We start from the raw sequence: 70519 nt of genomic DNA on the forward strand, positions 1-70519 counted from the left end.
AGGAAGTCGGCCAGAGAGCACGTGTCCTGATTTCCTTGGAAGGATTAGGCTCCTTGCCTGGGCAGAAGACAGCCAAGGTCAGCCTGAGCCTAGACACCTAGTGACCTGTGACGCTGCAGCCAGTGATAGATGTTGACTTCCACGCTCAGGTATCCGCAGGTGGCGGATTCAGTGTGGTCGGAAGAGAAGTGTAACTAGAGATGACACGCTCACGAGGGCACGGGCCAAAGGTCAGGGAAAATAGCTGAGGTCGTGGAGCTCTAGCAGAGCCAGTCTAGGACCCAGGCCTCCCTGCCGTACGAGGCAAAGAGGTGATCCATATGCCGCCATCCGTAGACTGTGGAGGGCTGGGGCCCTGGATGCCCGGATTTGGGCCTTGTCTACCGAGAAGTGACGCACATGCAGTGTGCCACCGGAGGCTGTGGAGCAGCAGAGGGCAAAATCTTGAAAATAGGGCCTTCAGTTGACTTTGCCTATGCTCTCCTTTGGCTGAGTGACATCGTGTGTTTCCTAGCAGGTGAAGGCATTCGTGGAGAGAGGCGGTTTCCATGCGTGCAGGCAAAGTGTGTGCTGAGATGATGAGTTGCTGGAGACCAGGGTGGACTCTTGAGACCCAGAATAGGCCTCTGGCAGGTATGTGTCAATGTTTTCTGCCCATGGCACTCAGCCGGCTCTTTGCATAGAATGTTATCAGCGGGATTAGTAGTCTCCAGAGAGGCTGCCACGTGTCAGCAAGCTTCACCTGGCCAGGTCCCCCCAGGATGTAGCTCCCCAATCAATCACTAGTCTCTAGACCTTCCAGATAGACGAGCAGATCTTCTCTGCCCATGGGCAACCAGTAGAGCCAGAGGCCTTCCCCCTTTGCTCTTTTGTTTCTAGGCACTCTGTCAGGCACTCCAAGCTATGAAGTGACTCAGGGGGAGAAGGAAAGAGATTTCAGAGAATGAAAACATCCCGAGAGAGACCGAGAGAGAGAGGGAAGAGATGCTGAGTGGGGATGCCTTGCGTACTGATATCCTCAGGAAAGTGGGAAAGAGGTATCTGGCCTGCTCTGCCACTGCCCTGAAGCAGTCCGCACCAGGGGCTCCCTTGTGCCTACGTAGCCTTTCCCAGGGTGTGCTCCAACGCTGTGGCCACTAGGTGTCATAGGTCACAATGGAGGGCCCTGTGTCATCTGCCTGGCGGGCCGGATCTCTGCCATTGGCTGAGTCTTGTCACCAGGCCCATCACAAGCTCCGCCCACTCTTGCGGTGGGGGGACTGTCTCTATGGTGATGGCAAAGAATCCTCAGCCCCGCCCACCTGGCCTTGACTTCACCTACCTGGCCCGCTGACCCTCACTCAGACCTCTGTGTTGATAAAAATGAATGTCCGCCAGTGCCTAGGTGTCAGCATGTGGGATAAAGGATTGGGGACCTTGCCTGGGGCAGGAGGCAGCCTAGGTCAGCGGGTACCTGGAAGTCTAGTGACTTGGGACACTGCTGCCAGTGACAAATGGTGACTCCCACACTCACATATCCCCTGGTGGCAGAATGATAGTGATGGGTGGAGAAACATGGCTCCGGAGCACACGTTCAATGGGGCACCAGCCAAAGCAAAGGCCAGGGCCAGCAGTGGACGTCGTGGAGCTGAATGGCGAGCCAGTGAGGGGCCCAAGGATCCCTCCTGTATGTGGCAAACAGGTCATCCGTGTCCCCATGTCCATAAACCATTGGTCTGCTGGGGCCCAGGCTGCCAGGATTTCGGCCTTGCCTTCGCAGCCCGGCCACATACGCAGCCTTGCACCGGAGGCGGGGACATGTAGACAGCAAAAATGTGGAAAATGGCAGTGTTTCCTCGATTTCCCTGACATTGGCCTTTTTGAGCAGCTTGCTTTTTTTCCTGGTGGGATAGGGCCCTGACGGAGAAAGGCAGGATTACGTGTGCAGGAAGGGTGTGTGCTGAGAGGGTGACGACGTTGAGACCATGTTGGGATCTATAGTCCCAGGAAAGGTCCCTGGTGGGTGTGGGTCAATGTTCTCTACCCATCCCCCTTGGCGGGGAGAGGTTTTCGCCATACAAAGCAGCAGCGGAATTATTCGAGGCCAGAGAGGTTGCATCTGCCCACAAGCTCCACCTGGCCAGGGTCCGCCCCTACTGTATTGCACATGTCAATCAACAGAAGCTAAGACCTTCCAGAGAGACTACCTGCTGTTCTCTACCCACTGGGGAGCGGTCCAGCCAGAAGCCTCCCCCGTTTCATCTCCAGGCTCTCTCTCAGGCCCCTCATACTTGTGATGTGTCTCAGGGGTAGAATGAAGAGATTCCTCTGAATGAACATATACAGAGAGGCCATAGATGCAGAGGAAGGGCGCCTTGCCTACTGATATCCTAGCGTAGGTGGAAAAGAGGTACCTGCCTGCTGTCCCAGTGTGTCGAAGGTGTTCACATCAGGGGTTGCCTACTGTGAAGTTATTCCCTGGGTGCCCTCGATTTTGTGGCCAAAGACGCAAGGGGCCATTGTCTGTCCATGAGGAAAATGGAGGGCTCTTCTGAACTGGCCGGATAGGCTGGACCTCTCCTATTGGCTCAGTGTTTGTGACTCGCCCCTGTCAGAAGTTCCGCCCAGCCTTCCGGTGGTGTCTCCATGGTGATTGGGAAAGAAGCCTTAGCCCCCGCACTCAGCCTTCCCCTGGCCTACCTGGCCTCTTTAACCTCATCTAGACCGCTGTGTGGATGAAAGAAAGGAAGTCGGCCAGAGAGCACGTGTCCTGATTTCCTTGGAAGGATTAGGCTCCTTGCCTGGGCAGAAGACAGCCAAGGTCAGCCTGAGCCTAGACACCTAGTGACCTGTGACGCTGCAGCCAGTGATAGATGTTGACTTCCACGCTCAGGTATCCGCAGGTGGCGGATTCAGTGTGGTCGGAAGAGAAGTGTAACTAGAGATGACACGCTCACGAGGGCACGGGCCAAAGGTCAGGGAAAATAGCTGAGGTCGTGGAGCTCTAGCAGAGCCAGTCTAGGACCCAGGCCTCCCTGCCGTACGAGGCAAAGAGGTGATCCATATGCCGCCATCCGTAGACTGTGGAGGGCTGGGGCCCTGGATGCCCGGATTTGGGCCTTGTCTACCGAGAAGTGACGCACATGCAGTGTGCCACCGGAGGCTGTGGAGCAGCAGAGGGCAAAATCTTGAAAATGGGGCCTTCAGTTGACTTTGCCTGTGCTCTCCTTTGGCTGAGTGACATCGTGTGTTTCCTAGCAGGTGAAGGCATTCGTGGAGAGAGGCGGTTTCCATGCGTGCAGGCAAAGTGTGTGCTGAGATGATGAGTTGCTGGAGACCAGGGTGGACTCTTGAGACCCAGAATAGGCCTCTGGCAGGTATGTGTCAATGTTTTCTGCCCATGGCACTCAGCCGGCTCTTTGCATAGAATGTTATCAGCGGGATTAGTAGTCTCCAGAGAGGCTGCCACGTGTCAGCAAGCTTCACCTGGCCAGGTCCCCCCAGGATGTAGCTCCCCAATCAATCACTAGTCTCTAGACCTTCCAGATAGACGAGCAGATCTTCTCTGCCCATGGGCAACCAGTAGAGCCAGAGGCCTTCCCCCTTTGCTCTTTTGTTTCTAGGCACTCTGTCAGGCACTCCAAGCTATGAAGTGACTCAGGGGGAGAAGGAAAGAGATTTCAGAGAATGAAAACATCCCGAGAGAGACCGAGAGAGAGAGGGAAGAGATGCTGAGTGGGGATGCCTTGCGTACTGATATCCTCAGGAAAGTGGGAAAGAGGTATCTGGCCTGCTCTGCCACTGCCCTGAAGCAGTCCGCACCAGGGGCTCCCTTGTGCCTACGTAGCCTTTCCCAGGGTGTGCTCCAACGCTGTGGCCACTAGGTGTCATAGGTCACAATGGAGGGCCCTGTGTCATCTGCCTGGCGGGCCGGATCTCTGCCATTGGCTGAGTCTTGTCACCAGGCCCATCACAAGCTCCGCCCACTCTTGCGGTGGGGGGACTGTCTCTATGGTGATGGCAAAGAATCCTCAGCCCCGCCCACCTGGCCTTGACTTCACCTACCTGGCCCGCTGACCCTCACTCAGACCTCTGTGTTGATAAAAATGAATGTCCGCCAGTGCCTAGGTGTCAGCATGTGGGATAAAGGATTGGGGACCTTGCCTGGGGCAGGAGGCAGCCTAGGTCAGCGGGTACCTGGAAGTCTAGTGACTTGGGACACTGCTGCCAGTGACAAATGGTGACTCCCACACTCACATATCCCCTGGTGGCAGAATGATAGTGATGGGTGGAGAAACATGGCTCCGGAGCACACGTTCAATGGGGCACCAGCCAAAGCAAAGGCCAGGGCCAGCAGTGGACGTCGTGGAGCTGAATGGCGAGCCAGTGAGGGGCCCAAGGATCCCTCCTGTATGTGGCAAACAGGTCATCCGTGTCCCCATGTCCATAAACCATTGGTCTGCTGGGGCCCAGGCTGCCAGGATTTCGGCCTTGCCTTCGCAGCCCGGCCACATACGCAGCCTTGCACCGGAGGCGGGGACATGTAGACAGCAAAAATGTGGAAAATGGCAGTGTTTCCTCGATTTCCCTGACATTGGCCTTTTTGAGCAGCTTGCTTTTTTTCCTGGTGGGATAGGGCCCTGACGGAGAAAGGCAGGATTACGTGTGCAGGAAGGGTGTGTGCTGAGAGGGTGACGACGTTGAGACCATGTTGGGATCTATAGTCCCAGGAAAGGTCCCTGGTGGGTGTGGGTCAATGTTCTCTACCCATCCCCCTTGGCGGGGAGAGGTTTTCGCCATACAAAGCAGCAGCGGAATTATTCGAGGCCAGAGAGGTTGCATCTGCCCACAAGCTCCACCTGGCCAGGGTCCGCCCCTACTGTATTGCACATGTCAATCAACAGAAGCTAAGACCTTCCAGAGAGACTACCTGCTGTTCTCTACCCACTGGGGAGCGGTCCAGCCAGAAGCCTCCCCCGTTTCATCTCCAGGCTCTCTCTCAGGCCCCTCATACTTGTGATGTGTCTCAGGGGTAGAATGAAGAGATTCCTCTGAATGAACATATACAGAGAGGCCATAGATGCAGAGGAAGGGCGCCTTGCCTACTGATATCCTAGCGTAGGTGGAAAAGAGGTACCTGCCTGCTGTCCCAGTGTGTCGAAGGTGTTCACATCAGGGGTTGCCTACTGTGAAGTTATTCCCTGGGTGCCCTCGATTTTGTGGCCAAAGACGCAAGGGGCCATTGTCTGTCCATGAGGAAAATGGAGGGCTCTTCTGAACTGGCCGGATAGGCTGGACCTCTCCTATTGGCTCAGTGTTTGTGACTCGCCCCTGTCAGAAGTTCCGCCCAGCCTTGCGGTGGTGTCTCCATGGTGATTGGGAAAGAAGCCTTAGCCCCCGCACTCAGCCTTCCCCTGGCCTACCTGGCCTCTTTAACCTCATCTAGACCGCTGTGTGGATGAAAGAAAGGAAGTCGGCCAGAGAGCACGTGTCCTGATTTCCTTGGAAGGATTAGGCTCCTTGCCTGGGCAGAAGACAGCCAAGGTCAGCCTGAGCCTAGACACCTAGTGACCTGTGACGCTGCAGCCAGTGATAGATGTTGACTTCCACGCTCAGGTATCCGCAGGTGGCGGATTCAGTGTGGTCGGAAGAGAAGTGTAACTAGAGATGACACGCTCACGAGGGCACGGGCCAAAGGTCAGGGAAAATAGCTGAGGTCGTGGAGCTCTAGCAGAGCCAGTCTAGGACCCAGGCCTCCCTGCCGTACGAGGCAAAGAGGTGATCCATATGCCGCCATCCGTAGACTGTGGAGGGCTGGGGCCCTGGATGCCCGGATTTGGGCCTTGTCTACCGAGAAGTGACGCACATGCAGTGTGCCACCGGAGGCTGTGGAGCAGCAGAGGGCAAAATCTTGAAAATGGGGCCTTCAGTTGACTTTGCCTATGCTCTGCTTTGGCTGAGTGACATCGTGTGTTTCCTAGCAGGTGAAGGCATTCGTGGAGAGAGGCGGTTTCCATGCGTGCAGGCAAAGTGTGTGCTGAGATGATGTGTTGCTGGAGACCAGGGTGGACTCTTGAGACCCAGAATAGGCCTCTGGCAGGTATGTGTCAATGTTTTCTGCCCATGGCACTCAGCCGGCTCTTTGCATAGAATGTTATCAGCGGGATTAGTAGTCTCCAGAGAGGCTGCCACGTGTCAGCAAGCTTCACCTGGCCAGGTCCCCCCAGGATGTAGCTCCCCAATCAATCACTAGTCTCTAGACCTTCCAGATAGACGAGCAGATCTTCTCTGCCCATGGGCAACCAGTAGAGCCAGAGGCCTTCCCCCTTTGCTCTTTTGTTTCTAGGCACTCTGTCAGGCACTTCAAGCTATGAAGTGACTCAGGGGGAGAAGGAAAGAGATTTCAGAGAATGAAAACATCCCGAGAGAGACCGAGAGAGAGAGGGAAGAGATGCTGAGTGGGGATGCCTTGCGTACTGATATCCTCAGGAAAGTGGGAAAGAGGTATCTGGCCTGCTCTGCCACTGCCCTGAAGCAGTCCGCACCAGGGGCTCCCTTGTGCCTACGTAGCCTTTCCCAGGGTGTGCTCCAACGCTGTGGCCACTAGCTGTCATAGGTCACAATGGAGGGCCCTGTGTCATCTGCCTGGCGGGCCGGATCTCTGCCATTGGCTGAGTCTTGTCACCAGGCCCATCACAAGCTCCGCCCACTCTTGCGGTGGGGGGACTGTCTCTATGGTGATGGCAAAGAATCCTCAGCCCCGCCCACCTGGCCTTGACTTCACCTACCTGGCCCGCTGACCCTCACTCAGACCTCTGTGTTGATAAAAATGAATGTCCGCCAGTGCCTAGGTGTCAGCATGTGGGATAAAGGATTGGGGACCTTGCCTGGGGCAGGAGGCAGCCTAGGTCAGCGGGTACCTGGAAGTCTAGTGACTTGGGACACTGCTGCCAGTGACAAATGGTGACTCCCACACTCACATATCCCCTGGTGGCAGAATGATAGTGATGGGTGGAGAAACATGGCTCCGGAGCACACGTTCAATGGGGCACCAGCCAAAGCAAAGGCCAGGGCCAGCAGTGGACGTCGTGGAGCTGAATGGCGAGCCAGTGAGGGGCCCAAGGATCCCTCCTGTATGTGGCAAACAGGTCATCCGTGTCCCCATGTCCATAAACCATTGGTCTGCTGGGGCCCAGGCTGCCAGGATTTCGGCCTTGCCTTCGCAGCCCGGCCACATACGCAGCCTTGCACCGGAGGCGGGGACATGTAGACAGCAAAAATGTGGAAAATGGCAGTGTTTCCTCGATTTCCCTGACATTGGCCTTTTTGAGCAGCTTGCTTTTTTTCCTGGTGGGATAGGGCCCTGACGGAGAAAGGCAGGATTACGTGTGCAGGAAGGGTGTGTGCTGAGAGGGTGACGACGTTGAGACCATGTTGGGATCTATAGTCCCAGGAAAGGTCCCTGGTGGGTGTGGGTCAATGTTCTCTACCCATCCCCCTTGGCGGGGAGAGGTTTTCGCCATACAAAGCAGCAGCGGAATTATTCGAGGCCAGAGAGGTTGCATCTGCCCACAAGCTCCACCTGGCCAGGGTCCGCCCCTACTGTATTGCACATGTCAATCAACAGAAGCTAAGACCTTCCAGAGAGACTACCTGCTGTTCTCTACCCACTGGGGAGCGGTCCAGCCAGAAGCCTCCCCCGTTTCATCTCCAGGCTCTCTCTCAGGCCCCTCATACTTGTGATGTGTCTCAGGGGTAGAATGAAGAGATTCCTCTGAATGAACATATACAGAGAGGCCATAGATGCAGAGGAAGGGCGCCTTGCCTACTGATATCCTAGCGTAGGTGGAAAAGAGGTACCTGCCTGCTGTCCCAGTGTGTCGAAGGTGTTCACATCAGGGGTTGCCTACTGTGAAGTTATTCCCTGGGTGCCCTCGATTTTGTGGCCAAAGACGCAAGGGGCCATTGTCTGTCCATGAGGAAAATGGAGGGCTCTTCTGAACTGGCCGGATAGGCTGGACCTCTCCTATTGGCTCAGTGTTTGTGACTCGCCCCTGTCAGAAGTTCCGCCCAGCCTTCCGGTGGTGTCTCCATGGTGATTGGGAAAGAAGCCTTAGCCCCCGCACTCAGCCTTCCCCTGGCCTACCTGGCCTCTTTAACCTCATCTAGACCGCTGTGTGGATGAAAGAAAGGAAGTCGGCCAGAGAGCACGTGTCCTGATTTCCTTGGAAGGATTAGGCTCCTTGCCTGGGCAGAAGACAGCCAAGGTCAGCCTGAGCCTAGACACCTAGTGACCTGTGACGCTGCAGCCAGTGATAGATGTTGACTTCCACGCTCAGGTATCCGCAGGTGGCGGATTCAGTGTGGTCGGAAGAGAAGTGTAACTAGAGATGACACGCTCACGAGGGCACGGGCCAAAGGTCAGGGAAAATAGCTGAGGTCGTGGAGCTCTAGCAGAGCCAGTCTAGGACCCAGGCCTCCCTGCCGTACGAGGCAAAGAGGTGATCCATATGCCGCCATCCGTAGACTGTGGAGGGCTGGGGCCCTGGATGCCCGGATTTGGGCCTTGTCTACCGAGAAGTGACGCACATGCAGTGTGCCACCGGAGGCTGTGGAGCAGCAGAGGGCAAAATCTTGAAAATGGGGCCTTCAGTTGACTTTGCCTATACTCTGCTTTGGCTGAGTGACATCGTGTGTTTCCTAGCAGGTGAAGGCATTCGTGGAGAGAGGCGGTTTCCATGCGTGCAGGCAAAGTGTGTGCTGAGATGATGTGTTGCTGGAGACCAGGGTGGACTCTTGAGACCCAGAATAGGCCTCTGGCAGGTATGTGTCAATGTTTTCTGCCCATGGCACTCAGCCGGCTCTTTGCATAGAATGTTATCAGCGGGATTAGTAGTCTCCAGAGAGGCTGCCACGTGTCAGCAAGCTTCACCTGGCCAGGTCCCCCCAGGATGTAGCTCCCCAATCAATCACTAGTCTCTAGACCTTCCAGATAGACGAGCAGATCTTCTCTGCCCATGGGCAACCAGTAGAGCCAGAGGCCTTCCCCCTTTGCTCTTTTGTTTCTAGGCACTCTGTCAGGCACTTCAAGCTATGAAGTGACTCAGGGGGAGAAGGAAAGAGATTTCAGAGAATGAAAACATCCCGAGAGAGACCGAGAGAGAGAGGGAAGAGATGCTGAGTGGGGATGCCTTGCGTACTGATATCCTCAGGAAAGTGGGAAAGAGGTATCTGGCCTGCTCTGCCACTGCCCTGAAGCAGTCCGCACCAGGGGCTCCCTTGTGCCTACGTAGCCTTTCCCAGGGTGTGCTCCAACGCTGTGGCCACTAGGTGTCATAGGTCACAATGGAGGGCCCTGTGTCATCTGCCTGGCGGGCCGGATCTCTGCCATTGGCTGAGTCTTGTCACCAGGCCCATCACAAGCTCCGCCCACTCTTGCGGTGGGGGGACTGTCTCTATGGTGATGGCAAAGAATCCTCAGCCCCGCCCACCTGGCCTTGACTTCACCTACCTGGCCCGCTGACCCTCACTCAGACCTCTGTGTTGATAAAAATGAATGTCCGCCAGTGCCTAGGTGTCAGCATGTGGGATAAAGGATTGGGGACCTTGCCTGGGGCAGGAGGCAGCCTAGGTCAGCGGGTACCTGGAAGTCTAGTGACTTGGGACACTGCTGCCAGTGACAAATGGTGACTCCCACACTCACATATCCCCTGGTGGCAGAATGATAGTGATGGGTGGAGAAACATGGCTCCGGAGCACACGTTCAATGGGGCACCAGCCAAAGCAAAGGCCAGGGCCAGCAGTGGACGTCGTGGAGCTGAATGGCGAGCCAGTGAGGGGCCCAAGGATCCCTCCTGTATGTGGCAAACAGGTCATCCGTGTCCCCATGTCCATAAACCATTGGTCTGCTGGGGCCCAGGCTGCCAGGATTTCGGCCTTGCCTTCGCAGCCCGGCCACATACGCAGCCTTGCACCGGAGGCGGGGACATGTAGACAGCAAAAATGTGGAAAATGGCAGTGTTTCCTCGATTTCCCTGACATTGGCCTTTTTGAGCAGCTTGCTTTTTTTCCTGGTGGGATAGGGCCCTGACGGAGAAAGGCAGGATTACGTGTGCAGGAAGGGTGTGTGCTGAGAGGGTGACGACGTTGAGACCATGTTGGGATCTATAGTCCCAGGAAAGGTCCCTGGTGGGTGTGGGTCAATGTTCTCTACCCATCCCCCTTGGCGGGGAGAGGTTTTCGCCATACAAAGCAGCAGCGGAATTATTCGAGGCCAGAGAGGTTGCATCTGCCCACAAGCTCCACCTGGCCAGGGTCCGCCCCTACTGTATTGCACATGTCAATCAACAGAAGCTAAGACCTTCCAGAGAGACTACCTGCTGTTCTCTACCCACTGGGGAGCGGTCCAGCCAGAAGCCTCCCCCGTTTCATCTCCAGGCTCTCTCTCAGGCCCCTCATACTTGTGATGTGTCTCAGGGGTAGAATGAAGAGATTCCTCTGAATGAACATATACAGAGAGGCCATAGATGCAGAGGAAGGGCGCCTTGCCTACTGATATCCTAGCGTAGGTGGAAAAGAGGTACCTGCCTGCTGTCCCAGTGTGTCGAAGGTGTTCACATCAGGGGTTGCCTACTGTGAAGTTATTCCCTGGGTGCCCTCGATTTTGTGGCCAAAGACGCAAGGGGCCATTGTCTGTCCATGAGGAAAATGGAGGGCTCTTCTGAACTGGCCGGATAGGCTGGACCTCTCCTATTGGCTCAGTGTTTGTGACTCGCCCCTGTCAGAAGTTCCGCCCAGCCTTCCGGTGGTGTCTCCATGGTGATTGGGAAAGAAGCCTTAGCCCCCGCACTCAGCCTTCCCCTGGCCTACCTGGCCTCTTTAACCTCATCTAGACCGCTGTGTGGATGAAAGAAAGGAAGTCGGCCAGAGAGCACGTGTCCTGATTTCCTTGGAAGGATTAGGCTCCTTGCCTGGGCAGAAGACAGCCAAGGTCAGCCTGAGCCTAGACACCTAGTGACCTGTGACGCTGCAGCCAGTGATAGATGTTGACTTCCACGCTCAGGTATCCGCAGGTGGCGGATTCAGTGTGGTCGGAAGAGAAGTGTAACTAGAGATGACACGCTCACGAGGGCACGGGCCAAAGGTCAGGGAAAATAGCTGAGGTCGTGGAGCTCTAGCAGAGCCAGTCTAGGACCCAGGCCTCCCTGCCGTACGAGGCAAAGAGGTGATCCATATGCCGCCATCCGTAGACTGTGGAGGGCTGGGGCCCTGGATGCCCGGATTTGGGCCTTGTCTACCGAGAAGTGACGCACATGCAGTGTGCCACCGGAGGCTGTGGAGCAGCAGAGGGCAAAATCTTGAAAATAGGGCCTTCAGTTGACTTTGCCTATGCTCTCCTTTGGCTGAGTGACATCGTGTGTTTCCTAGCAGGTGAAGGCATTCGTGGAGAGAGGCGGTTTCCATGCGTGCAGGCAAAGTGTGTGCTGAGATGATGAGTTGCTGGAGACCAGGGTGGACTCTTGAGACCCAGAATAGGCCTCTGGCAGGTATGTGTCAATGTTTTCTGCCCATGGCACTCAGCCGGCTCTTTGCATAGAATGTTATCAGCGGGATTAGTAGTCTCCAGAGAGGCTGCCACGTGTCAGCAAGCTTCACCTGGCCAGGTCCCCCCAGGATGTAGCTCCCCAATCAATCACTAGTCTCTAGACCTTCCAGATAGACGAGCAGATCTTCTCTGCCCATGGGCAACCAGTAGAGCCAGAGGCCTTCCCCCTTTGCTCTTTTGTTTCTAGGCACTCTGTCAGGCACTCCAAGCTATGAAGTGACTCAGGGGGAGAAGGAAAGAGATTTCAGAGAATGAAAACATCCCGAGAGAGACCGAGAGAGAGAGGGAAGAGATGCTGAGTGGGGATGCCTTGCGTACTGATATCCTCAGGAAAGTGGGAAAGAGGTATCTGGCCTGCTCTGCCACTGCCCTGAAGCAGTCCGCACCAGGGGCTCCCTTGTGCCTACGTAGCCTTTCCCAGGGTGTGCTCCAACGCTGTGGCCACTAGGTGTCATAGGTCACAATGGAGGGCCCTGTGTCATCTGCCTGGCGGGCCGGATCTCTGCCATTGGCTGAGTCTTGTCACCAGGCCCATCACAAGCTCCGCCCACTCTTGCGGTGGGGGGACTGTCTCTATGGTGATGGCAAAGAATCCTCAGCCCCGCCCACCTGGCCTTGACTTCACCTACCTGGCCCGCTGACCCTCACTCAGACCTCTGTGTTGATAAAAATGAATGTCCGCCAGTGCCTAGGTGTCAGCATGTGGGATAAAGGATTGGGGACCTTGCCTGGGGCAGGAGGCAGCCTAGGTCAGCGGGTACCTGGAAGTCTAGTGACTTGGGACACTGCTGCCAGTGACAAATGGTGACTCCCACACTCACATATCCCCTGGTGGCAGAATGATAGTGATGGGTGGAGAAACATGGCTCCGGAGCACACGTTCAATGGGGCACCAGCCAAAGCAAAGGCCAGGGCCAGCAGTGGACGTCGTGGAGCTGAATGGCGAGCCAGTGAGGGGCCCAAGGATCCCTCCTGTATGTGGCAAACAGGTCATCCGTGTCCCCATGTCCATAAACCATTGGTCTGCTGGGGCCCAGGCTGCCAGGATTTCGGCCTTGCCTTCGCAGACCGGCCACATACGCAGCCTTGCACCGGAGGCGGGGACATGTAGACAGCAAAAATGTGGAAAATGGCAGTGTTTCCTCGATTTCCCTGACATTGGCCTTTTTGAGCAGCTTGCTTTTTTTCCTGGTGGGATAGGGCCCTGACGGAGAAAGGCAGGATTACGTGTGCAGGAAGGGTGTGTGCTGAGAGGGTGACGACGTTGAGACCATGTTGGGATCTATAGTCCCAGGAAAGGTCCCTGGTGGGTGTGGGTCAATGTTCTCTACCCATCCCCCTTGGCGGGGAGAGGTTTTCGCCATACAAAGCAGCAGCGGAATTATTCGAGGCCAGAGAGGTTGCATCTGCCCACAAGCTCCACCTGGCCAGGGTCCGCCCCTACTGTATTGCACATGTCAATCAACAGAAGCTAAGACCTTCCAGAGAGACTACCTGCTGTTCTCTACCCACTGGGGAGCGGTGCAGCCAGAAGCCTCCCCCGTTTCATCTCCAGGCTCTCTCTCAGGCCCCTCATACTTGTGATGTGTCTCAGGGGTAGAATGAAGAGATTCCTCTGAATGAACATATACAGAGAGGCCATAGATGCAGAGGAAGGGCGCCTTGCCTACTGATATCCTAGCGTAGGTGGAAAAGAGGTACCTGCCTGCTGTCCCAGTGTGTCGAAGGTGTTCACATCAGGGGTTGCCTACTGTGAAGTTATTCCCTGGGTGCCCTCGATTTTGTGGCCAAAGACACAAGGGGCCATTGTCTGTCCATGAGGAAAATGGAGGGCTCTTCTGAACTGGCCGGATAGGCTGGACCTCTCCTATTGGCTCAGTGTTTGTGACTCGCCCCTGTCAGAAGTTCCGCCCAGCCTTCCGGTGGTGTCTCCATGGTGATTGGGAAAGAAGCCTTAGCCCCCGCACTCAGCCTTCCCCTGGCCTACCTGGCCTCTTTAACCTCATCTAGACCGCTGTGTGGATGAAAGAAAGGAAGTCGGCCAGAGAGCACGTGTCCTGATTTCCTTGGAAGGATTAGGCTCCTTGCCTGGGCAGAAGACAGCCAAGGTCAGCCTGAGCCTAGACACCTAGTGACCTGTGACGCTGCAGCCAGTGATAGATGTTGACTTCCACGCTCAGGTATCCGCAGGTGGCGGATTCAGTGTGGTCGGAAGAGAAGTGTAACTAGAGATGACACGCTCACGAGGGCACGGGCCAAAGGTCAGGGAAAATAGCTGAGGTCGTGGAGCTCTAGCAGAGCCAGTCTAGGACCCAGGCCTCCCTGCCGTACGAGGCAAAGAGGTGATCCATATGCCGCCATCCGTAGACTGTGGAGGGCTGGGGCCCTGGATGCCCGGATTTGGGCCTTGTCTACCGAGAAGTGACGCACATGCAGTGTGCCACCGGAGGCTGTGGAGCAGCAGAGGGCAAAATCTTGAAAACGGGGCCTTCAGTTGACTTTGCCTATACTCTCCTTTGGCTGAGTGACATCGTGTGTTTCCTAGCAGGTGAAGGCATTCGTGGAGAGAGGCGGTTTCCATGCGTGCAGGCAAAGTGTGTGCTGAGATGATGAGTTGCTGGAGACCAGGGTGGACTCTTGAGACCCAGAATAGGCCTCTGGCAGGTATGTGTCAATGTTTTCTGCCCATGGCACTCAGCCGGCTCTTTGCATAGAATGTTATCAGCGGGATTAGTAGTCTCCAGAGAGGCTGCCACGTGTCAGCAAGCTTCACCTGGCCAGGTCCCCCCAGGATGTAGCTCCCCAATCAATCACTAGTCTCTAGACCTTCCAGATAGACGAGCAGATCTTCTCTGCCCATGGGCAACCAGTAGAGCCAGAGGCCTTCCCCCTTTGCTCTTTTGTTTCTAGGCACTCTGTCAGGCACTTCAAGCTATGAAGTGACTCAGGGGGAGAAGGAAAGAGATTTCAGAGAATGAAAACATCCCGAGAGAGACCGAGAGAGAGAGGGAAGAGATGCTGAGTGGGGATGCCTTGCGTACTGATATCCTCAGGAAAGTGGGAAAGAGGTATCTGGCCTGCTCTGCCACTGCCCTGAAGCAGTCCGCACCAGGGGCTCCCTTGTGCCTACGTAGCCTTTCCCAGGGTGTGCTCCAACGCTGTGGCCACTAGGTGTCATAGGTCACAATGGAGGGCCCTGTGTCATCTGCCTGGCGGGCCGGATCTCTGCCATTGGCTGAGTCTTGTCACCAGGCCCATCACAAGCTCCGCCCACTCTTGCGGTGGGGGGACTGTCTCTATGGTGATGGCAAAGAATCCTCAGCCCCGCCCACCTGGCCTTGACTTCACCTACCTGGCCCGCTGACCCTCACTCAGACCTCTGTGTTGATAAAAATGAATGTCCGCCAGTGCCTAGGTGTCAGCATGTGGGATAAAGGATTGGGGACCTTGCCTGGGGCAGGAGGCAGCCTAGGTCAGCGGGTACCTGGAAGTCTAGTGACTTGGGACACTGCTGCCAGTGACAAATGGTGACTCCCACACTCACATATCCCCTGGTGGCAGAATGATAGTGATGGGTGGAGAAACATGGCTCCGGAGCACACGTTCAATGGGGCACCAGCCAAAGCAAAGGCCAGGGCCAGCAGTGGACGTCGTGGAGCTGAATGGCGAGCCAGTGAGGGGCCCAAGGATCCCTCCTGTATGTGGCAAACAGGTCATCCGTGTCCCCATGTCCATAAACCATTGGTCTGCTGGGGCCCAGGCTGCCAGGATTTCGGCCTTGCCTTCGCAGCCCGGCCACATACGCAGCCTTGCACCGGAGGCGGGGACATGTAGACAGCAAAAATGTGGAAAATGGCAGTGTTTCCTCGATTTCCCTGACATTGGCCTTTTTGAGCAGCTTGCTTTTTTTCCTGGTGGGATAGGGCCCTGACGGAGAAAGGCAGGATTACGTGTGCAGGAAGGGTGTGTGCTGAGAGGGTGACGACGTTGAGACCATGTTGGGATCTATAGTCCCAGGAAAGGTCCCTGGTGGGTGTGGGTCAATGTTCTCTACCCATCCCCCTTGGCGGGGAGAGGTTTTCGCCATACAAAGCAGCAGCGGAATTATTCGAGGCCAGAGAGGTTGCATCTGCCCACAAGCTCCACCTGGCCAGGGTCCGCCCCTACTGTATTGCACATGTCAATCAACAGAAGCTAAGACCTTCCAGAGAGACTACCTGCTGTTCTCTACCCACTGGGGAGCGGTCCAGCCAGAAGCCTCCCCCGTTTCATCTCCAGGCTCTCTCTCAGGCCCCTCATACTTGTGATGTGTCTCAGGGGTAGAATGAAGAGATTCCTCTGAATGAACATATACAGAGAGGCCATAGATGCAGAGGAAGGGCGCCTTGCCTACTGATATCCTAGCGTAGGTGGAAAAGAGGTACCTGCCTGCTGTCCCAGTGTGTCGAAGGTGTTCACATCAGGGGTTGCCTACTGTGAAGTTATTCCCTGGGTGCCCTCGATTTTGTGGCCAAAGACGCAAGGGGCCATTGTCTGTCCATGAGGAAAATGGAGGGCTCTTCTGAACTGGCCGGATAGGCTGGACCTCTCCTATTGGCTCAGTGTTTGTGACTCGCCCCTGTCAGAAGTTCCGCCCAGCCTTCCGGTGGTGTCTCCATGGTGATTGGGAAAGAAGCCTTAGCCCCCGCACTCAGCCTTCCCCTGGCCTACCTGGCCTCTTTAACCTCATCTAGACCGCTGTGTGGATGAAAGAAAGGAAGTCGGCCAGAGAGCACGTGTCCTGATTTCCTTGGAAGGATTAGGCTCCTTGCCTGGGCAGAAGACAGCCAAGGTCAGCCTGAGCCTAGACACCTAGTGACCTGTGACGCTGCAGCCAGTGATAGATGTTGACTTCCACGCTCAGGTATCCGCAGGTGGCGGATTCAGTGTGGTCGGAAGAGAAGTGTAACTAGAGATGACACGCTCACGAGGGCACGGGCCAAAGGTCAGGGAAAATAGCTGAGGTCGTGGAGCTCTAGCAGAGCCAGTCTAGGACCCAGGCCTCCCTGCCGTACGAGGCAAAGAGGTGATCCATATGCCGCCATCCGTAGACTGTGGAGGGCTGGGGCCCTGGATGCCCGGATTTGGGCCTTGTCTACCGAGAAGTGACGCACATGCAGTGTGCCACCGGAGGCTGTGGAGCAGCAGAGGGCAAAATCTTGAAAATAGGGCCTTCAGTTGACTTTGCCTATGCTCTCCTTTGGCTGAGTGACATCGTGTGTTTCCTAGCAGGTGAAGGCATTCGTGGAGAGAGGCGGTTTCCATGCGTGCAGGCAAAGTGTGTGCTGAGATGATGAGTTGCTGGAGACCAGGGTGGACTCTTGAGACCCAGAATAGGCCTCTGGCAGGTATGTGTCAATGTTTTCTGCCCATGGCACTCAGCCGGCTCTTTGCATAGAATGTTATCAGCGGGATTAGTAGTCTCCAGAGAGGCTGCCACGTGTCAGCAAGCTTCACCTGGCCAGGTCCCCCCAGGATGTAGCTCCCCAATCAATCACTAGTCTCTAGACCTTCCAGATAGACGAGCAGATCTTCTCTGCCCATGGGCAACCAGTAGAGCCAGAGGCCTTCCCCCTTTGCTCTTTTGTTTCTAGGCACTCTGTCAGGCACTCCAAGCTATGAAGTGACTCAGGGGGAGAAGGAAAGAGATTTCAGAGAATGAAAACATCCCGAGAGAGACCGAGAGAGAGAGGGAAGAGATGCTGAGTGGGGATGCCTTGCGTACTGATATCCTCAGGAAAGTGGGAAAGAGGTATCTGGCCTGCTCTGCCACTGCCCTGAAGCAGTCCGCACCAGGGGCTCCCTTGTGCCTACGTAGCCTTTCCCAGGGTGTGCTCCAACGCTGTGGCCACTAGGTGTCATAGGTCACAATGGAGGGCCCTGTGTCATCTGCCTGGCGGGCCGGATCTCTGCCATTGGCTGAGTCTTGTCACCAGGCCCATCACAAGCTCCGCCCACTCTTGCGGTGGGGGGACTGTCTCTATGGTGATGGCAAAGAATCCTCAGCCCCGCCCACCTGGCCTTGACTTCACCTACCTGGCCCGCTGACCCTCACTCAGACCTCTGTGTTGATAAAAATGAATGTCCGCCAGTGCCTAGGTGTCAGCATGTGGGATAAAGGATTGGGGACCTTGCCTGGGGCAGGAGGCAGCCTAGGTCAGCGGGTACCTGGAAGTCTAGTGACTTGGGACACTGCTGCCAGTGACAAATGGTGACTCCCACACTCACATATCCCCTGGTGGCAGAATGATAGTGATGGGTGGAGAAACATGGCTCCGGAGCACACGTTCAATGGGGCACCAGCCAAAGCAAAGGCCAGGGCCAGCAGTGGACGTCGTGGAGCTGAATGGCGAGCCAGTGAGGGGCCCAAGGATCCCTCCTGTATGTGGCAAACAGGTCATCCGTGTCCCCATGTCCATAAACCATTGGTCTGCTGGGGCCCAGGCTGCCAGGATTTCGGCCTTGCCTTCGCAGCCCGGCCACATACGCAGCCTTGCACCGGAGGCGGGGACATGTAGACAGCAAAAATGTGGAAAATGGCAGTGTTTCCTCGATTTCCCTGACATTGGCCTTTTTGAGCAGCTTGCTTTTTTTCCTGGTGGGATAGGGCCCTGACGGAGAAAGGCAGGATTACGTGTGCAGGAAGGGTGTGTGCTGAGAGGGTGACGACGTTGAGACCATGTTGGGATCTATAGTCCCAGGAAAGGTCCCTGGTGGGTGTGGGTCAATGTTCTCTACCCATCCCCCTTGGCGGGGAGAGGTTTTCGCCATACAAAGCAGCAGCGGAATTATTCGAGGCCAGAGAGGTTGCATCTGCCCACAAGCTCCACCTGGCCAGGGTCCGCCCCTACTGTATTGCACATGTCAATCAACAGAAGCTAAGACCTTCCAGAGAGACTACCTGCTGTTCTCTACCCACTGGGGAGCGGTCCAGCCAGAAGCCTCCCCCGTTTCATCTCCAGGCTCTCTCTCAGGCCCCTCATACTTGTGATGTGTCTCAGGGGTAGAATGAAGAGATTCCTCTGAATGAACATATACAGAGAGGCCATAGATGCAGAGGAAGGGCGCCTTGCCTACTGATATCCTAGCGTAGGTGGAAAAGAGGTACCTGCCTGCTGTCCCAGTGTGTCGAAGGTGTTCACATCAGGGGTTGCCTACTGTGAAGTTATTCCCTGGGTGCCCTCGATTTTGTGGCCAAAGACGCAAGGGGCCATTGTCTGTCCATGAGGAAAATGGAGGGCTCTTCTGAACTGGCCGGATAGGCTGGACCTCTCCTATTGGCTCAGTGTTTGTGACTCGCCCCTGTCAGAAGTTCCGCCCAGCCTTCCGGTGGTGTCTCCATGGTGATTGGGAAAGAAGCCTTAGCCCCCGCACTCAGCCTTCCCCTGGCCTACCTGGCCTCTTTAACCTCATCTAGACCGCTGTGTGGATGAAAGAAAGGAAGTCGGCCAGAGAGCACGTGTCCTGATTTCCTTGGAAGGATTAGGCTCCTTGCCTGGGCAGAAGACAGCCAAGGTCAGCCTGAGCCTAGACACCTAGTGACCTGTGACGCTGCAGCCAGTGATAGATGTTGACTTCCACGCTCAGGTATCCGCAGGTGGCGGATTCAGTGTGGTCGGAAGAGAAGTGTAACTAGAGATGACACGCTCACGAGGGCACGGGCCAAAGGTCAGGGAAAATAGCTGAGGTCGTGGAGCTCTAGCAGAGCCAGTCTAGGACCCAGGCCTCCCTGCCGTACGAGGCAAAGAGGTGATCCATATGCCGCCATCCGTAGACTGTGGAGGGCTGGGGCCCTGGATGCCCGGATTTGGGCCTTGTCTACCGAGAAGTGACGCACATGCAGTGTGCCACCGGAGGCTGTGGAGCAGCAGAGGGCAAAATCTTGAAAATAGGGCCTTCAGTTGACTTTGCCTATGCTCTCCTTTGGCTGAGTGACATCGTGTGTTTCCTAGCAGGTGAAGGCATTCGTGGAGAGAGGCGGTTTCCATGCGTGCAGGCAAAGTGTGTGCTGAGATGATGAGTTGCTGGAGACCAGGGTGGACTCTTGAGACCCAGAATAGGCCTCTGGCAGGTATGTGTCAATGTTTTCTGCCCATGGCACTCAGCCGGCTCTTTGCATAGAATGTTATCAGCGGGATTAGTAGTCTCCAGAGAGGCTGCCACGTGTCAGCAAGCTTCACCTGGCCAGGTCCCCCCAGGATGTAGCTCCCCAATCAATCACTAGTCTCTAGACCTTCCAGATAGACGAGCAGATCTTCTCTGCCCATGGGCAACCAGTAGAGCCAGAGGCCTTCCCCCTTTGCTCTTTTGTTTCTAGGCACTCTGTCAGGCACTCCAAGCTATGAAGTGACTCAGGGGGAGAAGGAAAGAGATTTCAGAGAATGAAAACATCCCGAGAGAGACCGAGAGAGAGAGGGAAGAGATGCTGAGTGGGGATGCCTTGCGTACTGATATCCTCAGGAAAGTGGGAAAGAGGTATCTGGCCTGCTCTGCCACTGCCCTGAAGCAGTCCGCACCAGGGGCTCCCTTGTGCCTACGTAGCCTTTCCCAGGGTGTGCTCCAACGCTGTGGCCACTAGGTGTCATAGGTCACAATGGAGGGCCCTGTGTCATCTGCCTGGCGGGCCGGATCTCTGCCATTGGCTGAGTCTTGTCACCAGGCCCATCACAAGCTCCGCCCACTCTTGCGGTGGGGGGACTGTCTCTATGGTGATGGCAAAGAATCCTCAGCCCCGCCCACCTGGCCTTGACTTCACCTACCTGGCCCGCTGACCCTCACTCAGACCTCTGTGTTGATAAAAATGAATGTCCGCCAGTGCCTAGGTGTCAGCATGTGGGATAAAGGATTGGGGACCTTGCCTGGGGCAGGAGGCAGCCTAGGTCAGCGGGTACCTGGAAGTCTAGTGACTTGGGACACTGCTGCCAGTGACAAATGGTGACTCCCACACTCACATATCCCCTGGTGGCAGAATGATAGTGATGGGTGGAGAAACATGGCTCCGGAGCACACGTTCAATGGGGCACCAGCCAAAGCAAAGGCCAGGGCCAGCAGTGGACGTCGTGGAGCTGAATGGCGAGCCAGTGAGGGGCCCAAGGATCCCTCCTGTATGTGGCAAACAGGTCATCCGTGTCCCCATGTCCATAAACCATTGGTCTGCTGGGGCCCAGGCTGCCAGGATTTCGGCCTTGCCTTCGCAGACCGGCCACATACGCAGCCTTGCACCGGAGGCGGGGACATGTAGACAGCAAAAATGTGGAAAATGGCAGTGTTTCCTCGATTTCCCTGACATTGGCCTTTTTGAGCAGCTTGCTTTTTTTCCTGGTGGGATAGGGCCCTGACGGAGAAAGGCAGGATTACGTGTGCAGGAAGGGTGTGTGCTGAGAGGGTGACGACGTTGAGACCATGTTGGGATCTATAGTCCCAGGAAAGGTCCCTGGTGGGTGTGGGTCAATGTTCTCTACCCATCCCCCTTGGCGGGGAGAGGTTTTCGCCATACAAAGCAGCAGCGGAATTATTCGAGGCCAGAGAGGTTGCATCTGCCCACAAGCTCCACCTGGCCAGGGTCCGCCCCTACTGTATTGCACATGTCAATCAACAGAAGCTAAGACCTTCCAGAGAGACTACCTGCTGTTCTCTACCCACTGGGGAGCGGTCCAGCCAGAAGCCTCCCCCGTTTCATCTCCAGGCTCTCTCTCAGGCCCCTCATACTTGTGATGTGTCTCAGGGGTAGAATGAAGAGATTCCTCTGAATGAACATATACAGAGAGGCCATAGATGCAGAGGAAGGGCGCCTTGCCTACTGATATCCTAGCGTAGGTGGAAAAGAGGTACCTGCCTGCTGTCCCAGTGTGTCGAAGGTGTTCACATCAGGGGTTGCCTACTGTGAAGTTATTCCCTGGGTGCCCTCGATTTTGTGGCCAAAGACGCAAGGGGCCATTGTCTGTCCATGAGGAAAATGGAGGGCTCTTCTGAACTGGCCGGATAGGCTGGACCTCTCCTATTGGCTCAGTGTTTGTGACTCGCCCCTGTCAGAAGTTCCGCCCAGCCTTCCGGTGGTGTCTCCATGGTGATTGGGAAAGAAGCCTTAGCCCCCGCACTCAGCCTTCCCCTGGCCTACCTGGCCTCTTTAACCTCATCTAGACCGCTGTGTGGATGAAAGAAAGGAAGTCGGCCAGAGAGCACGTGTCCTGATTTCCTTGGAAGGATTAGGCTCCTTGCCTGGGCAGAAGACAGCCAAGGTCAGCCTGAGCCTAGACACCTAGTGACCTGTGACGCTGCAGCCAGTGATAGATGTTGACTTCCACGCTCAGGTATCCGCAGGTGGCGGATTCAGTGTGGTCGGAAGAGAAGTGTAACTAGAGATGACACGCTCACGAGGGCACGGGCCAAAGGTCAGGGAAAATAGCTGAGGTCGTGGAGCTCTAGCAGAGCCAGTCTAGGACCCAGGCCTCCCTGCCGTACGAGGCAAAGAGGTGATCCATATGCCGCCATCCGTAGACTGTGGAGGGCTGGGGCCCTGGATGCCCGGATTTGGGCCTTGTCTACCGAGAAGTGACGCACATGCAGTGTGCCACCGGAGGCTGTGGAGCAGCAGAGGGCAAAATCTTGAAAACGGGGCCTTCAGTTGACTTTGCCTATACTCTCCTTTGGCTGAGTGACATCGTGTGTTTCCTAGCAGGTGAAGGCATTCGTGGAGAGAGGCGGTTTCCATGCGTGCAGGCAAAGTGTGTGCTGAGATGATGAGTTGCTGGAGACCAGGGTGGACTCTTGAGACCCAGAATAGGCCTCTGGCAGGTATGTGTCAATGTTTTCTGCCCATGGCACTCAGCCGGCTCTTTGCATAGAATGTTATCAGCGGGATTAGTAGTCTCCAGAGAGGCTGCCACGTGTCAGCAAGCTTCACCTGGCCAGGTCCCCCCAGGATGTAGCTCCCCAATCAATCACTAGTCTCTAGACCTTCCAGATAGACGAGCAGATCTTCTCTGCCCATGGGCAACCAGTAGAGCCAGAGGCCTTCCCCCTTTGCTCTTTTGTTTCTAGGCACTCTGTCAGGCACTTCAAGCTATGAAGTGACTCAGGGGGAGAAGGAAAGAGATTTCAGAGAATGAAAACATCCCGAGAGAGACCGAGAGAGAGAGGGAAGAGATGCTGAGTGGGGATGCCTTGCGTACTGATATCCTCAGGAAAGTGGGAAAGAGGTATCTGGCCTGCTCTGCCACTGCCCTGAAGCAGTCCGCACCAGGGGCTCCCTTGTGCCTACGTAGCCTTTCCCAGGGTGTGCTCCAACGCTGTGGCCACTAGGTGTCATAGGTCACAATGGAGGGCCCTGTGTCATCTGCCTGGCGGGCCGGATCTCTGCCATTGGCTGAGTCTTGTCACCAGGCCCATCACAAGCTCCGCCCACTCTTGCGGTGGGGGGACTGTCTCTATGGTGATGGCAAAGAATCCTCAGCCCCGCCCACCTGGCCTTGACTTCACCTACCTGGCCCGCTGACCCTCACTCAGACCTCTGTGTTGATAAAAATGAATGTCCGCCAGTGCCTAGGTGTCAGCATGTGGGATAAAGGATTGGGGACCTTGCCTGGGGCAGGAGGCAGCCTAGGTCAGCGGGTACCTGGAAGTCTAGTGACTTGGGACACTGCTGCCAGTGACAAATGGTGACTCCCACACTCACATATCCCCTGGTGGCAGAATGATAGTGATGGGTGGAGAAACATGGCTCCGGAGCACACGTTCAATGGGGCACCAGCCAAAGCAAAGGCCAGGGCCAGCAGTGGACGTCGTGGAGCTGAATGGCGAGCCAGTGAGGGGCCCAAGGATCCCTCCTGTATGTGGCAAACAGGTCATCCGTGTCCCCATGTCCATAAACCATTGGTCTGCTGGGGCCCAGGCTGCCAGGATTTCGGCCTTGCCTTCGCAGCCCGGCCACATACGCAGCCTTGCACCGGAGGCGGGGACATGTAGACAGCAAAAATGTGGAAAATGGCAGTGTTTCCTCGATTTCCCTGACATTGGCCTTTTTGAGCAGCTTGCTTTTTTTCCTGGTGGGATAGGGCCCTGACGGAGAAAGGCAGGATTACGTGTGCAGGAAGGGTGTGTGCTGAGAGGGTGACGACGTTGAGACCATGTTGGGATCTATAGTCCCAGGAAAGGTCCCTGGTGGGTGTGGGTCAATGTTCTCTACCCATCCCCCTTGGCGGGGAGAGGTTTTCGCCATACAAAGCAGCAGCGGAATTATTCGAGGCCAGAGAGGTTGCATCTGCCCACAAGCTCCACCTGGCCAGGGTCCGCCCCTACTGTATTGCACATGTCAATCAACAGAAGCTAAGACCTTCCAGAGAGACTACCTGCTGTTCTCTACCCACTGGGGAGCGGTCCAGCCAGAAGCCTCCCCCGTTTCATCTCCAGGCTCTCTCTCAGGCCCCTCATACTTGTGATGTGTCTCAGGGGTAGAATGAAGAGATTCCTCTGAATGAACATATACAGAGAGGCCATAGATGCAGAGGAAGGGCGCCTTGCCTACTGATATCCTAGCGTAGGTGGAAAAGAGGTACCTGCCTGCTGTCCCAGTGTGTCGAAGGTGTTCACATCAGGGGTTGCCTACTGTGAAGTTATTCCCTGGGTGCCCTCGATTTTGTGGCCAAAGACGCAAGGGGCCATTGTCTGTCCATGAGGAAAATGGAGGGCTCTTCTGAACTGGCCGGATAGGCTGGACCTCTCCTATTGGCTCAGTGTTTGTGACTCGCCCCTGTCAGAAGTTCCGCCCAGCCTTCCGGTGGTGTCTCCATGGTGATTGGGAAAGAAGCCTTAGCCCCCGCACTCAGCCTTCCCCTGGCCTACCTGGCCTCTTTAACCTCATCTAGACCGCTGTGTGGATGAAAGAAAGGAAGTCGGCCAGAGAGCACGTGTCCTGATTTCCTTGGAAGGATTAGGCTCCTTGCCTGGGCAGAAGACAGCCAAGGTCAGCCTGAGCCTAGACACCTAGTGACCTGTGACGCTGCAGCCAGTGATAGATGTTGACTTCCACGCTCAGGTATCCGCAGGTGGCGGATTCAGTGTGGTCGGAAGAGAAGTGTAACTAGAGATGACACGCTCACGAGGGCACGGGCCAAAGGTCAGGGAAAATAGCTGAGGTCGTGGAGCTCTAGCAGAGCCAGTCTAGGACCCAGGCCTCCCTGCCGTACGAGGCAAAGAGGTGATCCATATGCCGCCATCCGTAGACTGTGGAGGGCTGGGGCCCTGGATGCCCGGATTTGGGCCTTGTCTACCGAGAAGTGACGCACATGCAGTGTGCCACCGGAGGCTGTGGAGCAGCAGAGGGCAAAATCTTGAAAATAGGGCCTTCAGTTGACTTTGCCTATGCTCTCCTTTGGCTGAGTGACATCGTGTGTTTCCTAGCAGGTGAAGGCATTCGTGGAGAGAGGCGGTTTCCATGCGTGCAGGCAAAGTGTGTGCTGAGATGATGAGTTGCTGGAGACCAGGGTGGACTCTTGAGACCCAGAATAGGCCTCTGGCAGGTATGTGTCAATGTTTTCTGCCCATGGCACTCAGCCGGCTCTTTGCATAGAATGTTATCAGCGGGATTAGTAGTCTCCAGAGAGGCTGCCACGTGTCAGCAAGCTTCACCTGGCCAGGTCCCCCCAGGATGTAGCTCCCCAATCAATCACTAGTCTCTAGACCTTCCAGATAGACGAGCAGATCTTCTCTGCCCATGGGCAACCAGTAGAGCCAGAGGCCTTCCCCCTTTGCTCTTTTGTTTCTAGGCACTCTGTCAGGCACTCCAAGCTATGAAGTGACTCAGGGGGAGAAGGAAAGAGATTTCAGAGAATGAAAACATCCCGAGAGAGACCGAGAGAGAGAGGGAAGAGATGCTGAGTGGGGATGCCTTGCGTACTGATATCCTCAGGAAAGTGGGAAAGAGGTATCTGGCCTGCTCTGCCACTGCCCTGAAGCAGTCCGCACCAGGGGCTCCCTTGTGCCTACGTAGCCTTTCCCAGGGTGTGCTCCAACGCTGTGGCCACTAGGTGTCATAGGTCACAATGGAGGGCCCTGTGTCATCTGCCTGGCGGGCCGGATCTCTGCCATTGGCTGAGTCTTGTCACCAGGCCCATCACAAGCTCCGCCCACTCTTGCGGTGGGGGGACTGTCTCTATGGTGATGGCAAAGAATCCTCAGCCCCGCCCACCTGGCCTTGACTTCACCTACCTGGCCCGCTGACCCTCACTCAGACCTCTGTGTTGATAAAAATGAATGTCCGCCAGTGCCTAGGTGTCAGCATGTGGGATAAAGGATTGGGGACCTTGCCAGGGGCAGGAGGCAGCCTAGGTCAGCGGGTACCTGGAAGTCTAGTGACTTGGGACACTGCTGCCAGTGACAAATGGTGACTCCCACACTCACATATCCCCTGGTGGCAGAATGATAGTGATGGGTGGAGAAACATGGCTCCGGAGCACACGTTCAATGGGGCACCAGCCAAAGCAAAGGCCAGGGCCAGCAGTGGACGTCGTGGAGCTGAATGGCGAGCCAGTGAGGGGCCCAAGGATCCCTCCTGTATGTGGCAAACAGGTCATCCGTGTCCCCATGTCCATAAACCATTGGTCTGCTGGGGCCCAGGCTGCCAGGATTTCGGCCTTGCCTTCGCAGCCCGGCCACATACGCAGCCTTGCACCGGAGGCGGGGACATGTAGACAGCAAAAATGTGGAAAATGGCAGTGTTTCCTCGATTTCCCTGACATTGGCCTTTTTGAGCAGCTTGCTTTTTTTCCTGGTGGGATAGGGCCCTGACGGAGAAAGGCAGGATTACGTGTGCAGGAAGGGTGTGTGCTGAGAGGGTGACGACGTTGAGACCATGTTGGGATCTATAGTCCCAGGAAAGGTCCCTGGTGGGTGTGGGTCAATGTTCTCTACCCATCCCCCTTGGCGGGGAGAGGTTTTCGCCATACAAAGCAGCAGCGGAATTATTCGAGGCCAGAGAGGTTGCATCTGCCCACAAGCTCCACCTGGCCAGGGTCCGCCCCTACTGTATTGCACATGTCAATCAACAGAAGCTAAGACCTTCCAGAGAGACTACCTGCTGTTCTCTACCCACTGGGGAGCGGTCCAGCCAGAAGCCTCCCCCGTTTCATCTCCAGGCTCTCTCTCAGGCCCCTCATACTTGTGATGTGTCTCAGGGGTAGAATGAAGAGATTCCTCTGAATGAACATATACAGAGAGGCCATAGATGCAGAGGAAGGGCGCCTTGCCTACTGATATCCTAGCGTAGGTGGAAAAGAGGTACCTGCCTGCTGTCCCAGTGTGTCGAAGGTGTTCACATCAGGGGTTGCCTACTGTGAAGTTATTCCCTGGGTGCCCTCGATTTTGTGGCCAAAGACGCAAGGGGCCATTGTCTGTCCATGAGGAAAATGGAGGGCTCTTCTGAACTGGCCGGATAGGCTGGACCTCTCCTATTGGCTCAGTGTTTGTGACTCGCCCCTGTCAGAAGTTCCGCCCAGCCTTGCAGTGGTGTCTCCATGGTGATTGGGAAAGAAGCCTTAGCCCCCGCACTCAGCCTTCCCCTGGCCTACCTGGCCTCTTTAACCTCATCTAGACCGCTGTGTGGATGAAAGAAAGGAAGTCGGCCAGAGAGCACGTGTCCTGATTTCCTTGGAAGGATTAGGCTCCTTGCCTGGGCAGAAGACAGCCAAGGTCAGCCTGAGCCTAGACACCTAGTGACCTGTGACGCTGCAGCCAGTGATAGATGTTGACTTCCACGCTCAGGTATCCGCAGGTGGCGGATTCAGTGTGGTCGGAAGAGAAGTGTAACTAGAGATGACACGCTCACGAGGGCACGGGCCAAAGGTCAGGGAAAATAGCTGAGGTCGTGGAGCTCTAGCAGAGCCAGTCTAGGACCCAGGCCTCCCTGCCGTACGAGGCAAAGAGGTGATCCATATGCCGCCATCCGTAGACTGTGGAGGGCTGGGGCCCTGGATGCCCGGATTTGGGCCTTGTCTACCGAGAAGTGACGCACATGCAGTGTGCCACCGGAGGCTGTGGAGCAGCAGAGGGCAAAATCTTGAAAATGGGGCCTTCAGTTGACTTTGCCTATACTCTCCTTTGGCTGAGTGACATCGTGTGTTTCCTAGCAGGTGAAGGCATTCGTGGAGAGAGGCGGTTTCCATGCGTGCAGGCAAAGTGTGTGCTGAGATGATGAGTTGCTGGAGACCAGGGTGGACTCTTGAGACCCAGAATAGGCCTCTGGCAGGTATGTGTCAATGTTTTCTGCCCATGGCACTCAGCCGGCTCTTTGCATAGAATGTTATCAGCGGGATTAGTAGTCTCCAGAGAGGCTGCCACGTGTCAGCAAGCTTCACCTGGCCAGGTCCCCCCAGGATGTAGCTCCCCAATCAATCACTAGTCTCTAGACCTTCCAGATAGACGAGCAGATCTTCTCTGCCCATGGGCAACCAGTAGAGCCAGAGGCCTTCCCCCTTTGCTCTTTTGTTTCTAGGCACTCTGTCAGGCACTTCAAGCTATGAAGTGACTCAGGGGGAGAAGGAAAGAGATTTCAGAGAATGAAAACATCCCGAGAGAGACCGAGAGAGAGAGGGAAGAGATGCTGAGTGGGGATGCCTTGCGTACTGATATCCTCAGGAAAGTGGGAAAGAGGTATCTGGCCTGCTCTGCCACTGCCCTGAAGCAGTCCGCACCAGGGGCTCCCTTGTGCCTACGTAGCCTTTCCCAGGGTGTGCTCCAACGCTGTGGCCACTAGGTGTCATAGGTCACAATGGAGGGCCCTGTGTCATCTGCCTGGCGGGCCGGATCTCTGCCATTGGCTGAGTCTTGTCACCAGGCCCATCACAAGCTCCGCCCACTCTTGCGGTGGGGGGACTGTCTCTATGGTGATGGCAAAGAATCCTCAGCCCCGCCCACCTGGCCTTGACTTCACCTACCTGGCCCGCTGACCCTCACTCAGACCTCTGTGTTGATAAAAATGAATGTCCGCCAGTGCCTAGGTGTCAGCATGTGGGATAAAGGATTGGGGACCTTGCCTGGGGCAGGAGGCAGCCTAGGTCAGCGGGTACCTGGAAGTCTAGTGACTTGGGACACTGCTGCCAGTGACAAATGGTGACTCCCACACTCACATATCCCCTGGTGGCAGAATGATAGTGATGGGTGGAGAAACATGGCTCCGGAGCACACGTTCAATGGGGCACCAGCCAAAGCAAAGGCCAGGGCCAGCAGTGGACGTCGTGGAGCTGAATGGCGAGCCAGTGAGGGGCCCAAGGATCCCTCCTGTATGTGGCAAACAGGTCATCCGTGTCCCCATGTCCATAAACCATTGGTCTGCTGGGGCCCAGGCTGCCAGGATTTCGGCCTTGCCTTCGCAGCCCGGCCACATACGCAGCCTTGCACCGGAGGCGGGGACATGTAGACAGCAAAAATGTGGAAAATGGCAGTGTTTCCTCGATTTCCCTGACATTGGCCTTTTTGAGCAGCTTGCTTTTTTTCCTGGTGGGATAGGGCCCTGACGGAGAAAGGCAGGATTACGTGTGCAGGAAGGGTGTGTGCTGAGAGGGTGACGACGTTGAGACCATGTTGGGATCTATAGTCCCAGGAAAGGTCCCTGGTGGGTGTGGGTCAATGTTCTCTACCCATCCCCCTTGGCGGGGAGAGGTTTTCGCCATACAAAGCAGCAGCGGAATTATTCGAGGCCAGAGAGGTTGCATCTGCCCACAAGCTCCACCTGGCCAGGGTCCGCCCCTACTGTATTGCACATGTCAATCAACAGAAGCTAAGACCTTCCAGAGAGACTACCTGCTGTTCTCTACCCACTGGGGAGCGGTCCAGCCAGAAGCCTCCCCCGTTTCATCTCCAGGCTCTCTCTCAGGCCCCTCATACTTGTGATGTGTCTCAGGGGTAGAATGAAGAGATTCCTCTGAATGAACATATACAGAGAGGCCATAGATGCAGAGGAAGGGCGCCTTGCCTACTGATATCCTAGCGTAGGTGGAAAAGAGGTACCTGCCTGCTGTCCCAGTGTGTCGAAGGTGTTCACATCAGGGGTTGCCTACTGTGAAGTTATTCCCTGGGTGCCCTCGATTTTGTGGCCAAAGACGCAAGGGGCCATTGTCTGTCCATGAGGAAAATGGAGGGCTCTTCTGAACTGGCCGGATAGGCTGGACCTCTCCTATTGGCTCAGTGTTTGTGACTCGCCCCTGTCAGAAGTTCCGCCCAGCCTTCCGGTGGTGTCTCCATGGTGATTGGGAAAGAAGCCTTAGCCCCCGCACTCAGCCTTCCCCTGGCCTACCTGGCCTCTTTAACCTCATCTAGACCGCTGTGTGGATGAAAGAAAGGAAGTCGGCCAGAGAGCACGTGTCCTGATTTCCTTGGAAGGATTAGGCTCCTTGCCTGGGCAGAAGACAGCCAAGGTCAGCCTGAGCCTAGACACCTAGTGACCTGTGACGCTGCAGCCAGTGATAGATGTTGACTTCCACGCTCAGGTATCCGCAGGTGGCGGATTCAGTGTGGTCGGAAGAGAAGTGTAACTAGAGATGACACGCTCACGAGGGCACGGGCCAAAGGTCAGGGAAAATAGCTGAGGTCGTGGAGCTCTAGCAGAGCCAGTCTAGGACCCAGGCCTCCCTGCCGTACGAGGCAAAGAGGTGATCCATATGCCGCCATCCGTAGACTGTGGAGGGCTGGGGCCCTGGATGCCCGGATTTGGGCCTTGTCTACCGAGAAGTGACGCACATGCAGTGTGCCACCGGAGGCTGTGGAGCAGCAGAGGGCAAAATCTTGAAAATAGGGCCTTCAGTTGACTTTGCCTATGCTCTCCTTTGGCTGAGTGACATCGTGTGTTTCCTAGCAGGTGAAGGCATTCGTGGAGAGAGGCGGTTTCCATGCGTGCAGGCAAAGTGTGTGCTGAGATGATGAGTTGCTGGAGACCAGGGTGGACTCTTGAGACCCAGAATAGGCCTCTGGCAGGTATGTGTCAATGTTTTCTGCCCATGGCACTCAGCCGGCTCTTTGCATAGAATGTTATCAGCGGGATTAGTAGTCTCCAGAGAGGCTGCCACGTGTCAGCAAGCTTCACCTGGCCAGGTCCCCCCAGGATGTAGCTCCCCAATCAATCACTAGTCTCTAGACCTTCCAGATAGACGAGCAGATCTTCTCTGCCCATGGGCAACCAGTAGAGCCAGAGGCCTTCCCCCTTTGCTCTTTTGTTTCTAGGCACTCTGTCAGGCACTCCAAGCTATGAAGTGACTCAGGGGGAGAAGGAAAGAGATTTCAGAGAATGAAAACATCCCGAGAGAGACCGAGAGAGAGAGGGAAGAGATGCTGAGTGGGGATGCCTTGCGTACTGATATCCTCAGGAAAGTGGGAAAGAGGTATCTGGCCTGCTCTGCCACTGCCCTGAAGCAGTCCGCACCAGGGGCTCCCTTGTGCCTACGTAGCCTTTCCCAGGGTGTGCTCCAACGCTGTGGCCACTAGGTGTCATAGGTCACAATGGAGGGCCCTGTGTCATCTGCCTGGCGGGCCGGATCTCTGCCATTGGCTGAGTCTTGTCACCAGGCCCATCACAAGCTCCGCCCACTCTTGCGGTGGGGGGACTGTCTCTATGGTGATGGCAAAGAATCCTCAGCCCCGCCCACCTGGCCTTGACTTCACCTACCTGGCCCGCTGACCCTCACTCAGACCTCTGTGTTGATAAAAATGAATGTCCGCCAGTGCCTAGGTGTCAGCATGTGGGATAAAGGATTGGGGACCTTGCCTGGGGCAGGAGGCAGCCTAGGTCAGCGGGTACCTGGAAGTCTAGTGACTTGGGACACTGCTGCCAGTGACAAATGGTGACTCCCACACTCACATATCCCCTGGTGGCAGAATGATAGTGATGGGTGGAGAAACATGGCTCCGGAGCACACGTTCAATGGGGCACCAGCCAAAGCAAAGGCCAGGGCCAGCAGTGGACGTCGTGGAGCTGAATGGCGAGCCAGTGAGGGGCCCAAGGATCCCTCCTGTATGTGGCAAACAGGTCATCCGTGTCCCCATGTCCATAAACCATTGGTCTGCTGGGGCCCAGGCTGCCAGGATTTCGGCCTTGCCTTCGCAGACCGGCCACATACGCAGCCTTGCACCGGAGGCGGGGACATGTAGACAGCAAAAATGTGGAAAATGGCAGTGTTTCCTCGATTTCCCTGACATTGGCCTTTTTGAGCAGCTTGCTTTTTTTCCTGGTGGGATAGGGCCCTGACGGAGAAAGGCAGGATTACGTGTGCAGGAAGGGTGTGTGCTGAGAGGGTGACGACGTTGAGACCATGTTGGGATCTATAGTCCCAGGAAAGGTCCCTGGTGGGTGTGGGTCAATGTTCTCTACCCATCCCCCTTGGCGGGGAGAGGTTTTCGCCATACAAAGCAGCAGCGGAATTATTCGAGGCCAGAGAGGTTGCATCTGCCCACAAGCTCCACCTGGCCAGGGTCCGCCCCTACTGTATTGCACATGTCAATCAACAGAAGCTAAGACCTTCCAGAGAGACTACCTGCTGTTCTCTACCCACTGGGGAGCGGTCCAGCCAGAAGCCTCCCCCGTTTCATCTCCAGGCTCTCTCTCAGGCCCCTCATACTTGTGATGTGTCTCAGGGGTAGAATGAAGAGATTCCTCTGAATGAACATATACAGAGAGGCCATAGATGCAGAGGAAGGGCGCCTTGCCTACTGATATCCTAGCGTAGGTGGAAAAGAGGTACCTGCCTGCTGTCCCAGTGTGTCGAAGGTGTTCACATCAGGGGTTGCCTACTGTGAAGTTATTCCCTGGGTGCCCTCGATTTTGTGGCCAAAGACACAAGGGGCCATTGTCTGTCCATGAGGAAAATGGAGGGCTCTTCTGAACTGGCCGGATAGGCTGGACCTCTCCTATTGGCTCAGTGTTTGTGACTCGCCCCTGTCAGAAGTTCCGCCCAGCCTTCCGGTGGTGTCTCCATGGTGATTGGGAAAGAAGCCTTAGCCCCCGCACTCAGCCTTCCCCTGGCCTACCTGGCCTCTTTAACCTCATCTAGACCGCTGTGTGGATGAAAGAAAGGAAGTCGGCCAGAGAGCACGTGTCCTGATTTCCTTGGAAGGATTAGGCTCCTTGCCTGGGCAGAAGACAGCCAAGGTCAGCCTGAGCCTAGACACCTAGTGACCTGTGACGCTGCAGCCAGTGATAGATGTTGACTTCCACGCTCAGGTATCCGCAGGTGGCGGATTCAGTGTGGTCGGAAGAGAAGTGTAACTAGAGATGACACGCTCACGAGGGCACGGGCCAAAGGTCAGGGAAAATAGCTGAGGTCGTGGAGCTCTAGCAGAGCCAGTCTAGGACCCAGGCCTCCCTGCCGTACGAGGCAAAGAGGTGATCCATATGCCGCCATCCGTAGACTGTGGAGGGCTGGGGCCCTGGATGCCCGGATTTGGGCCTTGTCTACCGAGAAGTGACGCACATGCAGTGTGCCACCGGAGGCTGTGGAGCAGCAGAGGGCAAAATCTTGAAAACGGGGCCTTCAGTTGACTTTGCCTATACTCTCCTTTGGCTGAGTGACATCGTGTGTTTCCTAGCAGGTGAAGGCATTCGTGGAGAGAGGCGGTTTCCATGCGTGCAGGCAAAGTGTGTGCTGAGATGATGAGTTGCTGGAGACCAGGGTGGACTCTTGAGACCCAGAATAGGCCTCTGGCAGGTATGTGTCAATGTTTTCTGCCCATGGCACTCAGCCGGCTCTTTGCATAGAATGTTATCAGCGGGATTAGTAGTCTCCAGAGAGGCTGCCACGTGTCAGCAAGCTTCACCTGGCCAGGTCCCCCCAGGATGTAGCTCCCCAATCAATCACTAGTCTCTAGACCTTCCAGATAGACGAGCAGATCTTCTCTGCCCATGGGCAACCAGTAGAGCCAGAGGCCTTCCCCCTTTGCTCTTTTGTTTCTAGGCACTCTGTCAGGCACTTCAAGCTATGAAGTGACTCAGGGGGAGAAGGAAAGAGATTTCAGAGAATGAAAACATCCCGAGAGAGACCGAGAGAGAGAGGGAAGAGATGCTGAGTGGGGATGCCTTGCGTACTGATATCCTCAGGAAAGTGGGAAAGAGGTATCTGGCCTGCTCTGCCACTGCCCTGAAGCAGTCCGCACCAGGGGCTCCCTTGTGCCTACGTAGCCTTTCCCAGGGTGTGCTCCAACGCTGTGGCCACTAGGTGTCATAGGTCACAATGGAGGGCCCTGTGTCATCTGCCTGGCGGGCCGGATCTCTGCCATTGGCTGAGTCTTGTCACCAGGCCCATCACAAGCTCCGCCCACTCTTGCGGTGGGGGGACTGTCTCTATGGTGATGGCAAAGAATCCTCAGCCCCGCCCACCTGGCCTTGACTTCACCTACCTGGCCCGCTGACCCTCACTCAGACCTCTGTGTTGATAAAAATGAATGTCCGCCAGTGCCTAGGTGTCAGCATGTGGGATAAAGGATTGGGGACCTTGCCTGGGGCAGGAGGCAGCCTAGGTCAGCGGGTACCTGGAAGTCTAGTGACTTGGGACACTGCTGCCAGTGACAAATGGTGACTCCCACACTCACATATCCCCTGGTGGCAGAATGATAGTGATGGGTGGAGAAACATGGCTCCGGAGCACACGTTCAATGGGGCACCAGCCAAAGCAAAGGCCAGGGCCAGCAGTGGACGTCGTGGAGCTGAATGGCGAGCCAGTGAGGGGCCCAAGGATCCCTCCTGTATGTGGCAAACAGGTCATCCGTGTCCCCATGTCCATAAACCATTGGTCTGCTGGGGCCCAGGCTGCCAGGATTTCGGCCTTGCCTTCGCAGCCCGGCCACATACGCAGCCTTGCACCGGAGGCGGGGACATGTAGACAGCAAAAATGTGGAAAATGGCAGTGTTTCCTCGATTTCCCTGACATTGGCCTTTTTGAGCAGCTTGCTTTTTTTCCTGGTGGGATAGGGCCCTGACGGAGAAAGGCAGGATTACGTGTGCAGGAAGGGTGTGTGCTGAGAGGGTGACGACGTTGAGACCATGTTGGGATCTATAGTCCCAGGAAAGGTCCCTGGTGGGTGTGGGTCAATGTTCTCTACCCATCCCCCTTGGCGGGGAGAGGTTTTCGCCATACAAAGCAGCAGCGGAATTATTCGAGGCCAGAGAGGTTGCATCTGCCCACAAGCTCCACCTGGCCAGGGTCCGCCCCTACTGTATTGCACATGTCAATCAACAGAAGCTAAGACCTTCCAGAGAGACTACCTGCTGTTCTCTACCCACTGGGGAGCGGTGCAGCCAGAAGCCTCCCCCGTTTCATCTCCAGGCTCTCTCTCAGGCCCCTCATACTTGTGATGTGTCTCAGGGGTAGAATGAAGAGATTCCTCTGAATGAACATATACAGAGAGGCCATAGATGCAGAGGAAGGGCGCCTTGCCTACTGATATCCTAGCGTAGGTGGAAAAGAGGTACCTGCCTGCTGTCCCAGTGTGTCGAAGGTGTTCACATCAGGGGTTGCCTACTGTGAAGTTATTCCCTGGGTGCCCTCGATTTTGTGGCCAAAGACGCAAGGGGCCATTGTCTGTCCATGAGGAAAATGGAGGGCTCTTCTGAACTGGCCGGATAGGCTGGACCTCTCCTATTGGCTCAGTGTTTGTGACTCGCCCCTGTCAGAAGTTCCGCCCAGCCTTCCGGTGGTGTCTCCATGGTGATTGGGAAAGAAGCCTTAGCCCCCGCACTCAGCCTTCCCCTGGCCTACCTGGCCTCTTTAACCTCATCTAGACCGCTGTGTGGATGAAAGAAAGGAAGTCGGCCAGAGAGCACGTGTCCTGATTTCCTTGGAAGGATTAGGCTCCTTGCCTGGGCAGAAGACAGCCAAGGTCAGCCTGAGCCTAGACACCTAGTGACCTGTGACGCTGCAGCCAGTGATAGATGTTGACTTCCACGCTCAGGTATCCGCAGGTGGCGGATTCAGTGTGGTCGGAAGAGAAGTGTAACTAGAGATGACACGCTCACGAGGGCACGGGCCAAAGGTCAGGGAAAATAGCTGAGGTCGTGGAGCTCTAGCAGAGCCAGTCTAGGACCCAGGCCTCCCTGCCGTACGAGGCAAAGAGGTGATCCATATGCCGCCATCCGTAGACTGTGGAGGGCTGGGGCCCTGGATGCCCGGATTTGGGCCTTGTCTACCGAGAAGTGACGCACATGCAGTGTGCCACCGGAGGCTGTGGAGCAGCAGAGGGCAAAATCTTGAAAATAGGGCCTTCAGTTGACTTTGCCTATGCTCTCCTTTGGCTGAGTGACATCGTGTGTTTCCTAGCAGGTGAAGGCATTCGTGGAGAGAGGCGGTTTCCATGCGTGCAGGCAAAGTGTGTGCTGAGATGATGAGTTGCTGGAGACCAGGGTGGACTCTTGAGACCCAGAATAGGCCTCTGGCAGGTATGTGTCAATGTTTTCTGCCCATGGCACTCAGCCGGCTCTTTGCATAGAATGTTATCAGCGGGATTAGTAGTCTCCAGAGAGGCTGCCACGTGTCAGCAAGCTTCACCTGGCCAGGTCCCCCCAGGATGTAGCTCCCCAATCAATCACTAGTCTCTAGACCTTCCAGATAGACGAGCAGATCTTCTCTGCCCATGGGCAACCAGTAGAGCCAGAGGCCTTCCCCCTTTGCTCTTTTGTTTCTAGGCACTCTGTCAGGCACTCCAAGCTATGAAGTGACTCAGGGGGAGAAGGAAAGAGATTTCAGAGAATGAAAACATCCCGAGAGAGACCGAGAGAGAGAGGGAAGAGATGCTGAGTGGGGATGCCTTGCGTACTGATATCCTCAGGAAAGTGGGAAAGAGGTATCTGGCCTGCTCTGCCACTGCCCTGAAGCAGTCCGCACCAGGGGCTCCCTTGTGCCTACGTAGCCTTTCCCAGGGTGTGCTCCAACGCTGTGGCCACTAGGTGTCATAGGTCACAATGGAGGGCCCTGTGTCATCTGCCTGGCGGGCCGGATCTCTGCCATTGGCTGAGTCTTGTCACCAGGCCCATCACAAGCTCCGCCCACTCTTGCGGTGGGGGGACTGTCTCTATGGTGATGGCAAAGAATCCTCAGCCCCGCCCACCTGGCCTTGACTTCACCTACCTGGCCCGCTGACCCTCACTCAGACCTCTGTGTTGATAAAAATGAATGTCCGCCAGTGCCTAGGTGTCAGCATGTGGGATAAAGGATTGGGGACCTTGCCTGGGGCAGGAGGCAGCCTAGGTCAGCGGGTACCTGGAAGTCTAGTGACTTGGGACACTGCTGCCAGTGACAAATGGTGACTCCCACACTCACATATCCCCTGGTGGCAGAATGATAGTGATGGGTGGAGAAACATGGCTCCGGAGCACACGTTCAATGGGGCACCAGCCAAAGCAAAGGCCAGGGCCAGCAGTGGACGTCGTGGAGCTGAATGGCGAGCCAGTGAGGGGCCCAAGGATCCCTCCTGTATGTGGCAAACAGGTCATCCGTGTCCCCATGTCCATAAACCATTGGTCTGCTGGGGCCCAGGCTGCCAGGATTTCGGCCTTGCCTTCGCAGACCGGCCACATACGCAGCCTTGCACCGGAGGCGGGGACATGTAGACAGCAAAAATGTGGAAAATGGCAGTGTTTCCTCGATTTCCCTGACATTGGCCTTTTTGAGCAGCTTGCTTTTTTTCCTGGTGGGATAGGGCCCTGACGGAGAAAGGCAGGATTACGTGTGCAGGAAGGGTGTGTGCTGAGAGGGTGACGACGTTGAGACCATGTTGGGATCTATAGTCCCAGGAAAGGTCCCTGGTGGGTGTGGGTCAATGTTCTCTACCCATCCCCCTTGGCGGGGAGAGGTTTTCGCCATACAAAGCAGCAGCGGAATTATTCGAGGCCAGAGAGGTTGCATCTGCCCACAAGCTCCACCTGGCCAGGGTCCGCCCCTACTGTATTGCACATGTCAATCAACAGAAGCTAAGACCTTCCAGAGAGACTACCTGCTGTTCTCTACCCACTGGGGAGCGGTCCAGCCAGAAGCCTCCCCCGTTTCATCTCCAGGCTCTCTCTCAGGCCCCTCATACTTGTGATGTGTCTCAGGGGTAGAATGAAGAGATTCCTCTGAATGAACATATACAGAGAGGCCATAGATGCAGAGGAAGGGCGCCTTGCCTACTGATATCCTAGCGTAGGTGGAAAAGAGGTACCTGCCTGCTGTCCCAGTGTGTCGAAGGTGTTCACATCAGGGGTTGCCTACTGTGAAGTTACTCCCTGGGTGCCCTCGATTTTGTGGCCAAAGACGCAAGGGGCCATTGTCTGTCCATGAGGAAAATGGAGGGCTCTTCTGAACTGGCCGGATAGGCTGGACCTCTCCTATTGGCTCAGTGTTTGTGACTCGTCCCTGTCAGAAGTTCCGCCCAGCCTTCCGGTGGTGTCTCCATGGTGATTGGGAAAGAAGCCTTAGCCCCCGCACTCAGCCTTCCCCTGGCCTACCTGGCCTCTTTAACCTCATCTAGACCGCTGTGTGGATGAAAGAAAGGAAGTCGGCCAGAGAGCACGTGTCCTGATTTCCTTGGAAGGATTAGGCTCCTTGCCTGGGCAGAAGACAGCCAAGGTCAGCCTGAGCCTAGACACCTAGTGACCTGTGACGCTGCAGCCAGTGATAGATGTTGACTTCCACGCTCAGGTATCCGCAGGTGGCGGATTCAGTGTGGTCGGAAGAGAAGTGTAACTAGAGATGACACGCTCACGAGGGCACGGGCCAAAGGTCAGGGAAAATAGCTGAGGTCGTGGAGCTCTAGCAGAGCCAGTCTAGGACCCAGGCCTCCCTGCCGTACGAGGCAAAGAGGTGATCCATATGCCGCCATCCGTAGACTGTGGAGGGCTGGGGCCCTGGATGCCCGGATTTGGGCCTTGTCTACCGAGAAGTGACGCACATGCAGTGTGCCACCGGAGGCTGTGGAGCAGCAGAGGGCAAAATCTTGAAAATGGGGCCTTCAGTTGACTTTGGCTATGCTCTCCTTTGGCTGAGTGACATCGTGTGTTTCCTAGCAGGTGAAGGCATTCGTGGAGAGAGGCGGTTTCCATGCGTGCAGGCAAAGTGTGTGCTGAGATGATGAGTTGCTGGAGACCAGGGTGGACTCTTGAGACCCAGAATAGGCCTCTGGCAGGTATGTGTCAATGTTTTCTGCCCATGGCACTCAGCCGGCTCTTTGCATAGAATGTTATCAGCGGGATTAGTAGTCTCCAGAGAGGCTGCCACGTGTCAGCAAGCTTCACCTGGCCAGGTCCCCCCAGGATGTAGCTCCCCAATCAATCACTAGTCTCTAGACCTTCCAGATAGACGAGCAGATCTTCTCTGCCCATGGGCAACCAGTAGAGCCAGAGGCCTTCCCCCTTTGCTCTTTTGTCTCTAGGCACTCTGTCAGGCACTCCAAGCTATGAAGTGACTCAGGGGGAGAAGGAAAGAGATTTCAGAGAATGAAAACATCCCGAGAGAGACCGAGAGAGAGAGAGGGAAGAGATGCTGAGTGGGGATGCCTTGCGTACTGATATCCTCAGGAGGGTGGGAAAGAGGTATCTGGCCTGCTCTGCCACTGCCCTGAAGCAGTCCGCACCAGGGGCTCCCTTGTGCCTACGTAGCCTTTCCCAGGGTGTGCTCCAACGCTGTGGCCACTAGGTGTCATAGGTCACAATGGAGGGCCCTGTGTCATCTGCCTGGCGGGCCGGATCTCTGCCATTGGCTGAGTCTTGTCACCAGGCCCATCACAAGCTCCGCCCACTCTTGCGGTGGGGGGACTGTCTCTATGGTGATGGCAAAGAATCCTCAGCCCCGCCCACCTGGCCTTGACTTCACCTACCTGGCCCGCTGACCCTCACTCAGACCTCTGTGTTGATAAAAATGAATGTCCGCCAGTGCCTAGGTGTCAGCATGTGGGATAAAGGATTGGGGACCTTGCCTGGGGCAGGAGGCAGCCTAGGTCAGCGGGTACCTGGAAGTCTAGTGACTTGGGACACTGCTGCCAGTGACAAATGGTGACTCCCACACTCACATATCCCCTGGTGGCAGAATGATAGTGATGGGTGGAGAAACATGGCTCCGGAGCACACGTTCAATGGGGCACCAGCCAAAGCAAAGGCCAGGGCCAGCAGTGGACGTCGTGGAGCTGAATGGCGAGCCAGTGAGGGGCCCAAGGATCCCTCCTGTATGTGGCAAACAGGTCATCCGTGTCCCCATGTCCATAAACCATTGGTCTGCTGGGGCCCAGGCTGCCAGGATTTCGGCCTTGCCTTCGCAGACCGGCCACATACGCAGCCTTGCACCGGAGGCGGGGACATGTAGACAGCAAAAATGTGGAAAATGGCAGTGTTTCCTCGATTTCCCTGACATTGGCCTTTTTGAGCAGCTTGCTTTTTTTCCTGGTGGGATAGGGCCCTGACGGAGAAAGGCAGGATTACGTGTGCAGGAAGGGTGTGTGCTGAGAGGGTGACGACGTTGAGACCATGTTGGGATCTATAGTCCCAGGAAAGGTCCCTGGTGGGTGTGGGTCAATGTTCTCTACCCATCCCCCTTGGCGGGGAGAGGTTTTCGCCATACAAAGCAGCAGCGGAATTATTCGAGGCCAGAGAGGTTGCATCTGCCCACAAGCTCCACCTGGCCAGGGTCCGCCCCTACTGTATTGCACATGTCAATCAACAGAAGCTAAGACCTTCCAGAGAGACTACCTGCTGTTCTCTACCCACTGGGGAGCGGTCCAGCCAGAAGCCTCCCCCGTTTCATCTCCAGGCTCTCTCTCAGGCCCCTCATACTTGTGATGTGTCTCAGGGGTAGAATGAAGAGATTCCTCTGAATGAACATATACAGAGAGGCCATAGATGCAGAGGAAGGGCGCCTTGCCTACTGATATCCTAGCGTAGGTGGAAAAGAGGTACCTGCCTGCTGTCCCAGTGTGTCGAAGGTGTTCACATCAGGGGTTGCCTACTGTGAAGTTACTCCCTGGGTGCCCTCGATTTTGTGGCCAAAGACGCAAGGGGCCATTGTCTGTCCATGAGGAAAATGGAGGGCTCTTCTGAACTGGCCGGATAGGCTGGACCTCTCCTATTGGCTCAGTGTTTGTGACTCGTCCCTGTCAGAAGTTCCGCCCAGCCTTCCGGTGGTGTCTCCATGGTGATTGGGAAAGAAGCCTTAGCCCCCGCACTCAGCCTTCCCCTGGCCTACCTGGCCTCTTTAACCTCATCTAGACCGCTGTGTGGATGAAAGAAAGGAAGTCGGCCAGAGAGCACGTGTCCTGATTTCCTTGGAAGGATTAGGCTCCTTGCCTGGGCAGAAGACAGCCAAGGTCAGCCTGAGCCTAGACACCTAGTGACCTGTGACGCTGCAGCCAGTGATAGATGTTGACTTCCACGCTCAGGTATCCGCAGGTGGCGGATTCAGTGTGGTCGGAAGAGAAGTGTAACTAGAGATGACACGCTCACGAGGGCACGGGCCAAAGGTCAGGGAAAATAGCTGAGGTCGTGGAGCTCTAGCAGAGCCAGTCTAGGACCCAGGCCTCCCTGCCGTACGAGGCAAAGAGGTGATCCATATGCCGCCATCCGTAGACTGTGGAGGGCTGGGGCCCTGGATGCCCGGATTTGGGCCTTGTCTACCGAGAAGTGACGCACATGCAGTGTGCCACCGGAGGCTGTGGAGCAGCAGAGGGCAAAATCTTGAAAATGGGGCCTTCAGTTGACTTTGGCTATGCTCTCCTTTGGCTGAGTGACATCGTGTGTTTCCTAGCAGGTGAAGGCATTCGTGGAGAGAGGCGGTTTCCATGCGTGCAGGCAAAGTGTGTGCTGAGATGATGAGTTGCTGGAGACCAGGGTGGACTCTTGAGACCCAGAATAGGCCTCTGGCAGGTATGTGTCAATGTTTTCTGCCCATGGCACTCAGCCGGCTCTTTGCATAGAATGTTATCAGCGGGATTAGTAGTCTCCAGAGAGGCTGCCACGTGTCAGCAAGCTTCACCTGGCCAGGTCCCCCCAGGATGTAGCTCCCCAATCAATCACTAGTCTCTAGACCTTCCAGATAGACGAGCAGATCTTCTCTGCCCATGGGCAACCAGTAGAGCCAGAGGCCTTCCCCCTTTGCTCTTTTGTTTCTAGGCACTCTGTCAGGCACTCCAAGCTATGAAGTGACTCAGGGGGAGAAGGAAAGAGATTTCAGAGAATGAAAACATCCCGAGAGAGACCGAGAGAGAGAGGGAAGAGATGCTGAGTGGGGATGCCTTGCGTACTGATATCCTCAGGAAAGTGGGAAAGAGGTATCTGGCCTGCTCTGCCACTGCCCTGAAGCAGTCCGCACCAGGGGCTCCCTTGTGCCTACGTAGCCTTTCCCAGGGTGTGCTCCAACGCTGTGGCCACTAGGTGTCATAGGTCACAATGGAGGGCCCTGTGTCATCTGCCTGGCGGGCCGGATCTCTGCCATTGGCTGAGTCTTGTCACCAGGCCCATCACAAGCTCCGCCCACTCTTGCGGTGGGGGGACTGTCTCTATGGTGATGGCAAAGAATCCTCAGCCCCGCCCACCTGGCCTTGACTTCACCTACCTGGCCCGCTGACCCTCACTCAGACCTCTGTGTTGATAAAAATGAATGTCCGCCAGTGCCTAGGTGTCAGCATGTGGGATAAAGGATTGGGGACCTTGCCTGGGGCAGGAGGCAGCCTAGGTCAGCGGGTACCTGGAAGTCTAGTGACTTGGGACACTGCTGCCAGTGACAAATGGTGACTCCCACACTCACATATCCCCTGGTGGCAGAATGATAGTGATGGGTGGAGAAACATGGCTCCGGAGCACACGTTCAATGGGGCACCAGCCAAAGCAAAGGCCAGGGCCAGCAGTGGACGTCGTGGAGCTGAATGGCGAGCCAGTGAGGGGCCCAAGGATCCCTCCTGTATGTGGCAAACAGGTCATCCGTGTCCCCATGTCCATAAACCATTGGTCTGCTGGGGCCCAGGCTGCCAGGATTTCGGCCTTGCCTTCGCAGACCGGCCACATACGCAGCCTTGCACCGGAGGCGGGGACATGTAGACAGCAAAAATGTGGAAAATGGCAGTGTTTCCTCGATTTCCCTGACATTGGCCTTTTTGAGCAGCTTGCTTTTTTTCCTGGTGGGATAGGGCCCTGACGGAGAAAGGCAGGATTACGTGTGCAGGAAGGGTGTGTGCTGAGAGGGTGACGACGTTGAGACCATGTTGGGATCTATAGTCCCAGGAAAGGTCCCTGGTGGGTGTGGGTCAATGTTCTCTACCCATCCCCCTTGGCGGGGAGAGGTTTTCGCCATACAAAGCAGCAGCGGAATTATTCGAGGCCAGAGAGGTTGCATCTGCCCACAAGCTCCACCTGGCCAGGGTCCGCCCCTACTGTATTGCACATGTCAATCAACAGAAGCTAAGACCTTCCAGAGAGACTACCTGCTGTTCTCTACCCACTGGGGAGCGGTCCAGCCAGAAGCCTCCCCCGTTTCATCTCCAGGCTCTCTCTCAGGCCCCTCATACTTGTGATGTGTCTCAGGGGTAGAATGAAGAGATTCCTCTGAATGAACATATACAGAGAGGCCATAGATGCAGAGGAAGGGCGCCTTGCCTACTGATATCCTAGCGTAGGTGGAAAAGAGGTACCTGCCTGCTGTCCCAGTGTGTCGAAGGTGTTCACATCAGGGGTTGCCTACTGTGAAGTTATTCCCTGGGTGCCCTCGATTTTGTGGCCAAAGACGCAAGGGGCCATTGTCTGTCCATGAGGAAAATGGAGGGCTCTTCTGAACTGGCCGGATAGGCTGGACCTCTCCTATTGGCTCAGTGTTTGTGACTCGCCCCTGTCAGAACTTCCGCCCAGCCTTCCGGTGGTGTCTCCATGGTGATTGGGAAAGAAGCCTTAGCCCCCGCACTCAGCCTTCCCCTGGCCTACCTGGCCTCTTTAACCTCATCTAGACCGCTGTGTGGATGAAAGAAAGGAAGTCGGCCAGAGAGCACGTGTCCTGATTTCCTTGGAAGGATTAGGCTCCTTGCCTGGGCAGAAGACAGCCAAGGTCAGCCTGAGCCTAGACACCTAGTGACCTGTGACGCTGCAGCCAGTGATAGATGTTGACTTCCACGCTCAGGTATCCGCAGGTGGCGGATTCAGTGTGGTCGGAAGAGAAGTGTAACTAGAGATGACACGCTCACGAGGGCACGGGCCAAAGGTCAGGGAAAATAGCTGAGGTCGTGGAGCTCTAGCAGAGCCAGTCTAGGACCCAGGCCTCCCTGCCGTACGAGGCAAAGAGGTGATCCATATGCCGCCATCCGTAGACTGTGGAGGGCTGGGGCCCTGGATGCCCGGATTTGGGCCTTGTCTACCGAGAAGTGACGCACATGCAGTGTGCCACCGGAGGCTGTGGAGCAGCAGAGGGCAAAATCTTGAAAATAGGGCCTTCAGTTGACTTTGCCTATGCTCTCCTTTGGCTGAGTGACATCGTGTGTTTCCTAGCAGGTGAAGGCATTCGTGGAGAGAGGCGGTTTCCATGCGTGCAGGCAAAGTGTGTGCTGAGATGATGAGTTGCTGGAGACCAGGGTGGACTCTTGAGACCCAGAATAGGCCTCTGGCAGGTATGTGTCAATGTTTTCTGCCCATGGCACTCAGCCGGCTCTTTGCATAGAATGTTATCAGCGGGATTAGTAGTCTCCAGAGAGGCTGCCACGTGTCAGCAAGCTTCACCTGGCCAGGTCCCCCCAGGATGTAGCTCCCCAATCAATCACTAGTCTCTAGACCTTCCAGATAGACGAGCAGATCTTCTCTGCCCATGGGCAACCAGTAGAGCCAGAGGCCTTCCCCCTTTGCTCTTTTGTTTCTAGGCACTCTGTCAGGCACTCCAAGCTATGAAGTGACTCAGGGGGAGAAGGAAAGAGATTTCAGAGAATGAAAACATCCCGAGAGAGACCGAGAGAGAGAGGGAAGAGATGCTGAGTGGGGATGCCTTGCGTACTGATATCCTCAGGAAAGTGGGAAAGAGGTATCTGGCCTGCTCTGCCACTGCCCTGAAGCAGTCCGCACCAGGGGCTCCCTTGTGCCTACGTAGCCTTTCCCAGGGTGTGCTCCAACGCTGTGGCCACTAGGTGTCATAGGTCACAATGGAGGGCCCTGTGTCATCTGCCTGGCGGGCCGGATCTCTGCCATTGGCTGAGTCTTGTCACCAGGCCCATCACAAGCTCCGCCCACTCTTGCGGTGGGGGGACTGTCTCTATGGTGATGGCAAAGAATCCTCAGCCCCGCCCACCTGGCCTTGACTTCACCTACCTGGCCCGCTGACCCTCACTCAGACCTCTGTGTTGATAAAAATGAATGTCCGCCAGTGCCTAGGTGTCAGCATGTGGGATAAAGGATTGGGGACCTTGCCTGGGGCAGGAGGCAGCCTAGGTCAGCGGGTACCTGGAAGTCTAGTGACTTGGGACACTGCTGCCAGTGACAAATGGTGACTCCCACACTCACATATCCCCTGGTGGCAGAATGATAGTGATGGGTGGAGAAACATGGCTCCGGAGCACACGTTCAATGGGGCACCAGCCAAAGCAAAGGCCAGGGCCAGCAGTGGACGTCGTGGAGCTGAATGGCGAGCCAGTGAGGGGCCCAAGGATCCCTCCTGTATGTGGCAAACAGGTCATCCGTGTCCCCATGTCCATAAACCATTGGTCTGCTGGGGCCCAGGCTGCCAGGATTTCGGCCTTGCCTTCGCAGACCGGCCACATACGCAGCCTTGCACCGGAGGCGGGGACATGTAGACAGCAAAAATGTGGAAAATGGCAGTGTTTCCTCGATTTCCCTGACATTGGCCTTTTTGAGCAGCTTGCTTTTTTTCCTGGTGGGATAGGGCCCTGACGGAGAAAGGCAGGATTACGTGTGCAGGAAGGGTGTGTGCTGAGAGGGTGACGACGTTGAGACCATGTTGGGATCTATAGTCCCAGGAAAGGTCCCTGGTGGGTGTGGGTCAATGTTCTCTACCCATCCCCCTTGGCGGGGAGAGGTTTTCGCCATACAAAGCAGCAGCGGAATTATTCGAGGCCAGAGAGGTTGCATCTGCCCACAAGCTCCACCTGGCCAGGGTCCGCCCCTACTGTATTGCACATGTCAATCAACAGAAGCTAAGACCTTCCAGAGAGACTACCTGCTGTTCTCTACCCACTGGGGAGCGGTCCAGCCAGAAGCCTCCCCCGTTTCATCTCCAGGCTCTCTCTCAGGCCCCTCATACTTGTGATGTGTCTCAGGGGTAGAATGAAGAGATTCCTCTGAATGAACATATACAGAGAGGCCATAGATGCAGAGGAAGGGCGCCTTGCCTACTGATATCCTAGCGTAGGTGGAAAAGAGGTACCTGCCTGCTGTCCCAGTGTGTCGAAGGTGTTCACATCAGGGGTTGCCTACTGTGAAGTTATTCCCTGGGTGCCCTCGATTTTGTGGCCAAAGACGCAAGGGGCCATTGTCTGTCCATGAGGAAAATGGAGGGCTCTTCTGAACTGGCCGGATAGGCTGGACCTCTCCTATTGGCTCAGTGTTTGTGACTCGCCCCTGTCAGAAGTTCCGCCCAGCCTTCCGGTGGTGTCTCCATGGTGATTGGGAAAGAAGCCTTAGCCCCCGCACTCAGCCTTCCCCTGGCCTACCTGGCCTCTTTAACCTCATCTAGACCGCTGTGTGGATGAAAGAAAGGAAGTCGGCCAGAGAGCACGTGTCCTGATTTCCTTGGAAGGATTAGGCTCCTTGCCTGGGCAGAAGACAGCCAAGGTCAGCCTGAGCCTAGACACCTAGTGACCTGTGACGCTGCAGCCAGTGATAGATGTTGACTTCCACGCTCAGGTATCCGCAGGTGGCGGATTCAGTGTGGTCGGAAGAGAAGTGTAACTAGAGATGACACGCTCACGAGGGCACGGGCCAAAGGTCAGGGAAAATAGCTGAGGTCGTGGAGCTCTAGCAGAGCCAGTCTAGGACCCAGGCCTCCCTGCCGTACGAGGCAAAGAGGTGATCCATATGCCGCCATCCGTAGACTGTGGAGGGCTGGGGCCCTGGATGCCCGGATTTGGGCCTTGTCTACCGAGAAGTGACGCACATGCAGTGTGCCACCGGAGGCTGTGGAGCAGCAGAGGGCAAAATCTTGAAAACGGGGCCTTCAGTTGACTTTGCCTATACTCTCCTTTGGCTGAGTGACATCGTGTGTTTCCTAGCAGGTGAAGGCATTCGTGGAGAGAGGCGGTTTCCATGCGTGCAGGCAAAGTGTGTGCTGAGATGATGAGTTGCTGGAGACCAGGGTGGACTCTTGAGACCCAGAATAGGCCTCTGGCAGGTATGTGTCAATGTTTTCTGCCCATGGCACTCAGCCGGCTCTTTGCATAGAATGTTATCAGCGGGATTAGTAGTCTCCAGAGAGGCTGCCACGTGTCAGCAAGCTTCACCTGGCCAGGTCCCCCCAGGATGTAGCTCCCCAATCAATCACTAGTCTCTAGACCTTCCAGATAGACGAGCAGATCTTCTCTGCCCATGGGCAACCAGTAGAGCCAGAGGCCTTCCCCCTTTGCTCTTTTGTTTCTAGGCACTCTGTCAGGCACTTCAAGCTATGAAGTGACTCAGGGGGAGAAGGAAAGAGATTTCAGAGAATGAAAACATCCCGAGAGAGACCGAGAGAGAGAGGGAAGAGATGCTGAGTGGGGATGCCTTGCGTACTGATATCCTCAGGAAAGTGGGAAAGAGGTATCTGGCCTGCTCTGCCACTGCCCTGAAGCAGTCCGCACCAGGGGCTCCCTTGTGCCTACGTAGCCTTTCCCAGGGTGTGCTCCAACGCTGTGGCCACTAGGTGTCATAGGTCACAATGGAGGGCCCTGTGTCATCTGCCTGGCGGGCCGGATCTCTGCCATTGGCTGAGTCTTGTCACCAGGCCCATCACAAGCTCCGCCCACTCTTGCGGTGGGGGGACTGTCTCTATGGTGATGGCAAAGAATCCTCAGCCCCGCCCACCTGGCCTTGACTTCACCTACCTGGCCCGCTGACCCTCACTCAGACCTCTGTGTTGATAAAAATGAATGTCCGCCAGTGCCTAGGTGTCAGCATGTGGGATAAAGGATTGGGGACCTTGCCTGGGGCAGGAGGCAGCCTAGGTCAGCGGGTACCTGGAAGTCTAGTGACTTGGGACACTGCTGCCAGTGACAAATGGTGACTCCCACACTCACATATCCCCTGGTGGCAGAATGATAGTGATGGGTGGAGAAACATGGCTCCGGAGCACACGTTCAATGGGGCACCAGCCAAAGCAAAGGCCAGGGCCAGCAGTGGACGTCGTGGAGCTGAATGGCGAGCCAGTGAGGGGCCCAAGGATCCCTCCTGTATGTGGCAAACAGGTCATCCGTGTCCCCATGTCCATAAACCATTGGTCTGCTGGGGCCCAGGCTGCCAGGATTTCGGCCTTGCCTTCGCAGCCCGGCCACATACGCAGCCTTGCACCGGAGGCGGGGACATGTAGACAGCAAAAATGTGGAAAATGGCAGTGTTTCCTCGATTTCCCTGACATTGGCCTTTTTGAGCAGCTTGCTTTTTTTCCTGGTGGGATAGGGCCCTGACGGAGAAAGGCAGGATTACGTGTGCAGGAAGGGTGTGTGCTGAGAGGGTGACGACGTTGAGACCATGTTGGGATCTATAGTCCCAGGAAAGGTCCCTGGTGGGTGTGGGTCAATGTTCTCTACCCATCCCCCTTGGCGGGGAGAGGTTTTCGCCATACAAAGCAGCAGCGGAATTATTCGAGGCCAGAGAGGTTGCATCTGCCCACAAGCTCCACCTGGCCAGGGTCCGCCCCTACTGTATTGCACATGTCAATCAACAGAAGCTAAGACCTTCCAGAGAGACTACCTGCTGTTCTCTACCCACTGGGGAGCGGTGCAGCCAGAAGCCTCCCCCGTTTCATCTCCAGGCTCTCTCTCAGGCCCCTCATACTTGTGATGTGTCTCAGGGGTAGAATGAAGAGATTCCTCTGAATGAACATATACAGAGAGGCCATAGATGCAGAGGAAGGGCGCCTTGCCTACTGATATCCTAGCGTAGGTGGAAAAGAGGTACCTGCCTGCTGTCCCAGTGTGTCGAAGGTGTTCACATCAGGGGTTGCCTACTGTGAAGTTATTCCCTGGGTGCCCTCGATTTTGTGGCCAAAGACGCAAGGGGCCATTGTCTGTCCATGAGGAAAATGGAGGGCTCTTCTGAACTGGCCGGATAGGCTGGACCTCTCCTATTGGCTCAGTGTTTGTGACTCGCCCCTGTCAGAAGTTCCGCCCAGCCTTCCGGTGGTGTCTCCATGGTGATTGGGAAAGAAGCCTTAGCCCCCGCACTCAGCCTTCCCCTGGCCTACCTGGCCTCTTTAACCTCATCTAGACCGCTGTGTGGATGAAAGAAAGGAAGTCGGCCAGAGAGCACGTGTCCTGATTTCCTTGGAAGGATTAGGCTCCTTGCCTGGGCAGAAGACAGCCAAGGTCAGCCTGAGCCTAGACACCTAGTGACCTGTGACGCTGCAGCCAGTGATAGATGTTGACTTCCACGCTCAGGTATCCGCAGGTGGCGGATTCAGTGTGGTCGGAAGAGAAGTGTAACTAGAGATGACACGCTCACGAGGGCACGGGCCAAAGGTCAGGGAAAATAGCTGAGGTCGTGGAGCTCTAGCAGAGCCAGTCTAGGACCCAGGCCTCCCTGCCGTACGAGGCAAAGAGGTGATCCATATGCCGCCATCCGTAGACTGTGGAGGGCTGGGGCCCTGGATGCCCGGATTTGGGCCTTGTCTACCGAGAAGTGACGCACATGCAGTGTGCCACCGGAGGCTGTGGAGCAGCAGAGGGCAAAATCTTGAAAATAGGGCCTTCAGTTGACTTTGCCTATGCTCTCCTTTGGCTGAGTGACATCGTGTGTTTCCTAGCAGGTGAAGGCATTCGTGGAGAGAGGCGGTTTCCATGCGTGCAGGCAAAGTGTGTGCTGAGATGATGAGTTGCTGGAGACCAGGGTGGACTCTTGAGACCCAGAATAGGCCTCTGGCAGGTATGTGTCAATGTTTTCTGCCCATGGCACTCAGCCGGCTCTTTGCATAGAATGTTATCAGCGGGATTAGTAGTCTCCAGAGAGGCTGCCACGTGTCAGCAAGCTTCACCTGGCCAGGTCCCCCCAGGATGTAGCTCCCCAATCAATCACTAGTCTCTAGACCTTCCAGATAGACGAGCAGATCTTCTCTGCCCATGGGCAACCAGTAGAGCCAGAGGCCTTCCCCCTTTGCTCTTTTGTTTCTAGGCACTCTGTCAGGCACTCCAAGCTATGAAGTGACTCAGGGGGAGAAGGAAAGAGATTTCAGAGAATGAAAACATCCCGAGAGAGACCGAGAGAGAGAGGGAAGAGATGCTGAGTGGGGATGCCTTGCGTACTGATATCCTCAGGAAAGTGGGAAAGAGGTATCTGGCCTGCTCTGCCACTGCCCTGAAGCAGTCCGCACCAGGGGCTCCCTTGTGCCTACGTAGCCTTTCCCAGGGTGTGCTCCAACGCTGTGGCCACTAGGTGTCATAGGTCACAATGGAGGGCCCTGTGTCATCTGCCTGGCGGGCCGGATCTCTGCCATTGGCTGAGTCTTGTCACCAGGCCCATCACAAGCTCCGCCCACTCTTGCGGTGGGGGGACTGTCTCTATGGTGATGGCAAAGAATCCTCAGCCCCGCCCACCTGGCCTTGACTTCACCTACCTGGCCCGCTGACCCTCACTCAGACCTCTGTGTTGATAAAAATGAATGTCCGCCAGTGCCTAGGTGTCAGCATGTGGGATAAAGGATTGGGGACCTTGCCTGGGGCAGGAGGCAGCCTAGGTCAGCGGGTACCTGGAAGTCTAGTGACTTGGGACACTGCTGCCAGTGACAAATGGTGACTCCCACACTCACATATCCCCTGGTGGCAGAATGATAGTGATGGGTGGAGAAACATGGCTCCGGAGCACACGTTCAATGGGGCACCAGCCAAAGCAAAGGCCAGGGCCAGCAGTGGACGTCGTGGAGCTGAATGGCGAGCCAGTGAGGGGCCCAAGGATCCCTCCTGTATGTGGCAAACAGGTCATCCGTGTCCCCATGTCCATAAACCATTGGTCTGCTGGGGCCCAGGCTGCCAGGATTTCGGCCTTGCCTTCGCAGACCGGCCACATACGCAGCCTTGCACCGGAGGCGGGGACATGTAGACAGCAAAAATGTGGAAAATGGCAGTGTTTCCTCGATTTCCCTGACATTGGCCTTTTTGAGCAGCTTGCTTTTTTTCCTGGTGGGATAGGGCCCTGACGGAGAAAGGCAGGATTACGTGTGCAGGAAGGGTGTGTGCTGAGAGGGTGACGACGTTGAGACCATGTTGGGATCTATAGTCCCAGGAAAGGTCCCTGGTGGGTGTGGGTCAATGTTCTCTACCCATCCCCCTTGGCGGGGAGAGGTTTTCGCCATACAAAGCAGCAGCGGAATTATTCGAGGCCAGAGAGGTTGCATCTGCCCACAAGCTCCACCTGGCCAGGGTCCGCCCCTACTGTATTGCACATGTCAATCAACAGAAGCTAAGACCTTCCAGAGAGACTACCTGCTGTTCTCTACCCACTGGGGAGCGGTCCAGCCAGAAGCCTCCCCCGTTTCATCTCCAGGCTCTCTCTCAGGCCCCTCATACTTGTGATGTGTCTCAGGGGTAGAATGAAGAGATTCCTCTGAATGAACATATACAGAGAGGCCATAGATGCAGAGGAAGGGCGCCTTGCCTACTGATATCCTAGCGTAGGTGGAAAAGAGGTACCTGCCTGCTGTCCCAGTGTGTCGAAGGTGTTCACATCAGGGGTTGCCTACTGTGAAGTTACTCCCTGGGTGCCCTCGATTTTGTGGCCAAAGACGCAAGGGGCCATTGTCTGTCCATGAGGAAAATGGAGGGCTCTTCTGAACTGGCCGGATAGGCTGGACCTCTCCTATTGGCTCAGTGTTTGTGACTCGTCCCTGTCAGAAGTTCCGCCCAGCCTTCCGGTGGTGTCTCCATGGTGATTGGGAAAGAAGCCTTAGCCCCCGCACTCAGCCTTCCCCTGGCCTACCTGGCCTCTTTAACCTCATCTAGACCGCTGTGTGGATGAAAGAAAGGAAGTCGGCCAGAGAGCACGTGTCCTGATTTCCTTGGAAGGATTAGGCTCCTTGCCTGGGCAGAAGACAGCCAAGGTCAGCCTGAGCCTAGACACCTAGTGACCTGTGACGCTGCAGCCAGTGATAGATGTTGACTTCCACGCTCAGGTATCCGCAGGTGGCGGATTCAGTGTGGTCGGAAGAGAAGTGTAACTAGAGATGACACGCTCACGAGGGCACGGGCCAAAGGTCAGGGAAAATAGCTGAGGTCGTGGAGCTCTAGCAGAGCCAGTCTAGGACCCAGGCCTCCCTGCCGTACGAGGCAAAGAGGTGATCCATATGCCGCCATCCGTAGACTGTGGAGGGCTGGGGCCCTGGATGCCCGGATTTGGGCCTTGTCTACCGAGAAGTGACGCACATGCAGTGTGCCACCGGAGGCTGTGGAGCAGCAGAGGGCAAAATCTTGAAAATGGGGCCTTCAGTTGACTTTGGCTATGCTCTCCTTTGGCTGAGTGACATCGTGTGTTTCCTAGCAGGTGAAGGCATTCGTGGAGAGAGGCGGTTTCCATGCGTGCAGGCAAAGTGTGTGCTGAGATGATGAGTTGCTGGAGACCAGGGTGGACTCTTGAGACCCAGAATAGGCCTCTGGCAGGTATGTGTCAATGTTTTCTGCCCATGGCACTCAGCCGGCTCTTTGCATAGAATGTTATCAGCGGGATTAGTAGTCTCCAGAGAGGCTGCCACGTGTCAGCAAGCTTCACCTGGCCAGGTCCCCCCAGGATGTAGCTCCCCAATCAATCACTAGTCTCTAGACCTTCCAGATAGACGAGCAGATCTTCTCTGCCCATGGGCAACCAGTAGAGCCAGAGGCCTTCCCCCTTTGCTCTTTTGTCTCTAGGCACTCTGTCAGGCACTCCAAGCTATGAAGTGACTCAGGGGGAGAAGGAAAGAGATTTCAGAGAATGAAAACATCCCGAGAGAGACCGAGAGAGAGAGAGGGAAGAGATGCTGAGTGGGGATGCCTTGCGTACTGATATCCTCAGGAGGGTGGGAAAGAGGTATCTGGCCTGCTCTGCCACTGCCCTGAAGCAGTCCGCACCAGGGGCTCCCTTGTGCCTACGTAGCCTTTCCCAGGGTGTGCTCCAACGCTGTGGCCACTAGGTGTCATAGGTCACAATGGAGGGCCCTGTGTCATCTGCCTGGCGGGCCGGATCTCTGCCATTGGCTGAGTCTTGTCACCAGGCCCATCACAAGCTCCGCCCACTCTTGCGGTGGGGGGACTGTCTCTATGGTGATGGCAAAGAATCCTCAGCCCCGCCCACCTGGCCTTGACTTCACCTACCTGGCCCGCTGACCCTCACTCAGACCTCTGTGTTGATAAAAATGAATGTCCGCCAGTGCCTAGGTGTCAGCATGTGGGATAAAGGATTGGGGACCTTGCCTGGGGCAGGAGGCAGCCTAGGTCAGCGGGTACCTGGAAGTCTAGTGACTTGGGACACTGCTGCCAGTGACAAATGGTGACTCCCACACTCACATATCCCCTGGTGGCAGAATGATAGTGATGGGTGGAGAAACATGGCTCCGGAGCACACGTTCAATGGGGCACCAGCCAAAGCAAAGGCCAGGGCCAGCAGTGGACGTCGTGGAGCTGAATGGCGAGCCAGTGAGGGGCCCAAGGATCCCTCCTGTATGTGGCAAACAGGTCATCCGTGTCCCCATGTCCATAAACCATTGGTCTGCTGGGGCCCAGGCTGCCAGGATTTCGGCCTTGCCTTCGCAGCCCGGCCACATACGCAGCCTTGCACCGGAGGCGGGGACATGTAGACAGCAAAAATGTGGAAAATGGCAGTGTTTCCTCGATTTCCCTGACATTGGCCTTTTTGAGCAGCTTGCTTTTTTTCCTGGTGGGATAGGGCCCTGACGGAGAAAGGCAGGATTACGTGTGCAGGAAGGGTGTGTGCTGAGAGGGTGACGACGTTGAGACCATGTTGGGATCTATAGTCCCAGGAAAGGTCCCTGGTGGGTGTGGGTCAATGTTCTCTACCCATCCCCCTTGGCGGGGAGAGGTTTTCGCCATACAAAGCAGCAGCGGAATTATTCGAGGCCAGAGAGGTTGCATCTGCCCACAAGCTCCACCTGGCCAGGGTCCGCCCCTACTGTATTGCACATGTCAATCAACAGAAGCTAAGACCTTCCAGAGAGACTACCTGCTGTTCTCTACCCACTGGGGAGCGGTCCAGCCAGAAGCCTCCCCCGTTTCATCTCCAGGCTCTCTCTCAGGCCCCTCATACTTGTGATGTGTCTCAGGGGTAGAATGAAGAGATTCCTCTGAATGAACATATACAGAGAGGCCATAGATGCAGAGGAAGGGCGCCTTGCCTACTGATATCCTAGCGTAGGTGGAAAAGAGGTACCTGCCTGCTGTCCCAGTGTGTCGAAGGTGTTCACATCAGGGGTTGCCTACTGTGAAGTTACTCCCTGGGTGCCCTCGATTTTGTGGCCAAAGACGCAAGGGGCCATTGTCTGTCCATGAGGAAAATGGAGGGCTCTTCTGAACTGGCCGGATAGGCTGGACCTCTCCTATTGGCTCAGTGTTTGTGACTCGTCCCTGTCAGAAGTTCCGCCCAGCCTTCCGGTGGTGTCTCCATGGTGATTGGGAAAGAAGCCTTAGCCCCCGCACTCAGCCTTCCCCTGGCCTACCTGGCCTCTTTAACCTCATCTAGACCGCTGTGTGGATGAAAGAAAGGAAGTCGGCCAGAGAGCACGTGTCCTGATTTCCTTGGAAGGATTAGGCTCCTTGCCTGGGCAGAAGACAGCCAAGGTCAGCCTGAGCCTAGACACCTAGTGACCTGTGACGCTGCAGCCAGTGATAGATGTTGACTTCCACGCTCAGGTATCCGCAGGTGGCGGATTCAGTGTGGTCGGAAGAGAAGTGTAACTAGAGATGACACGCTCACGAGGGCACGGGCCAAAGGTCAGGGAAAATAGCTGAGGTCGTGGAGCTCTAGCAGAGCCAGTCTAGGACCCAGGCCTCCCTGCCGTACGAGGCAAAGAGGTGATCCATATGCCGCCATCCGTAGACTGTGGAGGGCTGGGGCCCTGGATGCCCGGATTTGGGCCTTGTCTACCGAGAAGTGACGCACATGCAGTGTGCCACCGGAGGCTGTGGAGCAGCAGAGGGCAAAATCTTGAAAATGGGGCCTTCAGTTGACTTTGGCTATGCTCTCCTTTGGCTGAGTGACATCGTGTGTTTCCTAGCAGGTGAAGGCATTCGTGGAGAGAGGCGGTTTCCATGCGTGCAGGCAAAGTGTGTGCTGAGATGATGAGTTGCTGGAGACCAGGGTGGACTCTTGAGACCCAGAATAGGCCTCTGGCAGGTATGTGTCAATGTTTTCTGCCCATGGCACTCAGCCGGCTCTTTGCATAGAATGTTATCAGCGGGATTAGTAGTCTCCAGAGAGGCTGCCACGTGTCAGCAAGCTTCACCTGGCCAGGTCCCCCCAGGATGTAGCTCCCCAATCAATCACTAGTCTCTAGACCTTCCAGATAGACGAGCAGATCTTCTCTGCCCATGGGCAACCAGTAGAGCCAGAGGCCTTCCCCCTTTGCTCTTTTGTTTCTAGGCACTCTGTCAGGCACTTCAAGCTATGAAGTGACTCAGGGGGAGAAGGAAAGAGATTTCAGAGAATGAAAACATCCCGAGAGAGACCGAGAGAGAGAGGGAAGAGATGCTGAGTGGGGATGCCTTGCGTACTGATATCCTCAGGAAAGTGGGAAAGAGGTATCTGGCCTGCTCTGCCACTGCCCTGAAGCAGTCCGCACCAGGGGCTCCCTTGTGCCTACATAGCCTTTCCCAGGGTGTGCTCCAACGCTGTGGCCACTAGGTGTCATAGGTCACAATGGAGGGCCCTGTGTCATCTGCCTGGCGGGCCGGATCTCTGCCATTGGCTGAGTCTTGTCACCAGGCCCATCACAAGCTCCGCCCACTCTTGCGGTGGGGGGACTGTCTCTATGGTGATGGCAAAGAATCCTCAGCCCCGCCCACCTGGCCTTGACTTCACCTACCTGGCCCGCTGACCCTCACTCAGACCTCTGTGTTGATAAAAATGAATGTCCGCCAGTGCCTAGGTGTCAGCATGTGGGATAAAGGATTGGGGACCTTGCCTGGGGCAGGAGGCAGCCTAGGTCAGCGGGTACCTGGAAGTCTAGTGACTTGGGACACTGCTGCCAGTGACAAATGGTGACTCCCACACTCACATATCCCCTGGTGGCAGAATGATAGTGATGGGTGGAGAAACATGGCTCCGGAGCACACGTTCAATGGGGCACCAGCCAAAGCAAAGGCCAGGGCCAGCAGTGGACGTCGTGGAGCTGAATGGCGAGCCAGTGAGGGGCCCAAGGATCCCTCCTGTATGTGGCAAACAGGTCATCCGTGTCCCCATGTCCATAAACCATTGGTCTGCTGGGGCCCAGGCTGCCAGGATTTCGGCCTTGCCTTCGCAGCCCGGCCACATACGCAGCCTTGCACCGGAGGCGGGGACATGTAGACAGCAAAAATGTGGAAAATGGCAGTGTTTCCTCGATTTCCCTGACATTGGCCTTTTTGAGCAGCTTGCTTTTTTTCCTGGTGGGATAGGGCCCTGACGGAGAAAGGCAGGATTACGTGTGCAGGAAGGGTGTGTGCTGAGAGGGTGACGACGTTGAGACCATGTTGGGATCTATAGTCCCAGGAAAGGTCCCTGGTGGGTGTGGGTCAATGTTCTCTACCCATCCCCCTTGGCGGGGAGAGGTTTTCGCCATACAAAGCAGCAGCGGAATTATTCGAGGCCAGAGAGGTTGCATCTGCCCACAAGCTCCACCTGGCCAGGGTCCGCCCCTACTGTATTGCACATGTCAATCAACAGAAGCTAAGACCTTCCAGAGAGACTACCTGCTGTTCTCTACCCACTGGGGAGCGGTCCAGCCAGAAGCCTCCCCCGTTTCATCTCCAGGCTCTCTCTCAGGCCCCTCATACTTGTGATGTGTCTCAGGGGTAGAATGAAGAGATTCCTCTGAATGAACATATACAGAGAGGCCATAGATGCAGAGGAAGGGCGCCTTGCCTACTGATATCCTAGCGTAGGTGGAAAAGAGGTACCTGCCTGCTGTCCCAGTGTGTCGAAGGTGTTCACATCAGGGGTTGCCTACTGTGAAGTTATTCCCTGGGTGCCCTCGATTTTGTGGCCAAAGACGCAAGGGGCCATTGTCTGTCCATGAGGAAAATGGAGGGCTCTTCTGAACTGGCCGGATAGGCTGGACCTCTCCTATTGGCTCAGTGTTTGTGACTCGCCCCTGTCAGAAGTTCCGCCCAGCCTTCCGGTGGTGTCTCCATGGTGATTGGGAAAGAAGCCTTAGCCCCCGCACTCAGCCTTCCCCTGGCCTACCTGGCCTCTTTAACCTCATCTAGACCGCTGTGTGGATGAAAGAAAGGAAGTCGGCCAGAGAGCACGTGTCCTGATTTCCTTGGAAGGATTAGGCTCCTTGCCTGGGCAGAAGACAGCCAAGGTCAGCCTGAGCCTAGACACCTAGTGACCTGTGACGCTGCAGCCAGTGATAGATGTTGACTTCCACGCTCAGGTATCCGCAGGTGGCGGATTCAGTGTGGTCGGAAGAGAAGTGTAACTAGAGATGACACGCTCACGAGGGCACGGGCCAAAGGTCAGGGAAAATAGCTGAGGTCGTGGAGCTCTAGCAGAGCCAGTCTAGGACCCAGGCCTCCCTGCCGTACGAGGCAAAGAGGTGATCCATATGCCGCCATCCGTAGACTGTGGAGGGCTGGGGCCCTGGATGCCCGGATTTGGGCCTTGTCTACCGAGAAGTGACGCACATGCAGTGTGCCACCGGAGGCTGTGGAGCAGCAGAGGGCAAAATCTTGAAAATGGGGCCTTCAGTTGACTTTGGCTATGCTCTCCTTTGGCTGAGTGACATCGTGTGTTTCCTAGCAGGTGAAGGCATTCGTGGAGAGAGGCGGTTTCCATGCGTGCAGGCAAAGTGTGTGCTGAGATGATGAGTTGCTGGAGACCAGGGTGGACTCTTGAGACCCAGAATAGGCCTCTGGCAGGTATGTGTCAATGTTTTCTGCCCATGGCACTCAGCCGGCTCTTTGCATAGAATGTTATCAGCGGGATTAGTAGTCTCCAGAGAGGCTGCCACGTGTCAGCAAGCTTCACCTGGCCAGGTCCCCCCAGGATGTAGCTCCCCAATCAATCACTAGTCTCTAGACCTTCCAGATAGACGAGCAGATCTTCTCTGCACATGGGCAACCAGTAGAGCCAGAGGCCTTCCCCCTTTGCTCTTTTGTTTCTAGGCACTCTGTCAGGCACTTCAAGCTATGAAGTGACTCAGGGGGAGAAGGAAAGAGATTTCAGAGAATGAAAACATCCCGAGAGAGACCGAGAGAGAGAGGGAAGAGATGCTGAGTGGGGATGCCTTGCGTACTGATATCCTCAGGAAAGTGGGAAAGAGGTATCTGGCCTGCTCTGCCACTGCCCTGAAGCAGTCCGCACCAGGGGCTCCCTTGTGCCTACGTAGCCTTTCCCAGGGTGTGCTCCAACGCTGTGGCCACTAGGTGTCATAGGTCACAATGGAGGGCCCTGTGTCATCTGCCTGGCGGGCCGGATCTCTGCCATTGGCTGAGTCTTGTCACCAGGCCCATCACAAGCTCCGCCCACTCTTGCGGTGGGGGGACTGTCTCTATGGTGATGGCAAAGAATCCTCAGCCCCGCCCACCTGGCCTTGACTTCACCTACCTGGCCCGCTGACCCTCACTCAGACCTCTGTGTTGATAAAAATGAATGTCCGCCAGTGCCTAGGTGTCAGCATGTGGGATAAAGGATTGGGGACCTTGCCTGGGGCAGGAGGCAGCCTAGGTCAGCGGGTACCTGGAAGTCTAGTGACTTGGGACACTGCTGCCAGTGACAAATGGTGACTCCCACACTCACATATCCCCTGGTGGCAGAATGATAGTGATGGGTGGAGAAACATGGCTCCGGAGCACACGTTCAATGGGGCACCAGCCAAAGCAAAGGCCAGGGCCAGCAGTGGACGTCGTGGAGCTGAATGGCGAGCCAGTGAGGGGCCCAAGGATCCCTCCTGTATGTGGCAAACAGGTCATCCGTGTCCCCATGTCCATAAACCATTGGTCTGCTGGGGCCCAGGCTGCCAGGATTTCGGCCTTGCCTTCGCAGCCCGGCCACATACGCAGCCTTGCACCGGAGGCGGGGACATGTAGACAGCAAAAATGTGGAAAATGGCAGTGTTTCCTCGATTTCCCTGACATTGGCCTTTTTGAGCAGCTTGCTTTTTTTCCTGGTGGGATAGGGCCCTGACGGAGAAAGGCAGGATTACGTGTGCAGGAAGGGTGTGTGCTGAGAGGGTGACGACGTTGAGACCATGTTGGGATCTATAGTCCCAGGAAAGGTCCCTGGTGGGTGTGGGTCAATGTTCTCTACCCATCCCCCTTGGCGGGGAGAGGTTTTCGCCATACAAAGCAGCAGCGGAATTATTCGAGGCCAGAGAGGTTGCATCTGCCCACAAGCTCCACCTGGCCAGGGTCCGCCCCTACTGTATTGCACATGTCAATCAACAGAAGCTAAGACCTTCCAGAGAGACTACCTGCTGTTCTCTACCCACTGGGGAGCGGTCCAGCCAGAAGCCTCCCCCGTTTCATCTCCAGGCTCTCTCTCAGGCCCCTCATACTTGTGATGTGTCTCAGGGGTAGAATGAAGAGATTCCTCTGAATGAACATATACAGAGAGGCCATAGATGCAGAGGAAGGGCGCCTTGCCTACTGATATCCTAGCGTAGGTGGAAAAGAGGTACCTGCCTGCTGTCCCAGTGTGTCGAAGGTGTTCACATCAGGGGTTGCCTACTGTGAAGTTATTCCCTGGGTGCCCTCGATTTTGTGGCCAAAGACGCAAGGGGCCATTGTCTGTCCATGAGGAAAATGGAGGGCTCTTCTGAACTGGCCGGATAGGCTGGACCTCTCCTATTGGCTCAGTGTTTGTGACTCGCCCCTGTCAGAAGTTCCGCCCAGCCTTCCGGTGGTGTCTCCATGGTGATTGGGAAAGAAGCCTTAGCCCCCGCACTCAGCCTTCCCCTGGCCTACCTGGCCTCTTTAACCTCATCTAGACCGCTGTGTGGATGAAAGAAAGGAAGTCGGCCAGAGAGCACGTGTCCTGATTTCCTTGGAAGGATTAGGCTCCTTGCCTGGGCAGAAGACAGCCAAGGTCAGCCTGAGCCTAGACACCTAGTGACCTGTGACGCTGCAGCCAGTGATAGATGTTGACTTCCACGCTCAGGTATCCGCAGGTGGCGGATTCAGTGTGGTCGGAAGAGAAGTGTAACTAGAGATGACACGCTCACGAGGGCACGGGCCAAAGGTCAGGGAAAATAGCTGAGGTCGTGGAGCTCTAGCAGAGCCAGTCTAGGACCCAGGCCTCCCTGCCGTACGAGGCAAAGAGGTGATCCATATGCCGCCATCCGTAGACTGTGGAGGGCTGGGGCCCTGGATGCCCGGATTTGGGCCTTGTCTACCGAGAAGTGACGCACATGCAGTGTGCCACCGGAGGCTGTGGAGCAGCAGAGGGCAAAATCTTGAAAATAGGGCCTTCAGTTGACTTTGCCTATGCTCTCCTTTGGCTGAGTGACATCGTGTGTTTCCTAGCAGGTGAAGGCATTCGTGGAGAGAGGCGGTTTCCATGCGTGCAGGCAAAGTGTGTGCTGAGATGATGAGTTGCTGGAGACCAGGGTGGACTCTTGAGACCCAGAATAGGCCTCTGGCAGGTATGTGTCAATGTTTTCTGCCCATGGCACTCAGCCGGCTCTTTGCATAGAATGTTATCAGCGGGATTAGTAGTCTCCAGAGAGGCTGCCACGTGTCAGCAAGCTTCACCTGGCCAGGTCCCCCCAGGATGTAGCTCCCCAATCAATCACTAGTCTCTAGACCTTCCAGATAGACGAGCAGATCTTCTCTGCCCATGGGCAACCAGTAGAGCCAGAGGCCTTCCCCCTTTGCTCTTTTGTTTCTAGGCACTCTGTCAGGCACTCCAAGCTATGAAGTGACTCAGGGGGAGAAGGAAAGAGATTTCAGAGAATGAAAACATCCCGAGAGAGACCGAGAGAGAGAGGGAAGAGATGCTGAGTGGGGATGCCTTGCGTACTGATATCCTCAGGAAAGTGGGAAAGAGGTATCTGGCCTGCTCTGCCACTGCCCTGAAGCAGTCCGCACCAGGGGCTCCCTTGTGCCTACGTAGCCTTTCCCAGGGTGTGCTCCAACGCTGTGGCCACTAGGTGTCATAGGTCACAATGGAGGGCCCTGTGTCATCTGCCTGGCGGGCCGGATCTCTGCCATTGGCTGAGTCTTGTCACCAGGCCCATCACAAGCTCCGCCCACTCTTGCGGTGGGGGGACTGTCTCTATGGTGATGGCAAAGAATCCTCAGCCCCGCCCACCTGGCCTTGACTTCACCTACCTGGCCCGCTGACCCTCACTCAGACCTCTGTGTTGATAAAAATGAATGTCCGCCAGTGCCTAGGTGTCAGCATGTGGGATAAAGGATTGGGGACCTTGCCTGGGGCAGGAGGCAGCCTAGGTCAGCGGGTACCTGGAAGTCTAGTGACTTGGGACACTGCTGCCAGTGACAAATGGTGACTCCCACACTCACATATCCCCTGGTGGCAGAATGATAGTGATGGGTGGAGAAACATGGCTCCGGAGCACACGTTCAATGGGGCACCAGCCAAAGCAAAGGCCAGGGCCAGCAGTGGACGTCGTGGAGCTGAATGGCGAGCCAGTGAGGGGCCCAAGGATCCCTCCTGTATGTGGCAAACAGGTCATCCGTGTCCCCATGTCCATAAACCATTGGTCTGCTGGGGCCCAGGCTGCCAGGATTTCGGCCTTGCCTTCGCAGCCCGGCCACATACGCAGCCTTGCACCGGAGGCGGGGACATGTAGACAGCAAAAATGTGGAAAATGGCAGTGTTTCCTCGATTTCCCTGACATTGGCCTTTTTGAGCAGCTTGCTTTTTTTCCTGGTGGGATAGGGCCCTGACGGAGAAAGGCAGGATTACGTGTGCAGGAAGGGTGTGTGCTGAGAGGGTGACGACGTTGAGACCATGTTGGGATCTATAGTCCCAGGAAAGGTCCCTGGTGGGTGTGGGTCAATGTTCTCTACCCATCCCCCTTGGCGGGGAGAGGTTTTCGCCATACAAAGCAGCAGCGGAATTATTCGAGGCCAGAGAGGTTGCATCTGCCCACAAGCTCCACCTGGCCAGGGTCCGCCCCTACTGTATTGCACATGTCAATCAACAGAAGCTAAGACCTTCCAGAGAGACTACCTGCTGTTCTCTACCCACTGGGGAGCGGTCCAGCCAGAAGCCTCCCCCGTTTCATCTCCAGGCTCTCTCTCAGGCCCCTCATACTTGTGATGTGTCTCAGGGGTAGAATGAAGAGATTCCTCTGAATGAACATATACAGAGAGGCCATAGATGCAGAGGAAGGGCGCCTTGCCTACTGATATCCTAGCGTAGGTGGAAAAGAGGTACCTGCCTGCTGTCCCAGTGTGTCGAAGGTGTTCACATCAGGGGTTGCCTACTGTGAAGTTATTCCCTGGGTGCCCTCGATTTTGTGGCCAAAGACGCAAGGGGCCATTGTCTGTCCATGAGGAAAATGGAGGGCTCTTCTGAACTGGCCGGATAGGCTGGACCTCTCCTATTGGCTCAGTGTTTGTGACTCGCCCCTGTCAGAAGTTCCGCCCAGCCTTCCGGTGGTGTCTCCATGGTGATTGGGAAAGAAGCCTTAGCCCCCGCACTCAGCCTTCCCCTGGCCTACCTGGCCTCTTTAACCTCATCTAGACCGCTGTGTGGATGAAAGAAAGGAAGTCGGCCAGAGAGCACGTGTCCTGATTTCCTTGGAAGGATTAGGCTCCTTGCCTGGGCAGAAGACAGCCAAGGTCAGCCTGAGCCTAGACACCTAGTGACCTGTGACGCTGCAGCCAGTGATAGATGTTGACTTCCACGCTCAGGTATCCGCAGGTGGCGGATTCAGTGTGGTCGGAAGAGAAGTGTAACTAGAGATGACACGCTCACGAGGGCACGGGCCAAAGGTCAGGGAAAATAGCTGAGGTCGTGGAGCTCTAGCAGAGCCAGTCTAGGACCCAGGCCTCCCTGCCGTACGAGGCAAAGAGGTGATCCATATGCCGCCATCCGTAGACTGTGGAGGGCTGGGGCCCTGGATGCCCGGATTTGGGCCTTGTCTACCGAGAAGTGACGCACATGCAGTGTGCCACCGGAGGCTGTGGAGCAGCAGAGGGCAAAATCTTGAAAATAGGGCCTTCAGTTGACTTTGCCTATGCTCTCCTTTGGCTGAGTGACATCGTGTGTTTCCTAGCAGGTGAAGGCATTCGTGGAGAGAGGCGGTTTCCATGCGTGCAGGCAAAGTGTGTGCTGAGATGATGAGTTGCTGGAGACCAGGGTGGACTCTTGAGACCCAGAATAGGCCTCTGGCAGGTATGTGTCAATGTTTTCTGCCCATGGCACTCAGCCGGCTCTTTGCATAGAATGTTATCAGCGGGATTAGTAGTCTCCAGAGAGGCTGCCACGTGTCAGCAAGCTTCACCTGGCCAGGTCCCCCCAGGATGTAGCTCCCCAATCAATCACTAGTCTCTAGACCTTCCAGATAGACGAGCAGATCTTCTCTGCCCATGGGCAACCAGTAGAGCCAGAGGCCTTCCCCCTTTGCTCTTTTGTTTCTAGGCACTCTGTCAGGCACTCCAAGCTATGAAGTGACTCAGGGGGAGAAGGAAAGAGATTTCAGAGAATGAAAACATCCCGAGAGAGACCGAGAGAGAGAGGGAAGAGATGCTGAGTGGGGATGCCTTGCGTACTGATATCCTCAGGAAAGTGGGAAAGAGGTATCTGGCCTGCTCTGCCACTGCCCTGAAGCAGTCCGCACCAGGGGCTCCCTTGTGCCTACGTAGCCTTTCCCAGGGTGTGCTCCAACGCTGTGGCCACTAGGTGTCATAGGTCACAATGGAGGGCCCTGTGTCATCTGCCTGGCGGGCCGGATCTCTGCCATTGGCTGAGTCTTGTCACCAGGCCCATCACAAGCTCCGCCCACTCTTGCGGTGGGGGGACTGTCTCTATGGTGATGGCAAAGAATCCTCAGCCCCGCCCACCTGGCCTTGACTTCACCTACCTGGCCCGCTGACCCTCACTCAGACCTCTGTGTTGATAAAAATGAATGTCCGCCAGTGCCTAGGTGTCAGCATGTGGGATAAAGGATTGGGGACCTTGCCTGGGGCAGGAGGCAGCCTAGGTCAGCGGGTACCTGGAAGTCTAGTGACTTGGGACACTGCTGCCAGTGACAAATGGTGACTCCCACACTCACATATCCCCTGGTGGCAGAATGATAGTGATGGGTGGAGAAACATGGCTCCGGAGCACACGTTCAATGGGGCACCAGCCAAAGCAAAGGCCAGGGCCAGCAGTGGACGTCGTGGAGCTGAATGGCGAGCCAGTGAGGGGCCCAAGGATCCCTCCTGTATGTGGCAAACAGGTCATCCGTGTCCCCATGTCCATAAACCATTGGTCTGCTGGGGCCCAGGCTGCCAGGATTTCGGCCTTGCCTTCGCAGCCCGGCCACATACGCAGCCTTGCACCGGAGGCGGGGACATGTAGACAGCAAAAATGTGGAAAATGGCAGTGTTTCCTCGATTTCCCTGACATTGGCCTTTTTGAGCAGCTTGCTTTTTTTCCTGGTGGGATAGGGCCCTGACGGAGAAAGGCAGGATTACGTGTGCAGGAAGGGTGTGTGCTGAGAGGGTGACGACGTTGAGACCATGTTGGGATCTATAGTCCCAGGAAAGGTCCCTGGTGGGTGTGGGTCAATGTTCTCTACCCATCCCCCTTGGCGGGGAGAGGTTTTCGCCATACAAAGCAGCAGCGGAATTATTCGAGGCCAGAGAGGTTGCATCTGCCCACAAGCTCCACCTGGCCAGGGTCCGCCCCTACTGTATTGCACATGTCAATCAACAGAAGCTAAGACCTTCCAGAGAGACTACCTGCTGTTCTCTACCCACTGGGGAGCGGTCCAGCCAGAAGCCTCCCCCGTTTCATCTCCAGGCTCTCTCTCAGGCCCCTCATACTTGTGATGTGTCTCAGGGGTAGAATGAAGAGATTCCTCTGAATGAACATATACAGAGAGGCCATAGATGCAGAGGAAGGGCGCCTTGCCTACTGATATCCTAGCGTAGGTGGAAAAGAGGTACCTGCCTGCTGTCCCAGTGTGTCGAAGGTGTTCACATCAGGGGTTGCCTACTGTGAAGTTATTCCCTGGGTGCCCTCGATTTTGTGGCCAAAGACGCAAGGGGCCATTGTCTGTCCATGAGGAAAATGGAGGGCTCTTCTGAACTGGCCGGATAGGCTGGACCTCTCCTATTGGCTCAGTGTTTGTGACTCGCCCCTGTCAGAAGTTCCGCCCAGCCTTCCGGTGGTGTCTCCATGGTGATTGGGAAAGAAGCCTTAGCCCCCGCACTCAGCCTTCCCCTGGCCTACCTGGCCTCTTTAACCTCATCTAGACCGCTGTGTGGATGAAAGAAAGGAAGTCGGCCAGAGAGCACGTGTCCTGATTTCCTTGGAAGGATTAGGCTCCTTGCCTGGGCAGAAGACAGCCAAGGTCAGCCTGAGCCTAGACACCTAGTGACCTGTGACGCTGCAGCCAGTGATAGATGTTGACTTCCACGCTCAGGTATCCGCAGGTGGCGGATTCAGTGTGGTCGGAAGAGAAGTGTAACTAGAGATGACACGCTCACGAGGGCACGGGCCAAAGGTCAGGGAAAATAGCTGAGGTCGTGGAGCTCTAGCAGAGCCAGTCTAGGACCCAGGCCTCCCTGCCGTACGAGGCAAAGAGGTGATCCATATGCCGCCATCCGTAGACTGTGGAGGGCTGGGGCCCTGGATGCCCGGATTTGGGCCTTGTCTACCGAGAAGTGACGCACATGCAGTGTGCCACCGGAGGCTGTGGAGCAGCAGAGGGCAAAATCTTGAAAATAGGGCCTTCAGTTGACTTTGCCTATGCTCTCCTTTGGCTGAGTGACATCGTGTGTTTCCTAGCAGGTGAAGGCATTCGTGGAGAGAGGCGGTTTCCATGCGTGCAGGCAAAGTGTGTGCTGAGATGATGAGTTGCTGGAGACCAGGGTGGACTCTTGAGACCCAGAATAGGCCTCTGGCAGGTATGTGTCAATGTTTTCTGCCCATGGCACTCAGCCGGCTCTTTGCATAGAATGTTATCAGCGGGATTAGTAGTCTCCAGAGAGGCTGCCACGTGTCAGCAAGCTTCACCTGGCCAGGTCCCCCCAGGATGTAGCTCCCCAATCAATCACTAGTCTCTAGACCTTCCAGATAGACGAGCAGATCTTCTCTGCCCATGGGCAACCAGTAGAGCCAGAGGCCTTCCCCCTTTGCTCTTTTGTTTCTAGGCACTCTGTCAGGCACTCCAAGCTATGAAGTGACTCAGGGGGAGAAGGAAAGAGATTTCAGAGAATGAAAACATCCCGAGAGAGACCGAGAGAGAGAGGGAAGAGATGCTGAGTGGGGATGCCTTGCGTACTGATATCCTCAGGAAAGTGGGAAAGAGGTATCTGGCCTGCTCTGCCACTGCCCTGAAGCAGTCCGCACCAGGGGCTCCCTTGTGCCTACGTAGCCTTTCCCAGGGTGTGCTCCAACGCTGTGGCCACTAGGTGTCATAGGTCACAATGGAGGGCCCTGTGTCATCTGCCTGGCGGGCCGGATCTCTGCCATTGGCTGAGTCTTGTCACCAGGCCCATCACAAGCTCCGCCCACTCTTGCGGTGGGGGGACTGTCTCTATGGTGATGGCAAAGAATCCTCAGCCCCGCCCACCTGGCCTTGACTTCACCTACCTGGCCCGCTGACCCTCACTCAGACCTCTGTGTTGATAAAAATGAATGTCCGCCAGTGCCTAGGTGTCAGCATGTGGGATAAAGGATTGGGGACCTTGCCTGGGGCAGGAGGCAGCCTAGGTCAGCGGGTACCTGGAAGTCTAGTGACTTGGGACACTGCTGCCAGTGACAAATGGTGACTCCCACACTCACATATCCCCTGGTGGCAGAATGATAGTGATGGGTGGAGAAACATGGCTCCGGAGCACACGTTCAATGGGGCACCAGCCAAAGCAAAGGCCAGGGCCAGCAGTGGACGTCGTGGAGCTGAATGGCGAGCCAGTGAGGGGCCCAAGGATCCCTCCTGTATGTGGCAAACAGGTCATCCGTGTCCCCATGTCCATAAACCATTGGTCTGCTGGGGCCCAGGCTGCCAGGATTTCGGCCTTGCCTTCGCAGCCCGGCCACATACGCAGCCTTGCACCGGAGGCGGGGACATGTAGACAGCAAAAATGTGGAAAATGGCAGTGTTTCCTCGATTTCCCTGACATTGGCCTTTTTGAGCAGCTTGCTTTTTTTCCTGGTGGGATAGGGCCCTGACGGAGAAAGGCAGGATTACGTGTGCAGGAAGGGTGTGTGCTGAGAGGGTGACGACGTTGAGACCATGTTGGGATCTATAGTCCCAGGAAAGGTCCCTGGTGGGTGTGGGTCAATGTTCTCTACCCATCCCCCTTGGCGGGGAGAGGTTTTCGCCATACAAAGCAGCAGCGGAATTATTCGTGGCCAGAGAGGTTGCATCTGCCCACAAGCTCCACCTGGCCAGGGTCCGCCCCTACTGTATTGCACATGTCAATCAACAGAAGCTAAGACCTTCCAGAGAGACTACCTGCTGTTCTCTACCCACTGGGGAGCGGTCCAGCCAGAAGCCTCCCCCGTTTCATCTCCAGGCTCTCTCTCAGGCCCCTCATACTTGTGATGTGTCTCAGGGGTAGAATGAAGAGATTCCTCTGAATGAACATATACAGAGAGGCCATAGATGCAGAGGAAGGGCGCCTTGCCTACTGATATCCTAGCGTAGGTGGAAAAGAGGTACCTGCCTGCTGTCCCAGTGTGTCGAAGGTGTTCACATCAGGGGTTGCCTACTGTGAAGTTATTCCCTGGGTGCCCTCGATTTTGTGGCCAAAGACGCAAGGGGCCATTGTCTGTCCATGAGGAAAATGGAGGGCTCTTCTGAACTGGCCGGATAGGCTGGACCTCTCCTATTGGCTCAGTGTTTGTGACTCGCCCCTGTCAGAAGTTCCGCCCAGCCTTCCGGTGGTGTCTCCATGGTGATTGGGAAAGAAGCCTTAGCCCCCGCACTCAGCCTTCCCCTGGCCTACCTGGCCTCTTTAACCTCATCTAGACCGCTGTGTGGATGAAAGAAAGGAAGTCGGCCAGAGAGCACGTGTCCTGATTTCCTTGGAAGGATTAGGCTCCTTGCCTGGGCAGAAGACAGCCAAGGTCAGCCTGAGCCTAGACACCTAGTGACCTGTGACGCTGCAGCCAGTGATAGATGTTGACTTCCACGCTCAGGTATCCGCAGGTGGCGGATTCAGTGTGGTCGGAAGAGAAGTGTAACTAGAGATGACACGCTCACGAGGGCACGGGCCAAAGGTCAGGGAAAATAGCTGAGGTCGTGGAGCTCTAGCAGAGCCAGTCTAGGACCCAGGCCTCCCTGCCGTACGAGGCAAAGAGGTGATCCATATGCCGCCATCCGTAGACTGTGGAGGGCTGGGGCCCTGGATGCCCGGATTTGGGCCTTGTCTACCGAGAAGTGACGCACATGCAGTGTGCCACCGGAGGCTGTGGAGCAGCAGAGGGCAAAATCTTGAAAATAGGGCCTTCAGTTGACTTTGCCTATGCTCTCCTTTGGCTGAGTGACATCGTGTGTTTCCTAGCAGGTGAAGGCATTCGTGGAGAGAGGCGGTTTCCATGCGTGCAGGCAAAGTGTGTGCTGAGATGATGAGTTGCTGGAGACCAGGGTGGACTCTTGAGACCCAGAATAGGCCTCTGGCAGGTATGTGTCAATGTTTTCTGCCCATGGCACTCAGCCGGCTCTTTGCATAGAATGTTATCAGCGGGATTAGTAGTCTCCAGAGAGGCTGCCACGTGTCAGCAAGCTTCACCTGGCCAGGTCCCCCCAGGATGTAGCTCCCCAATCAATCACTAGTCTCTAGACCTTCCAGATAGACGAGCAGATCTTCTCTGCCCATGGGCAACCAGTAGAGCCAGAGGCCTTCCCCCTTTGCTCTTTTGTTTCTAGGCACTCTGTCAGGCACTCCAAGCTATGAAGTGACTCAGGGGGAGAAGGAAAGAGATTTCAGAGAATGAAAACATCCCGAGAGAGACCGAGAGAGAGAGGGAAGAGATGCTGAGTGGGGATGCCTTGCGTACTGATATCCTCAGGAAAGTGGGAAAGAGGTATCTGGCCTGCTCTGCCACTGCCCTGAAGCAGTCCGCACCAGGGGCTCCCTTGTGCCTACGTAGCCTTTCCCAGGGTGTGCTCCAACGCTGTGGCCACTAGGTGTCATAGGTCACAATGGAGGGCCCTGTGTCATCTGCCTGGCGGGCCGGATCTCTGCCATTGGCTGAGTCTTGTCACCAGGCCCATCACAAGCTCCGCCCACTCTTGCGGTGGGGGGACTGTCTCTATGGTGATGGCAAAGAATCCTCAGCCCCGCCCACCTGGCCTTGACTTCACCTACCTGGCCCGCTGACCCTCACTCAGACCTCTGTGTTGATAAAAATGAATGTCCGCCAGTGCCTAGGTGTCAGCATGTGGGATAAAGGATTGGGGACCTTGCCTGGGGCAGGAGGCAGCCTAGGTCAGCGGGTACCTGGAAGTCTAGTGACTTGGGACACTGCTGCCAGTGACAAATGGTGACTCCCACACTCACATATCCCCTGGTGGCAGAATGATAGTGATGGGTGGAGAAACATGGCTCCGGAGCACACGTTCAATGGGGCACCAGCCAAAGCAAAGGCCAGGGCCAGCAGTGGACGTCGTGGAGCTGAATGGCGAGCCAGTGAGGGGCCCAAGGATCCCTCCTGTATGTGGCAAACAGGTCATCCGTGTCCCCATGTCCATAAACCATTGGTCTGCTGGGGCCCAGGCTGCCAGGATTTCGGCCTTGCCTTCGCAGCCCGGCCACATACGCAGCCTTGCACCGGAGGCGGGGACATGTAGACAGCAAAAATGTGGAAAATGGCAGTGTTTCCTCGATTTCCCTGACATTGGCCTTTTTGAGCAGCTTGCTTTTTTTCCTGGTGGGATAGGGCCCTGACGGAGAAAGGCAGGATTACGTGTGCAGGAAGGGTGTGTGCTGAGAGGGTGACGACGTTGAGACCATGTTGGGATCTATAGTCCCAGGAAAGGTCCCTGGTGGGTGTGGGTCAATGTTCTCTACCCATCCCCCTTGGCGGGGAGAGGTTTTCGCCATACAAAGCAGCAGCGGAATTATTCGAGGCCAGAGAGGTTGCATCTGCCCACAAGCTCCACCTGGCCAGGGTCCGCCCCTACTGTATTGCACATGTCAATCAACAGAAGCTAAGACCTTCCAGAGAGACTACCTGCTGTTCTCTACCCACTGGGGAGCGGTCCAGCCAGAAGCCTCCCCCGTTTCATCTCCAGGCTCTCTCTCAGGCCCCTCATACTTGTGATGTGTCTCAGGGGTAGAATGAAGAGATTCCTCTGAATGAACATATACAGAGAGGCCATAGATGCAGAGGAAGGGCGCCTTGCCTACTGATATCCTAGCGTAGGTGGAAAAGAGGTACCTGCCTGCTGTCCCAGTGTGTCGAAGGTGTTCACATCAGGGGTTGCC

Source organism: Elephas maximus, chromosome 14 (genome assembly GCF_024166365.1).
Source record: "Elephas maximus indicus isolate mEleMax1 chromosome 14, mEleMax1 primary haplotype, whole genome shotgun sequence".
In the NCBI taxonomy this organism is placed as follows: domain Eukaryota; kingdom Metazoa; phylum Chordata; class Mammalia; order Proboscidea; family Elephantidae; genus Elephas; species Elephas maximus.